This window comes from Rhipicephalus sanguineus, chromosome 4 (genome assembly GCF_013339695.2).
Source record: "Rhipicephalus sanguineus isolate Rsan-2018 chromosome 4, BIME_Rsan_1.4, whole genome shotgun sequence".
Lineage (NCBI taxonomy): Eukaryota > Metazoa > Arthropoda > Arachnida > Ixodida > Ixodidae > Rhipicephalus > Rhipicephalus sanguineus.
The window spans coordinates 191524893-191596981 of NC_051179.1; the positions used below are offsets into that span (position 1 = coordinate 191524893).

General features: G+C 47.4%; 1 protein-coding gene across 1 annotated transcript; it reads left to right on the plus strand.

The window, feature by feature from the left end:
* The first annotated feature begins 4691 nt into the window (after window positions 1-4691).
* LOC119390981 (uncharacterized) lies at window positions 4692-35947 on the plus strand. The gene is made up of 3 exons (XM_037658688.2): window positions 4692-4908; window positions 7584-7952; window positions 35784-35947. The coding sequence occupies exons 1-3, from the start codon at window positions 4771-4773 to the stop codon at window positions 35880-35882; spliced, it is 606 nt and encodes a 201-aa protein (XP_037514616.1). The 5' UTR covers window positions 4692-4770; the 3' UTR covers window positions 35883-35947.
* Window positions 35948-72089: the final 36142 nt, after the last annotated feature.

Below are 72089 nucleotides of genomic sequence, written 5' to 3' on the forward strand. Positions count from 1 at the left end.
AACATCTGTGGGTACCAAGTTCAATGCAAAAAAGAAGTTCGGCCAAGTTGCTCGCTATTCCATGATGTATTTCACCACTAAATAAATATGTTGTACAATTGCCCGTGTTCCGTTCTCGGTGTCTTCGTCTTTCTTTAGCGGGAAGACCTGATGCTGTTCAAGGAGATTTCAAAAAATCACAATAATGAACGAATACTACGCTCATGATTTCACGCTGTGCGACAAGTTTCTGAGCAGCCGAAGTTGTGTTCACTGTGAACGCTAATATGACATTGCATTTTAGCGCAAAAACTTAAAAAATTCGGCAGATCCCACGCCTTGTGGGAAACGGTTTCATGCGAAGCAGGCAGTCAGTACTTCCATGCTGCATTTCTTGGCTTTGACCCGAAGGTTACGAGGTGCATCGACGTGTTTTTTTTTTTTTTGTAAATGAAGGAGTTTGTGGGCTTACCAGGGCACGCCGACTACACTGGCGTTTAAATGGTAACTTATGGTCTGACATAGTATCAGCACTCACGTTAGAGCACAGACGTCTGTGTTATCGAATTGATGTGCACGCTACGATGCAATGATGTGAATGCCACACATAACTTTCGTTAGCGTATTCCTCAGGCGACGAGCAACGCGTGCTAAACTATAGGAATACAAATGTAATGTTTAATATACTCCTTTAAAAGCGGAGCCAACACTGGAACCACAACTGACGTCAACCCGACATGACGCCTGTATCATAGGAGTAATACAGTGCTTATTGCTTTGTTATAAAATGAGATATCCAGTATTATTAAACGTAGCGCAAAACCACACGGACAAAGTAGAGTGGTAACATACACAGCGCAGAAAAGGTACGGCCCGCCTAACAGATTCCCTCCAGTTGTACACGGTTAAACCGGAGTCGGGCACACTTCCCAGGAGAGAGCTGACTTGCCCCCACCCATTTACGTTGGGTCATCGTCGGCCTTCCATCGTCAGCTCTCAGCAAATATGAGATTGTTTACCAGAAAAACTAAGTTAGAAATGAATGCGACACATAATACATTTGCAAATAACTTTTCAAGGGAGGTAAAGAAATCAGGCAGTCGTTTGTTTTGTTCTTTGGCAACCATATTATCTTTCATCGCTTGTTATTAGAACGATCTCTACAGCTTGTCACCTGGTCGTAGATTTTCGTTTCACGTTTTAGATTCCTTATGTGGATGGCATGAGATGCGCAAATTCCGTGCTTCTGAAGCAGCATTTTAACGCGATAGCGTTAAAGAGCTCGTATTGCAGAAATTCCGCCGTCGGCGTCGGGGCCGTTGGTTGTGAGCGAAAAATCATCATCTTGTCCGTGACCGAAAAATCGAAAAAGATGCATATAAAATAAATAACAAAAATGTTGAGTCCGAGTGAGAATTGAACCCGGGCCGTCTGCGTGGCAAGCAGGTGTTCTACCACACAGCCACACCTCTGCTTGGAGCTGCACTGAAAGTAACTATCATGCTTCCCAAAAATACGCGTCCTGTATACAGGTGTCACAGTACGAGATGTAATATCGCAGTAATATTGCTTGTTACAAGCGTACATTGCCATCGGGCGTCACACCATGTCAATATCATAACGACTTGGTGGTTTAAAGACAGCCACCCATGACAAAAGGCACACACATTACTGCGCGTGTTCCCTTAAGACCACGTAGTTGGTGCATCGCAACTTGGAAAACGTTTCTCACGCATAATTGCTCCTGGTTTAAAGCATGCTACCCATTACATAAGGCACACACCTTAGCGCGCGCATTCTGTTGAACACTCGTGGTGTTCGAACTGCGCACTAGGAACAGAATATCGCTATCGCGTTCAACTCTTAAAGGCGAAGCTTAAGCGTCCCCCAATTTTTGGTTCAGTGGTCACATCTGAGACTTTCTTTAGCGACGGAACTGTTTGGGCTGGCTGTTTGTCCGTGACGGAAAAAAAGAAATTATTCTCATCATGAACGGGCACGCGCTCTCTTCACGCTCTTCTTTATCGTCGTCTTCCTTTTTCTTCTGCTTTGTTCCCAGAACAAGTGCGGCGATTTCTCCGGCGCGGGATACGATAACCTGATGGGCGAGAGAGAGAGAGAGAGAGGAAAGGAAAAGGACGGCAAAACTACTGGCGAAGAAGCACATCTTGACGAGGTGGGATTCGTTCCAACGGTCCGAAGGCGAGCGTAGTAACCACTTGGCTATCCCCGCTGGCATAGCCTTGTGTAGTATAGGCTATCCAGGCACGCTAGCATTGCATTGCCTCGTATAGTATAGTATAGCGAGGGGGTGGGAAATGGAAGTGAAGGTGAGGAGAGATGTGAGGGTGAAAAGGAGGGAAGAGAGCGTCGAAAGAATTAGAAAGCGAGCAATAGAGAGAAAGAAAGACAGAAGAAGAAAGAAAGTATTGAAAAGAGAGAAATAGACAGAGAGAGAGAGAAAGTAAGAAACAAAGACGGGAGTGAGAAAGCCAAGTGAAGGCGAGGAGGACAGATGCGAGGGTGAGCAGGAGGACGGGAGAGCGTAAAGCACAGCATAGCCAGAATGAGAAAGGCAGAAATAGAGAGCGAGAGAGGAAAGGAATAAATAGGAAGAAGGAGAAACAAGTAGCGAGGGAAAAAGAAATAAACACAGAAAAACGGGAAAAAAAGAAAACGAAAGAGAGGAAGAAGGAAAGAGAAAAAAAGAAGGCCGCCCAGACCCGCACTTACTTCAGGCTTGGCACTACTACTGGGAAGCTGCCTTAATTTTTGTGTCTAATTCAGAGTTCATCAATACGCATCTCATCATAGCGTCGCAATCATATTTTTGCTAATCCCTTTTCACAAGTTCTACGGCATCCAGCTTCATCTCGAACCATACGTTCTGGCCTCACATTCACAGCTTTCGCTTCACACAGGGCATCTACTTGTAAATTACCCGTCCATACAGCTGCACTACGACGTCGCCGTGACCTTCTTTTTTTTTTTCATCGAGTAACTGGAACAACCTGCCTTTTCACACCGCCGCAAACACTGGCTCATCAACATTTCTTGAAAAACTGAGTACTAGTATTGTTTTTTGAATGGTCAGCAATTAAAAACAAATTGGCATCTGTAGACCCGTCCCTGACGTACCCCTGTATGGCGTCTTTAACGCTTTCAGGCTCTATGTTCACAATTGTGTACACCACTTGTTTTTGCTATTTGTGACGACCAGGGGCTAAGAAAGAGCGAGATATACTGAACTTTCGAGGAATTGGAATTCCTGCATAACAAATTTTTCTTCATTTGACTTCATTTTGTAGTGCACTGTTGCATATGATCACTTTGCTGAAGCCACTATCATAACTGACGAGTCTTTCGACGTGCCGCTTCCCGCGACCCACGTCAAAAGTATAATATTTCTTCGCTCAACATCGACATAACCGAAAACGAATTTGCACTACATTTCTAGCCTTAGATTTCGTTCTATTTATGCAAAAACAGAGCGTCAATGGCTTCAGGATTAATATATATTTAATTACAAAGTCATCAGGAATGATTACAATAACGCGCATAAATTCACGTATTACGAAATTATTTTTGTTGCAATATAACATCGGGTGCTTTGAGGTTTGACGCATCGATTTGACGCATTTGCAGGCAGTTCTTCACGGGTGAAGTCTCGAATGGTTAAGGAAATAGAAACGAAGTCATGTGATGCTCAAGGATGCGGGTTCAGACATACCAATTGACGGGCCTATTAAGCAGCCCCAGCTCGTCTAAATTATGCCGTTGTCCCCTGTTACGGCGTGTCTCGTGCTCATAAAGTGGCTTAGCGCTTCAGACCCCATAGTTTATTTTGAAAAGTAATGCCTTCATCTTAAAGTTGTGCAGCTACTTCACCTCCACAACAGCACAGTCCATTCGGCTACGTAGTCGTAGCAGGTAAAAAAGTCACCTGTTATAAATCCAGACGCACACTGTGCCACCAAGGGTAAAGGCGCATAATATAGAATTAAAAGTATTCATGGAGGAAAGGAAATGGGCAGATGCATATATCTGAAAGTCACACAATATTGGCATTGACACCTGACAATAAGTCGATGACAATAAGTCATGGGCCTCTCGTCAGCATCTCCGCCACTTTCTTTGAAGTTCGTCCATAGTATTCGTTGATCTGAGCGAATAAAACCTGCGAAGAGTGCTGCGAATACCTATTCTCCATCTGCGAAAATTTATGACCAAGTACGAGAGCACACGTGCCGCATAAAAGTCGTTCTGCCAGAAGGGTTAGCCTTCAACTAATCCACGCGCTTCCTCTTTCAATGTGGCTTTTCGCTCTTATCTGCAGTTCACGCGCATTGGGAAAATGCGAGGACCGTCGGCCTATCTCGGAAGCAATCACTACCAGCGAAGATATAACCAGCGCTGTGAAAAAAAGGAACCCTGCGTTTGTGTGAACAAATTAGCCATATTAGAAAGATATGTGCGTCACTGTCTAGCTCACGCAGCGAGGAAGTTCGAAGGGCGAGGGCCGCTTCCCGCTCGCCGCCATAGCGGGCGGACGGAAGAGGCGCGGACTCCGGCGTCGGGGCCACTCCAGGGTCCGGTGATCGCCGACCGCCATCGTCCCCTTCCCTGGGGCCGAAGTAGGTTAGTGTGCTGCCATGGCTCGGAGAAAGGGCTCTCGGTCACGTGGTAGGCGCGCTATAAGAAGCCTGTCTCGGCGGGCGGTCGCGCGTCTCTGGCGGACACGCTACCCGCAGCAGCATCAGCAACAGCTCCTACCGCGCGTGAGAGGCAGTCATGCCGAGCAGCAGCCTCCTGGGAAGCCGCCGGCCGGCCGAGGTCACTGGCACCCATCGGGGTCAGTGCGCTTGGGCGGCTTGGACGGTGCTCCTCCTCGTGATCATGGTCTCTGCCGTACGGGCAGCCCCGACCACGGTGAGTCCTGCACATTTCCTTACATCACTCATTGTGCGTGTAGTGCGCGCGGAAGACGTCGAGTGGGTGCTCTATGGAGCCTAATGGCGTCAACGCTCGATGGCTGGCTTACCGCCTTCGTGAACAAGTGCGTCAAGAGTAGCCGGAGCAAATTACTTTCACCGCTCTGGACTCGAAGAAGAGTGTTTGTGTGTTGGTGCGCTCGAAATCTGTCTAGAAGCAGCAATCCCGGCTCGTCATCTGGGTCCTATGCCCAGCGTCACTTTTCTAGCGTATTCCCTTGGTTCGCAGCGTCCATCGTGGATTTGCTTGATTGTGCCGGTGACGCAGGCTCACTCAGCGTGATCACTGCGTTTACACACTCCTGTTGTCGTCGTCGCGGAAAAGCGTGTTCGGCGGCACTTTCTCGAACGATCGGCACGGGGACAATGCGCGCTGATCGATGAGGCATGTTTTTTTGGAGACACAGCGAGGATTGCGCTTCTCCAGTCCACCGACTGTTTTGGGGTCGCATCCTTCGGGCTTGATTGACGTCTCCAGCGCCTGCTTCTTCCGTGCCGCCTCATCGTTATGGCATCGATGAACGGAGCGACGGAGAACTTGGCCACAGTGTCGCCGAGCGTGCGTCGTATAGACTGTCAGGGTTTATTTATAGCGTCGTGATGTCGCCAAGAATCTCCTCCAGTGGGCAGTTTTTCTTGCTTGTACGAAAATTATATCTAGACTCTGATTTTACATTGTCTGTCAATAGAACGCTTTATTCATTTTGTGGCGTCGAAGATATCAACATGTTACTCTTTTCTCAAAAGTCGTACTAGTGCGCACAACAGCGATTCGTAATGCACTTGTTCTTTTTCATATATGCGACGGCATTTTCTATTTTGGGGAAGAGTAGGTCGAGCTGTGAGGAATGCGTTTCGTACTATGTCTCCGAAGGAAGAATGGGCCTTGGGCCGCATTTCGGCAGCTTATGCTCAGTAAATCGATATTCTGGTACAGTCCTGAGTTTACTTTTGACATCTGTCCTCCGAAATACTATACCAAAATATAACGAGTGTTTTTTTTTTCGTGGCTGCGCATCATCATGGTCTTGTTTTGATGCATTTGCAGTTTGTCTTTCATCATAGCAGCTTCTCCGAGCTTTCAGAAGAGCGCCTATGTTTCATTGCGCTTCTGCCGACGTTGTTTGTGTGTTTAGTTATTTTTTATGAACATCGTTATTCAAAAGGTGGAGGGGAGTGACACTGAACGTCAACAAAAAGCAATGAAATAGGCAGTAGGTTTAGGTATATACCGAAAGAAAAGCTGCTAGCATTTTATTTTAGCCAATCACAGATTAAGAAGAATATATGAACTTAAATCAGATCACAATAAAGAATAAAAGCCGCTTACACAGTGCCAGGTAGTTCATACTCCAGGCAACGTTATCTGATCTTGAAACAATGTTTGCGTAAATGTCGGTCCAAGTGTTTCTATTTTTGGGATGTATGGAATAGGAAAGATGTTTTCGCGTTACAAAAAAAAAAAAAATAGTGCGCAAGCTCTGATGATAATCCATATGGTGAGACAAGTACTATTCCTTCCGAGTCCTGTCTTGCGGTGAAGCCAGTAAAGCACTATCCTTATTGAATTAACATGCCTGTCACTTGATAGTTTGAAAAAGAGGGATCGCGGGAGATCAGAATGCATTAAGGTAAAAAGGTGGGTGAGTTGGACATACTTGAAAAGCCCGCTTTAAAACGACGGCGAACACGCACAAAAAGGACACAGGACGAGCGCTTTCTAACCAACACGCGTCCTGTGTCCTTTTCCTGCGTGTTCTCTGTTGTTATTGCTCTGGCTTTTCAAGAGTGCTCAGAATGTCAATCTTTGGGCAAACGATGTGTTCTGAGTTCTGGCTATGCATTGTTTCCATGTGCGTCCTTTGAATTGCCGTCCAAGCATTAAGATGAAATTGCTGGGCAGCTTCTCGCACGACATTTCGCGTCCTAGGACTTCGCACGTGTCGCGCGAGGTGTCCAAAGTGCGGGAAATACTACCTGATGTTAATTACTTCAATAGATTTGCTTACGCGGGCTCACATGCTCAGATGCCTAAGCTGTTGCCATTCACGCCTAAGCGCAGTGGGCCCTGGCAAATTATTTGCGATGCCGCGCTAGAGTCCACAAATAGGAAGAACTAGCAGATATTAAACTTGAAAGGGGTGTCCTCAGGCATTCTCAAGGGCCTTAAGAGATCCACAGCAAACACTGGAGAACAACGCTTAAAACGCTGTGGTTTTTCGCATCAGTTGCCGTCACAGGACCGCCGCAAAGCTTTGCTTCTTGAAGCCTCCGTTAATGTGGGAGCCTTGGCTGCAACACAGGTTAACATTGCACATGCTTTAAAACAATTTCAAATAAGGGTTAAAGAAGCAAGCTAATGAATGACCTAGAATAAACGCGCAAAATCATGAGGGAAGTCGCAAAGTTCGCTTGCTGAAATTTTCACGCTAGATGATATTCTCACGCGTGCTGTAGCGGCAAGGTTTGAGCATTTCTTCTCAGCACAGCTCGTTGACTCATTCATTTCCATACCCTACGGGAAAAAATACAGCTTTTGTATAAGAAACCAGTGAAACGCTCCGCACGTGAGGCAGCACTAAGTGTCCCGTTCTGGACCTCAATAACGCGCAGCCGGAGCCTGCCTCTACGGACAGTGTCAACGTGACGGCAGTGGCGACTCCGGTGGCGACAACCGAAGTCAACGGCACCGGCAGCGGTGGAGGAGGCGAGACGGGCTTCTCGTGCGAGGGCCGCATTTTCGGCTATTACGGAGACCCGGGCAACTGCTCGCTGTTCCACTACTGCGAGCCGTTCGCCGACCCTGAGAACAACCAGTTCGTGCTGCACGCCGCCTACCTGTGCCCCAACGACACTGTGTTCAACCAGCTGAGCCTGACGTGCGCCTACGCTCACGAAGCGCTGCCGTGCCGCCGCGCACCCGAGTACTACTACATCAACTCGCACGTTGTACCTGCAGACAGCAGCCAGGACAGCACGCAGGTGAGTCCACGGTTACCGCGGGGAGCAGGAACGTTGCTCGGGACAGCGGGTGGCATGCAGCACCGCTGAGGTCCCTTCGCGCTCTCGCAGGCCTACTCGACCTTTGTCATACTTTTTGTAGTGAGAACGGCTCTGCGATATGGGTCATGTTATCCAAAATCGACTCGATGTGTTTTTTCACGTAGGATATTGCATTATTTCTCTAGGTCAACGTGATGCCAGTATGTTGCTTGGTATGCCCGATATAGTAATACATTATGATGAGGCTGCAGCAGCCTGAACGTGCTCGAAGACGTAAAATCTAAGTGGCAACTATTCACTCCGATGCTTGCGCTATCCGTCGGAATGTGAAGCGATGAGTGCAATGTGGTGCTTCGAAGTTAAGTGGTCGGGTGAGGTTACATAAGCTGTCATAGCACAGAACCTCCGCTGAATCTTCCGCTAACGACCTCGTGACCAGTGCTTAGCAAAAGTTCAACAAGGACGCGATCGAAAAGATCTAGTGTGTGAACACGCATCACTCGGTAGCTCGTTAAGCACGCAATTCATCGTGCCCGATAGTACTTTCTTCAGTTCTCATAAGACATACCATGCTCGTCATAATCGCTGCAAAATCTTCGATTTGCTGGCTCTAATGGTCTGTCAATCAAACTCCAGAAAATGTGACCTCTTACCTGTTATCGTCGCATGTGTTTAGTTTATAAATGCACTTTTTTTCAACAAAAATCCTCATACCCTTTTCCCGGCAGGTTCCACATATCATGCGCTTTTCCGCGCAAATAGGGAACCGTGCTTTTCCATGACATTCAATTGTACCGAGCTTTGTACCGTAATACAATTTATTTGCATGCGTACTGCGATGTGTGCACGCTAGGATGATAAGACTCGTTCCACGTTTCTCACGGCCAATACGTAAACAATCAAACTGCCTAAACTACCGCTGTTGGTCGCAGGAATGTTTCAATTTATTCGACATAAATTCGGGCAATAAAATACATATACTCCTCTATTAAAACCCTTCTTGATTTATCCGCCATTATACAGGTTCTTCGTTAAAAAATGCTGCGCAGCTGCAAGTGCAGGATAGGGCGTTCTACGTGACACGTTGGTCCGTGTCACGTACAGCCACAGCCTGGTGCAACATGTGCTCAATGCTTATGCGTCCATTCTGCCCTCTAGGTTTCAGAGAAGGCCAAGCACTACGGTTCGTTTCTAAAGGCGGAGTAAATGCTAGTGCACTCTGATATTCATTAGGCGCGAGAGTCATGCACGAAAGACACGTCGCTAAATATCTTCTTAGTTTCCGGCCTCATAGTTCTGACAAACGTAATCTTGGTGCATGTAGCGTTTTTTTTTTTCTTTTTTTTTTGCCCTCTATTACAAGCTCACGGTAAATCATTTACTGCGCGTGTCGGCTGGCGTTCCAAGAGACCGGTTTAAGGCGGAAGTGCACGCCTGGTATCGTGTCTAATAGTCTTGGCACGACCACCATTCTTTCGGGATACAGCTGCGTTAAAACTTACAATAATGAGTAACCTTAAAGACCTTTATGTCACCCTCAAATCGTGCTCTGTTAATGACCTTCACCATTCTAGATTATTCAAGGTCGGCACAGGAAACTTTTGGCTTGCGTACGGGGAGCTCGCAGCTGGCAACTGTAAACCATGAGCCATGCTGGCGAGATCTGACACCTGAGCAAGTATCTTAATTCCAGGTCATTCGACCTACAGTTGCTTGCAACAGTGAGCCTCTCGCAAGAAAAGCTCGTGAACATCTCGCAGAAACATAAAATAAGTGAGCACTTAACGTAGGTAAGAGCGATTAGTCCATAAATCAACAGATGTGTCGTTATGAGTGAGTGAGCTTCAATCGCACAGGTGAGTAAGCGTACTCTCTATCAAGCACTGCAGATTGGGCAAGCTTGTGCATTATAATGTCGCACTGCTATAGAGCAGCTCGGTTCGAGCATAAAGGAAAGAGACAATGGCAAAGAAGGAAATGACAGGCAACAAGATGAGCGCTAACATCATCATCATTATGTAAACATCATCCATATCAAGGCAGCGCACAAGAAACGTTTAGATCACCCTGTCGTTGCGGTAACCATGAAAAGTGGTCAGGTAGCCAAATTGTCTCGACCTTTCTATGGGGAAACTTTACGAAGAGAAGAAACATGTTAATATATCGTGAAGATTATGCGCAACATATTTCGCAGGACCACTTAGCATGTATGAATTCTACTCGATGGCCCGGTAAAAATTTATCTGAGAACAACAGAGACAATCCATAAGCAAACAGCAATTTATCACAGAAGTTCGTGTGCTAACTTTTATCTGTGAACTTCTATGCAAGCGTCGAATGTCGCACAAGGGTGACGCAAAAAAATCAAACAATTCCGCCCGTAAAACACGAACGTTAAGGTACTAGAAAACATGGACTGCTACAACTGCAGAAATCATGTATTGAATAGCTTTCTCTCACTATCTCACCTTAGAAAAGTCACTATGAAAATTTTAAGCTAGTGACTAAATGAAGCTGCCTACCAGAAATAAAAAAGATTTGCCTGGTAGTTCTGTTAGTTGAATGTTTATTATTTCCTCAGAATGGATCACCTCGATCTTTCTGCCCGCCTCATAGTGCGCTAGCTTTCACCTGCAGTGCTCAAATGAGTGAAGCGAGGGAAGAAAGCGCCATGTCCACTCCTTTGATCCACATCTCATCACCTCCGCTGAAGCAGTTTCACAGGGTTACGTCCCGCTTTAAGTCACTTTTGAATTTACGATTTGCACGAACGCACTTTGGCGTGGTCTTCCCTGTGTGACATCCGAATAAACGAATAAATCAATAAATAACCATGACAATGCGCGCCCACGGAGTTGAAAAAATCTTTTTAACTATTTTGTACAGAGAAATTATTCGCAATTAGAAACGAAAGCACATATATGAACTTTTTAACATTGTCTCCAGGGTAGTGTCCGTTTGAATGCACGTTTGCCAGTGCATGAATTAAAGGCTACTGAACAAACAATGGACAAACTAACGAAAATCTTCATACTCTACTCGGAAGACGCGAATTTTCGGATAAACAGAGTTTATTTTGCGTATTTTTGGACAGTTCGCTGTATTTTTGGTGGATTGTCATGGCGCGGCGACTGCACGCGAGCGCGAGCCGTGACGTCACATTCTCCCAGGCGCATGCAGGGTGCATGTGTTCCTGTCCTCGGCTTCTCCCTCTCTCCTTGCATCCCACTCTCCGCCCTCCACAAAGCCCGGATGGCTTACCACAGCCGGGAACATTGTTCGCTGCCGGTGCTCTTCGTATAGTAATCTTGGGAACCGTAGTGGAAGCTGAGCGGGTTGAGAGACGCGGGCGACGGCTGGCATTGCTGGTATGCCCGTTTCAGGTGTAGGTAACGTCAACAAACGACCCCCCCCTCTAGTTTTCGGCGCGGCCGCCAGACGCGCAGTTTGTGAAAAACGCATTAAATTCATTTCTCCCTCTAGTTTCTGCCTGAAATAAAAGTAGTTTCTATCGATTGCAGCACGCAATCTTTGAATTTGGCTGAAAATCTTGGCGGAAATAATTTTGTACAGTATCCCTTTAAGGTTACCTGTTGATTCCCCCGACGTATGTTTGACTTCAACACTCAACTACTCAAAGACATCGACAACCGCGCTATTGGGGAACTTGAGGATCACTAAAATATCTATATTTCCTGAAAAAAATACAAATAAGCCCCAAAAAACGCCACAAGCGACTCGGCGAAAAAAGAAGCCCAAATCCGCTTATTATAAGCGGAACTGGCAGCTCTGCCCAGGCGCCATGGTGTTTCGGTGTGAATGGTTTTTCTATCAGGTGAGACTGAAAAGGGACGAGCGCATGCTGCGACAGAAAGCGCTAGAAAAAACCGTAACTTGGCATCTATCCCGAGCAAAAGTCGTCGAATGACTTCGACAAACTAACCTTTCTTCAAGTTATTCAGCAGTGAAATTAAATGTTTGATTGGATATCGTACGCATATTTAACGGGTTAGCATCTATCAATCTCCAAACCCTTGAAGCAACCACATTCATATTGCACCATTGAAGTTCTGGAGAGCAAAAAATCCCGCTGAACGAGCACAGCTTTTGTGGTGTCTCCCTTCTTCTAATCTGCCGTTTTCGCCACCTTGTCTCGGTTACGTGAAAGTATTCCATAACCTACCATAAATTCATCGAACGCAGATACGAGTATCGCATTCAACGGCGGTGTTTTTTTTTTTTCAAGATGACTGGCATATGCTTTCGAGACTTAAAGTTGTAAATGTTCGTCATCGTAATCACCACCGTGTAAAACAGACAGTTCGCGTGTGCGCACAGAAATGGAAAATCAGCCCTGTGGACTGCTAGCATGCATCACGCGCTTCAGAGACAACTAATCATCCCCCGAGCCTTTGTTTAAGCTTTGCATGCAAGTCGAATCCATAATGCGCGATGTGGCCTACATGCGCGCAGTTACTAAGCAAAGGGAGCAGGTATGGGAGCAGGTCGCTACGACTGAGGAAGCTGTAACTCCTTTCAATTTCACGGAAAGTGCACTTATATTCATTTTCTAACTCTAAAGCTATTGTGCGGACAAACTCAATTGAACGGGGTTATGTTTTCGGTGCACCCTGGCTTATCAAGGATGGCGAAGGGGAGCACTGAATGTGTAGTTTCGTGAAGTGCTGACTTTGTTACACCGGAGAAAGGTCTAGGGTAAAAGGCTTCAAGCGAGGAGAAATCACGGAGCAGGGAATGTCGTTTCCGCAAATGGACTTCTCTTCAGGACATAGATTAGTCGCGAAGTAAACACGCACACACACCCCCAAGGGAGGAACACTACGACCGGACGAGTGTCCGCTCGTCCAGTCGTTGTGTGTCTCCCTTTTTACGTGGGTTTTTATTTCGCGGCTAAACTATGTCATTAAATACCACCTAGGACAGCAAACAGTCTTGTTGAAAGGACTTGTTTGCGTCAGGACGCCCTTTCTAAGCAGCAGTAGTTGTAGGAGATGAAAGGCGCTTGTTTCGGCAGCCCACAAGGGAGCACGGTCGCCGAGAGGAGGGAAGCGAAAGGCCACCCACTCGAGAAATGAGCACCCACAACGCCGAGCCGCGGTACCTCTCTTCCCAATAAAACTACCGACGGATGCCCAACGGCACTGGGAATCGTACCCAGTACCCCCGGGACTTGTGGCGGAAGTTCTAACTATTCGACCACAGCTATGGTCCTTCGCTGGCAGCATGTTCCATGTCCGCCTTGCTCGCTCTACCTTAACTTTGCATCAGGCTGGTGCGCATAAGATGCTTAAAGTCACAGCGCAAGTACATAAGCTCTGTTAAAAGTCAGTGCGTTCTCTATATTTAGAAGTACTTACCATGCTTCGTGTGTACATCAGAAGAACGTCTTGTATTTTCCATTACAAGAATATTTGTCATTTGTTACGACACTGCGCCTTCAGCTGCTTTGCTATGTTTGGGCTTTTCACAAACGCACCAGCGTAGAAATCTTGTTGCGAGCTGAGAGACATCGACACAAGCAGCAACATATTTGTACAGTGTCACTTTTGTTCGCATCTGTCAGGCACAAGACAGTTTCACTTTTAAAAGCTAACTCACGCAAATTTCCGCCCTGTGTCGGCTTGGTACACGACCTACGTAGTTTTTCCTTTCCGCTATTTCTGTTCCGAGTGACCGTTGCCAGTAAGCTCCCCAGATATACCGCCCAAAGTAATTAAAGGATTCGCAACCGCGCCTAATGTTGTCCGAAAGTAGTGGTCACGGCGACGAATAGGTTGCTTGTGTTGAGGCAGGTAGGCTACTTGCCTCACTGGTGCATAACTGTTCGAGTTACACGGTATAAAAGGCCAGCACTGACGTTGTAAACGCTTCGTATGATAGCGCTGTGGTTACTTGTAAGCACGGTGCCCGCAGACGAGGCGCCAAGAAGAATAAAAAAACACATAAGCACATAAAAATGTTGGTCCTGTAGGTCGTGTCTTTATAAGAGAATCCCTGGGTGATGACAATGCTATCCACATTATTTTTGTTTTAGCCCTTTGCGTCTCGTTTGGAGACGCCACTCGCTTTTGCCATATCTTTGCTCGTTCGGCAAGAAAGGGACGACGAACACCGGGCTAATGGTGAACTAAACATCCTTGTTACATAAAGTTCCCTCTGTCACTTGTGGCTAAAATGTTTTGTTACACACGATCGCTCTCGTGAAGGAAGTACCGTGTTTAACGAAACGTTGGACGGGAGGTGCTTGGGCAGGAATTGCGGAATATTTTTTTTTTACCTTTGTAGGAATGCTTGCTGCCAGCAGATAACTGTAGGACATAATTTTAGAAGGTCGTTGAATTCGATTTATGAAGAAATATAGCGTGACTTACTCTAGAATATTTAGATAATTATTTACGTTTTAACTGCATTTGATTGTTATAAAATACGCTGTACGTTACTCTGGCACTTCCACTTGCTTTCAGTTTGGTCTCTAGAACCTTGGGATCAAATAATTTAAAGTTCACACAGTTCCCGACAGCCCACGATAATGCGTTTCGGGAAGGGTTAGTATCGTGTATTCCACGGCACCATTATTGACCCTGTTTTACCAACTGCTTCAAAAGCTTCTCTGCTGGATATGCTGATTACAGTTCATAATCTTCAAATGTAACGCTTCATTTTTTGCTTAGACCGCATCATTCGACGTAATAGAATAATCCAAGTGATGCAGTTATTTATGCCTCATTTGCGTGCAAAAGCGCCAAAATATCAATTAGACTGGTGCGGAAAAATCTGCGCGAGCAGTCGGAAGACAAGCACACTGTAGATACTGATCTCCGCCATTCAAGCTTCTTGCTGTAAACAGAAAACGGCAAATCTCGTAGCCAGAGCCACAAAAAAAATACGGAATAACGGAAGCTTTACTGTCGTTCCCAAAGCGGAACGTCAGATCATTTGTTATGAAATACAAGTGTCTTAACTAAAGAAGACATAATCACATTTACAGAAGGAAAGAGACCCCGTGCAAAGGTGTCAGAAACTTTGCGAATCCTATCCGCACAATCTATCACGTGACGCTTATATAGTTCGGGCGCTAATAAAGCATACCATATTTACAACGTCTTGCTGTACTACTGTAATGTCGTGACGACATGGTGGTGGTCACGATATCATTCATGTAGTTCATGATACAGTTCATGTAGCGGTTCGCGTATGTATAATTTTCCTTCACTGTGCTGACGTGTGACACAAGGTTCACGAGGTCGATAAAGCATTACACTCGCAAGACAGTACTTGGGCATTTTGGCTTCGGCTACTCCTTTCTCCAAGTCGTTATTATTCTCCATCTACAAAGATTGTTCTACGTTCAAGCTTTACGTATATGTAATATTAATTTATTTATTTATTTATTTATTTATTTATTTATTTATTTATTTATTTATTTATTTATTTATTTATTTACACTTACATAATGCATCCGCTATTGCAGGTGTGTGCATCAAATGCAGACAGCGAGTCACGATCCGGTAATTCACGAATACGTTTCGTTGGAAAGGATTGCAATGTTCAACTCTTGAGGGAAAAAAACTGTTTATACAAAACAATGATTGTTAGAAATGTTGGAAGACTTAGTTTGCGAGAACTAAGGATCAGCATTAGTACATTTGTCTATGAAACGTGAGGCGGTACGAGTTAACTAGACAGTGCAAAAGCATTAAGCATTCAGTGTGGCGATGTGTTTACAAAGGGCTATAGGACTATAAAGCTTAGAGGAAGGCGAAAAAAACCTAAGCACCTCAAGTACGAACTGCCATTCTGTGTGTTGTGTTTATTGGCTCTTTTCTGCTCGTTTCATGTCTTTGTCTGCCCTTTTCGTGCCTGTTCTTTCGTTGTTTTTCTTGCGATTCTCCATTTTCTGCTCTATCGTCTCCTTTCCTGGTTTCGCCTTTTCGTAAAAAAAGGCGAAAATTTCGTAACAAAATGTTCGTAAGGGAATAGGTTAGCCATTATTGACTGCGGACATATCACTAGCCGAGCCAGTACACCAACTGCAAATCCACTTAATGCGATATAGAATCTGTGAATCCTGCCTTGGTTCATTTGTGGGAATTTCACCTCGGCCCTCATGAAAACGCGTGCTTTTCGAAGGTTTCGTGCAAGATCCGTGTAGGGCTGAATTGATTGCTGTCACACCAAAAAATGTTGGAGCCAAGTTGGTATTTGTTCATCATGAACGAAAGTATCGCGTTCAGACACGGATGCCATAGTAGAAATGATCGGCGTTCCTATGGTCTAGTTCTCTTCTCTCGGTTTCCCGTCTAACCATCTTCCACGTTGATTATCATACTGTAGCCGGCAACTGCAGCGATCTTCGTCGGTGTATCCTGCTTTCCTTTTGTTGTTCAAGGCATACCGACACCAGAGATACAAATGCTACGTGCACTGCTTCGTGTGCAGGAATCCTATTGTGGGTCAAAAGGTTTCAACGACAGGGTGCTCTCCGGCTTCTTCAGCACCTTTGATGCATGCACGCACAAAGACGTGAGCTACTGAAGCAGTGGAAAGGCAATCGCAGGCGGGGATTCCCCGTGAGTGGGCCGCGGAGAGGACGATATACTTCGCTGCCGTTCACCTCTCCGTACGCGTAATTCTCGCGACAGGCAGCGGCACGCATCACAAAGGACCGTCTTCCTCGACGGCGCGGCCCGTTTAGCCGCCGACGTCGGCGAGCCAGTGCACGCGGAAAACGTGACTGCGCCTATTTCGAGCGAGCCGAGATTGGCAGCGGCGGCCGATGGCTGGGGCCGGCGTGCCCGATAGGAAACCAGTTCCCCGTGTCGAGCAGGAAAAACAAACAGGCGTCACCCGTGCGTCGGCATTAGGGCGCTGCACGCTTCACTGCATTCTCCTCGAGGGCTTTCGGCAGGACCACGCTGCAGTGAACTCAGCTGACGCACAACGGGTCTCCGCACTTCTCGACGGTTCCCCTTCTGCGCAAAGATGCCCGGAGAGACAGACCCTTGAGGTGGCAATGTGCACGGGACAGTTTTTAACACCCACAATCAGTGCAAATGCAATAGCGAATAGCCAATCGTTCCTGGCTCGAAACCGTCACCCTATCCATATTGTTGAGAAAATGTAGGTGGTTCGCTTTCTCTTCTCTGACAGCGCTACAAACACAAACTGCTTATTCAGCTTAGATTAATAAGTTCATGTAACTGAACCCATTTATTTAATCCCACATAAAGTTTCTATCTCACTTGAAGAACTGACAAGCCGGGCCATGTAGCACAAAGCGGCGCCTGTTTCCACAAAGGCTGCTTACACTAGGATTTTTCAAAAGTAAGACCATTTCCAGCCAATGCAGATGCTGGACATATTGTTAGCGAAGCCAGTAGGACAATGGAAGTGATCGCTTATGAAGCAAACAATAAAAATGTGGGCGGCCATTCCATTCTGAAAAGACGAATGACCAGCGAAGCTGTTTAGCAAACGAAACAGAGGTGGCACGGAATTCTGAACAATGCACTTGACGGTTCGTGCACAACCTTAAATAACGTTTGCCGCCCGTGCGTTGCCTTCTTCATTTTTAGTGCACCAGTGGTCAGTAGCGGGGTCTGCCCAATTTATGTGGGACATACCTGCGTTTAGGCGCTTTTGCAAACAAAGGTACGAATCCTCTAGCCACATACGGCCTCGCTGTAAAGCATTTGGTAACTATTCTGTACCTATTCCTCGAGTCTGGTGAACTTACAAACTTCAAGGTATATAATATAAATATCATCGTAGTTTCACGATCCTGTTTGTTCCTCTGCACGCGCCTTCGAAACGGCCGCATTAGAATGTAGAAAGCTGGCTTTGAAATCAGCCATCGAATCACCCGTAATGCTAGAAACTGGGGCCAATATTCACTAAAACATCTTGCGAAAAAAAAAATGTTTGTAGCCGAAAGTTTCTGCCGATCGTGATCCTCCACATGCTATTACCGAAGCCGGACAACCAATGAAAGAAACCAAAGAGAGAGAGAGAGAGAGAGAAATTTAGTCATAAGGCTTTGGGATAAGGGGTCATGAGCTCGATGGGTGGGGCCCCAAGGCCAGGGCTCCACTGGCTACTGCCGCTTGCCTGACGTGATCCAGGAGCGCAAGCTGTACCTCCGGGTCAGAGCTGGCGAGCTGCGCCTCCCATTACTCGAAAGTATTAGAGAAATTACAGTGACCTAAAAAGGTATCTGAGTTGGTGGTCGGTTTTGGCATCCCCACGAAATGTGATATGGCGATGGCGAGCCGCCACGCCACGGACTGGCGTGCCCATACAGCGTTAGGAAACCAAAGACAAGTTTTGCGAATTCGGCTCCCGGTGAGACGGCGCAGGCAATGTTGGAGGGGCAGCTGCCGGAAACATCTCAACAGAAAAGAACGGGTCTCCGGAAAAGCGGCTTGACGAACTGAAGCGTTGTTTCCCCTCTTCTGACCCGCAAAAACGGAATAATAGTTCTCGGCGATGAGAAGACGAGAACAATGTGATTATGTTTGCATGACCTCCACAACTACGGATGACAGCACAAGTCAGAATCATACAGCCCGATATGGCAATCTGTGCGCGGATACTGCGATGATTGCTGTAGTAACTGAGCGAGGCGCGTCTTATTCTTCGGCGCTGGCCGAAAACGCCAACTGGGACCATCCGCGTCCTTGTACGCGTTCGGCGTGAATCAGTTGAGTTAAGCCAGCCCAGGGCTGGGCAGTATCGTGATGGTATCTTGGAGATACTTTTGAGTACCTGTACTTCTGTATCGAGATACATTTGCAAAGTGTATTTGTATCTCAGTAGTGAATAGAGCACTGCACGGGCTCGGGCCTACCCAGAAACCCGGGCCCGGCCAGCCCATGGGCCGAGCGGGGCCGGGTAAAGTAGCCTTCACGGCGGGCTCGGGCCCAAAGCTCCGTGCTTAGGGTCTGGCCCGGGTATGAGGAGGCGGGTTCGGGTCGGGCCGGGCTTAGTTCTTAAGCCCGTTCTTATGAACTTAGTTCAAGCTCAGTTCTTAAGATTCTTCCACACACGCTGTGCAGACATCTTTGTTCCGTATATTTGATGTCGAAAAAACGCTTTTTTTTATGTGGGGCAAGCTATTTGGAGAAGTTTCATTACGGAAATGTACTGAACTTTTGCTTGTTACACATGGGACTACTTGGTAGACCAGGCGCTTTTATAGTTAACGCTTCACTGTTCTGTGCCTTATTAATTGCATTCGCTATTTTCTATATAAGAAATGTTATTTTTTATACGCAGCAATAAATGTAGTATCATAAATTTATATCTGCAAGTTATCGTCGGAAGAGCGATCACAGAGCTCCAAACAGGGCAGCATTCTTCAATGTTCCCGCAGTTCACTAAAAGGGGGGTCTCGTTACATAGAATCACTATAAAGACACATTCTTTTATTGTGGCTCCGTCGCGGCTCCCGGTGGTCATGTGACGGGATATGGACATGTACAGCCTGCTTTCTGTGCCCGCATTTTTAACGTCTTAGCTTTCGTCGTGTTCCGCTATATGGTGCGAAGGCTACATGATACTGCCGCAACAGCGTTGGATTGTGCAGTAATAGCATAGGTCCATTAAACAGGGTTTGGGTCAAAGTATAGTCACTTGACGATATACCTGGCTTGAAAAAATACAGCCACGAATTCCGTGCCGGGTGATGTCCCCTTACCTCGAACCATATGCATACATGAGTAAACGTCGAGAAGCTTATTGGCGCCTTTATTTCCAAAATGGAACGACTTGGAAACATTTCGGCGCGCACACAAAAGACGAAAACGAAAGGCGCCCGTTTGTCTTCTCGCCTTTCGTTTTCGTCTTTTGTGTGCGCGCCGAAATGTTTCCAAGAATGTCAGAATATCTTCATCCATCGCCTGCCAGTCCTATCCGCGTGGTCGAATAATCACCTTCTACCGGCACAACAGTGTTAGGAAGGCATTAACCATTATAATAGGGAGAAAAAAAAAAGAGTACCGTGTAAATCGTGCATAACATACACTGTTGCAACCTGCAAGAAGAAGCCCTCAAAGAGGAGTTTTGTAGAATATATTGAAGACACGACGGTCTGGAACAAGAGAAATGAAGGGATAAGCTGCTGGCAAGCTATGTTCATTCTGCAGAAGTCCGCAAAGACGTGCAAAATTCGCTCCAGTTGTGGAAGTCTGAGAACTACGACTGCCGACGCCTGCACAATTCGCAAGGCAGATTTTGAGCGCCCCTGCGGCTACCGCAAGCAGTTCAAGAAACTTTAGCACGGCAGGATATTTGATTCAACAGGGCATGACGTGCTTACTGCCGGAATTTCTTGAGAAATTGACTTTTCGCAAATAACATATGAAGAAATGAACTACAAACTATGCCACAAAACACTTATAGACTGCATATACTAGCAGTAATGTCATATATGGAAATTGTGCTACAACAAATAGTTTCTTTTGTCCATTGAGCTGTTTCTACGTATTTCGAAAAGTACACGTGGTGCACCGAGTTCGTTATAATTTTTATCTATGTTAGCGTATTTACAACAAGTGTAATAAATTTGGCGTTTTCCCTCTATTTCTCTTGCTGTGGCAACGTGCTACTATGCTGAAGACAGGTGCTATATATCCAGAAGAGTGCACGATTGAGTTAGATGTAGAGCGTGCTTTAAATTTCAATAGAGAGCGCAATTAAACAAGATGAAAAGAGCGTGCTGTTCTTTGTCTCCTCTAAATTTTTGCGCTCCCTCTTTAAACTGAACTCATGCTGCAAATCACTTCTCTTGCTACAATATCTGCTACCAAAGGCTCTTGAGGATTCACCTTGTATTTGAAGAAAAAATAGGCACAGTAGGCCTATACCGCTGCCGAATAATCGTTCATCGTACCCAGTAAGTCCGGTCAACTGTTACCACAGTAAGACCCTTTTGTTCAAGGAATTACCATAGATTAAAGCATGCTTTGTAGCGTAGCCTGCGCCAACAAAACGTAAATATTTGTTTCGTAAAACGCCTAGCTGCCGATTCCATGTTCGGGAAACACCACCTAGATTATCGGCAGGGGCGCCTGTCGGGCCGGATCTGCGGTCGGGCCGGGCCGGACCAGGTCGGCGAAATTTTTTGTTCACGGGTTCGGGCTGCGCCCGGGTCTCGCACTGAGTCACCGGGTCGGGTTCGTGCGTTTAAACTGGAACGAGTGCCAGCTCGGGCCGGGCTCGGTCTGAGAATCAGGGTCCATGCAGTGCTCCAGTACTGAATACTTCGATATATCGATATATTGCGATTCAGTGCAAGGCACAGGTATCTCATTATTTTTTTCTCGGAATCGAGCTGATGCGTTTCCCAAGGGAAGGAAGACTTTTTTTTTCTAATCCAAGCGAAGACGAGCTGCCGGTCGGCGACACAGTGAGGGCGGTGAAGGGTTCCCCGCGCGCAAAGAATGGCCGATATGGTGCGGTGCCCGATGCCGTTGACGGCAGAATCGCAGCAGGAATATTGTCATCGTCCGCCGATGAAAGTCGCTGTCTCTCAAGGCAGGTGCCGCACCTCGAATTTTTTTGGGACGGCAAGCCATTGCGGGAGTTCGCGATTCTTGCTTGGAGGTCGACCGACGCTGATAAATGGCAGTCCATTTGAGTAGCTGCTGTTGCTTAAGTGCAATGAACGCAGGAACCTTCTCTGCAAACCAGAACAAATGTGTACATATATTTTCTTGTTTTACCTATGTTCGCTAGTGGTTATAGCGATATGCTTACGTCACAAGTTTCAATGCGCTTGAACATTATTCACAATATTATCCTGCACCTAATAAATGCCTTAGGCAAGCATCCGCATCCCCGAAGTAAAAAATGTATACACACTGCAGTATCGGTATTGTTCTATCTGTATCCTGTAACTGTATTCCGGGATACGTTTTTGTGTTTCCGCAAGGTATCTCCAAAATTTTCCGTCGCGTCAAGCAAAAAGTTATCTCAGCATCTGTCTTTTGAGGCTTGCGGCGCATGTATTTCGATATCTGTATTCCGGAATGCTTTGCCGTGCATCTCTGCCTAGCCCTGAGCTACGGTCTAGAGCACGCAGCCCGACTAGATGCTCGCGCTGCCCGACCGGCTAACGTTGAGATGAACCCCCACGAGAAGAAAACCTAGAAACAAAACCAACTCGACCTATTGGCTTCATAGAAACGGCAGCTGACTGACGGCGCAACGACTGCGGACTACTTCTGAGGTCTACACGATGGCAGCAGCGCGCATTGAGAATAAGGGACAAGTGAGACGGGTATTCACCAAAGCATTACAGCAAGATTTGAGCTCGCAACAGCACGTGCAGTGTGTTGGCGCATCGCTAACGGCCTCTGTTGTAAGCGCGGCTCTGTGATGTGGCCAGTGGCTGGAGACGTTGACGTGCCGCGTATTCGCTTCTTTGGTGTAGCTTGCCTTTGTGGCATGTCAGTTCTTATGATTCCAGGTAATTGCTTCTTTCTACAACGTCTTATGTCTTCACTGATAGCGAAGACAAGTGCTTTACTCTACGACGACCCCATCGAAATATACAGGTGCCACACTGATCCAGACACGCCACCTATAATTACAAATAGTGGCACAGCCAGACTGAAGCGCTGAAGTGCTTTCCAGGATTGCCTGCCGAGGATTGATTGTGTGTCCATCGTTGTGTATATTACGTCGCTTCACGTCCATCCCGCACAGGTGATCACGGACTGGTTCTGATTGCGGCATGGAGGAAAATTAGGCGAGAGAAAAGACGGCACGTCCGATATACACGGTCAGGTATACACGGTGCGATATACACCGAAGCGGGCCAATATACACCTCTGGTCATGTTTATATAGGTCAAACAGGCCATTGCATTCGGTTAAAAGAACATTCCAAAAAAGTCACAGTTTCACCTTAAGGGCGAAGCAATGAATTGCGAAAGCAAGAAATCGGACTGTCACAGGAAGAACGGCAAGCAGCTAGGAACTGGCTGCGCGCTGCTCAAGCACAAAGGACGCAGTAAAAGAAAACGCACAAGGCGAGTGCGAACTAACAACTGTCACAGCTCGACACTTGCAGCGCGCTGCTCAACCGCAATGAAGGACGCACGAAAAGAACGCACAGGTGCACATAGGACGAGCGCGAACTGCCACAGTTCTTCCATCAACTAATGCCTACTTTGGCTCTTCTAGCTAGCAGATCACTCCTTTCGCAAACCCGGCGGCTGCAGTGAGCAAAGTGACCTTCGTGTGGTCTATAGCTTCAACGCAAACTGCGGTGAAAGCACAGGACGTATAAAGCTCCCATAATATTTCTTTGCAAACTAGTTGGTTCATATTTGTAAATTCGACTTGCTGCGCAACCAGAAGGAAAGAAAGAGGGAGACAGGAAAGAGCACAGGTCTGCGCTCATTCCGGTCTCCCTCCTTCTTTCCTGCTGGTTGCGCCGCAAGTTGAATTTATAAAGCTCCCCCTTAAAAAACAATCTCGCGAGCACGGTCGACCGCGCCCTGTATGTCAAAGTAGAAGTCGAAGGCGCACATCTTAACTCCGGCGAAACACTAGACAGTTTTCGAATTGGGGACCCAGGAAATTTGCGAGCCGCCAGGACGCATACGCAGAACGCGAGCCACTCTCGGACTCTTGCGCCGCGTTGGCCCAATACCCTGCAACGCTTTCCCTTGGCGGCAAACAAACCCGCGGAGGGCAGCGACCTTAAGAGAAGAAAATAAAGACGGCGCTTGGCAGCGGCACGTGGAGCCAGGACTCGTGTTCCCGGCGGGCGTCGGTTCTGGTCACTCCGATAAAACTTCATCTGGCTCTAGTTGGTATATATTCCTGAGGCTAAAGTTACAGCGCAAAAGGTCCTTCTTACCTCTATTTTACTTCTTTGTCCCAGCACCCATCTGACTATGACTACATGTCTTCGCGTATCTAATACTCTATTATCCTTCTTACACGTTTGGTTTAGAGTACTGTTGTGTGTGCAAGTGCGGGAAGTTTGGCTAGGGCTTATATATGCATTCGCGTATGAAAAAATAAAGCAGTTGTTAGTCAGCGCTTGTGTGGTACGTTTCTTTTCTTCGTGGGTGCCTTGTGCGTATGCGCTGTAATTTTAGCCTCAGGATTTTGGTCGTGGTGTAGCATATATACTACAATTCTGGTTCAGTCGTCTCGTTTCTTCCCTCCTGTGGCATAAGTCTACAAGAGCCAAAGCGTTCCCACTAGCTCGCGCCACAACGAGCCACGTGACGCTCTTCTTTTTCTCTGGCCGAGTGGCCCCGAGTGGCGCAGCCCTACAACCGCAAAATAGAAAGCTAGCGTGGGTCACCAGCAATACGACGCAAACGCAGCGCGGGCAATGATGCAGCATGACCCGCGTCTCGCATAATTTTAATTTCGTCCCGTGTGGCGTCCCGTGCGTTTCACCCAACGCCGCGTGCGTTTGTATTCTGCCGTTAGTATCCTGGAGAACGAATGAGGTTGTGATACTGCGTACTATTTTCATACGCATTCTATTAAACACCATGATCAAAAAAAAATGAGGCATAGCGTAATTGTCTAAGGCAGCAAGCTGCGGAGCGAAGGGTCGCAGGTTCAAAACCCCGGTCGAGCGCTTCGGAATTTTTTTTCTTCTGAGTCATTTTTATTTGTTTCTTTTATTTATATATACATACATGTACATATCCGGGACACGACGACGGCGACGGCAAAAATCCGCCGAGAGTATCCATATAATTGCTATCGCAATAAAACTATTCGTCTGATGGTTATTCCCACGTAGCAAAGTCCTGCATGGACTATGAAAAGGAGACAAGGAAAGCGTGCCTCCCACTTCTGGAAAGAACCAGGGTTTTGTACCGACATAAGGACTGCAACACACGGGAGCTCTTCCAGGCTCATGCGATAAAGAAAACACGGGGATGAGTCAGCGATCCGTCGGTGCTGCTTGCCGACTGTGAGGTGCAATATCTGGGCGCTAGATTGTGATTGAGTGATTGAAGCGTTCATGTGAACATCCTTGGCCACTGAGCTCGTGACATCTTTTCATTGCTCACTGTATCTATGTCCTCTTTCTCTCAATAAAACTTTTGTTGTGAGTCTGCGCACGTGCTGTCTTTTCCTTCCTCTGGTGTCCGTGTCTCAGCGCAGTTAAGCCATTACGGAATGAACGTCAACCGACTAGCCCAACTTGGTGCTCTTTTGGAACATAGAAGTCTTGCAAAAAGAAAGGCAACCTTACGTGAGCCGGATATCGCGAAACAACGAACTATAACTTTCCTAATATAAGTTTTAATATAATAATTTTCTTGGTTCCGCTGTGTAACGTGCTGCCAAATGGTATCAACTACGCATTACGTAAAGACTAAGTCGCGGAGTGACAATGTTTGCTATATGCAAGCTTGTGTTTGTGCATATTTTTGAAGAGAGAGTTTGTTAGAAGAAGGCAGACAGGTCATCTTGAGCTCTGGCCTCTGAGCAGAGAAAAAAAAAGAGAGTATGCAGAACAAGCCAATAATTCTTAAGTGTTTACGTCCTGTTCAATGCTTAAGGCATTCCCTAAAGCGCAGATGCAAAGAAATGCAGAATTGAGCGTAGCCCGCATGGTAGCCGCTTGCTCCGCATAAAAGTGAACGGCCTCGTCGAATGAACTCTGCCAAGTGACGTAGCCACAGCAGACAGCGCCATGAAGGCATGACTGAATGGCCGCGTGGTTGCACCATTAGGGACGCAGCATTCGGCAACCGCGCACAATACAATCGCGCGGCGCCATTACCAATCTGGAACGCGTTTCGCCGCCGTAACCACGGCAAGAAGAAAGAGGCCGACCCAGTCGGCGCAGTTAGGCTCGATTTCGGGTCAATGCTCCAAGGTGGCCGACGAAGCTCACGTGTTCGTTTTGAAACGTACAGCGACCGCCGCCGCAACTAGACGACGACCGGCCGAGTGTTTTCTCAATGTGAGATCAGCCTGTAAGCTGGGCAGCTCCCCCTCCCTCCTGTTATGTTGACAGTTTTCAGAAAAGTGAAAGTTTTAGCAATGAGAACACCTTTTTTGTGTGTTCGTGTTCTGGTCCTTGTCCTGACTGAACTGTGCAATGTCCTGCTGTTGTAGCTATAAGGAAAAATCGCGCTGTGGTCGTTCATCTACTATGGCTATGACGGCTAATGTGTTATTTCTTCATGCTTCCGGTATCAACCATTCTTCTCGCTTGCCTCAAAACTTCCTGGTTTGTCTGTCTTCAAATTTCAAACATTGTATTTCTTTATCTAAACTCAACTAGCCACAACACTATGAGCACATTAAGATCAATTGTTGCATTCATAATTGCACAAGTTCTTCAAGATTAATTTCTAAAGTCGTATCATTTTCATGCCAGACGGACCTACCTTACATAAATTCATGCACTAACCATCACTCCTCATATGCGTCGAACCACCTATGCTTGCAGGTTCTATAGACGCTGCATTGCCACCGTTTTCTTTAGAAATATTTTCTGGAAACTGCATTGGCTATATAGTTGTGCGGTCCAAGGTCAAACGCCCGAAGTTGCAGTGATTTATAGTTAAGAACAGGCACATGCTGAACCAGATCAATGTACTCTACATAGACCGATGACGATGTTGCTTAAGGATGCAAGTATTCGCGGGTTCTCTACAAAATACAGTGGGTGAGGCGAGGAGCAGTCAATTCACTTCTCACATGCTACGTTATTCTTGGCGCCACCTGAATAACTAATCTCGAGTATCATGCAGACCATTGTAAAGGCATTATCAGGTCAGCTGTGAGCATGGCATTCTATATGATTGTGCCTCTATTATGCAGTTTTTCTCACTTTTGTAATGTAATCACGCCCAGTCCGTCGAAGCTTTTGTGACTTCGGTATTCTCTTTTTCAAAAAAAGGCCCTCAAGGGACGCGTCCTTCTTGAAAGAGTGAAATTAACAAACATGTCATGGCGTAATTTTTGTGGGGCCACTAACTAACGCAGCCTTTATCTGAAAAGCCACTACACTACACCATTTGTCAGCAACCACTTCGAATTGCTCTAGCAGCGCCAGCTATCGCTAAAACATTGAGGCTGACACGGCCTATTGTCGGTAGCGGCGAAGTCCCCTTAACCTTCCTTGGAAATATAGCCGGCACAAATGCGTACTATTTATTTTCGAAAAACTTGCTTTTTCTTTCCTGCCTCAGTCAACAACATCCACTTTTGATATTCCGTGGCATACCATCCACTAAAATATGAATTTGAAATGTACTTATGCTGTTTGCCGCGCATGTGAAATTTCTGGTTAGTTTTTGTGAGTGTTGTAATAACGTTTTGAATTGGGCTGGTTGGTACATACTGCTTTTTGAACGAAGAAACAGCGCGAGAACAGGGCGAAGACGAGAGGACACAAACACAGCGCCGTGTTTGTGTTCTAGCGCTGTTTCTTCGTTCAAAAAGAGTGTTGTAAGCACGATGCGAAATATTCCGTCTTCCCCCGAACTTGTTTTGGTTGCCGGAGGCATATGAAGCGCAATTTCTGTATTGGCGCAAACAAGCCTGACCACAAGGTCCATCAGGACCCTGCATCGGGCGAGACAGACGGTTTGACTTTGCATCCTATTCGACGTCCGACACAGCGGTTCACGTCTCGTCGTACTGGACCGCCAGATCGGATGTCCGGCGAGCATCGAAACGAGCAGATCTTTTGGTCTCCTTTCACTGGCCGGAGCCAATGACAGCGCGAGAGGAGTGTGAGGTGACGCCTCTGGCATGGGCGTCCGGAGGGGGGTGCAAGGGGGGGCGGCTGCCCCCCCTTGGAATTGCGGATATTTTTCTATGCAGTTGCGACAAGCTACACAGCTTGATTAGCACACTCAGGTCCTGGCCTTCAGGTTTGCCATTCAATTTCGCGCGTTACAAACTACTGACTAATCTTGCCTGTCATGTCAAGGCAGTGAAAGAAAGGCTGCATAGGCGACGACTGTATACAGCTTTTGAGGGAGATATACCGAGAAAATGCAGTCCGCGTAGAATTGGAAGGAACAACCAAAGAGGACGTTGACATTAGCAAGGGGTTGAGGCAGGGATGTCTGCGTTCTCCGCTGTTATTCATTCTGCACACAGTGAGGAGTGAAAAAGCACTAAAAAGTAGCAACACTAGCCCTAATATGTTACAGCCAAGCCAGCGTGTTGATACAGTAGCAGCTTCCAGGTGTATCTTATGCTGACGATACTGTCTTATTTGGAGACAGCCGAGGTTATATACAGCGGCCGGCTGACATATGCGGAAGCGAAGGTGAAGCTCTAGTGCTAGAATTTAATAATACAGTTGAGTATTGACGATATTCAAGGCTCCTAATGATCAGTTGGTGTCAACACAGGGTCAGGGAAAAATTCATCAGATCCCATGCATGTAGGAATCAATCTCATACGAAGCCGTCAGTGAGTAGCAGCCTGTGCCGCATTTTTTTTGTTTGAGCCAAGGCGGATCGACGTCTTTGCGAAAACTGAGTAGTGGTTCGAAGGGTGGCTAAGGGACGTGTATGATGAGCAGAGAAAATGTTCCGTTATTTGTATACGAAGAGCGCTCACTCACAGTGGAACTATGAGACTCATCTGCAAGTATACGGCGGGCATTGTTAGCTATTGGCCTCGAGGCCGACCACTGGAAACGCCGGCGCCACCGTCCGCGTGACGTGCTTGGCAGGATCACGTGGTCTCAGCAGCCGCGTCGGCTGCTTGTGGAGCGCTGCCGCGTGCTTTGACAACGAGTTTCAAGTCCCACACGCGCTGCGGTCTGTTCAAATACGGAAGCTTTCTCGCATTTGATACTCAATTGAAACCATTGTAATAGCATGGCTGCCTCCGAAGGCGACGAACATGGGGCTCTACCGCTCAGTGCTGCAGTTCCGGGCTTACGCAACGGAGCCCAGTGTCAGCCTGCACCGGTAACCGCGGGACGAGAAACTGCGTGAAGCATGGGTTGTAAAGCTAAGAACCGGCAAGTAGCCATCGGCTACGAGTCTTGTGTGCAACAAGCACTTCCGCGACGAAGACTTTCGTTACTGCGTCGGGCCTGCGATGTTCGGTGAGTAGCAGACAGCGCGCACTGAGACGATGGCTCACGCGCGCTTCCCGCCGGCAAATGATGCTTATCTGCCACAGGGTGGAAAAGGCGCTACCTTTTACCACGTGTGATACCGTCTCAGAACCCTCCTGTGCGTCCTCTTGATCGTCGGCCCCGTGCTCAGCGTCCATAAAATCGGATGCAGATGCGCAAGTCATTGTTTAGATACGTTGAATAAAAAACTCACAGGGTCGCTTATACATTAGCTAAAGATGACCAGAAGGTCAAAGCCATCTTATTCTGCTTGTAAGTCGATGTATTGAGTCTCCCGCGCCCCCCTCCAAAAGCGTTCTGCACCTAACGCGGTTTTGCACGGCCTCCGTCAACGATTACGGAGGCAATGCAAAGCGACCATGACGTGTGAATACGTCATCATGTGACGTCATGATGACGCTACATATTGTGGCGATCTGTGAGGTCATAATGACGTCATATGGTGGCACCAGTCCGTGACAATTATTTTTTTGCATCACTCGTGTTGACGCCGCCGACGCTGGACGCCGACGGGCAATCTGATGAGGCATCTAGGGCTTTCGCCTTCATCTACATAAGTTTTGCATTGCCTCCGTGGTCGGCCCACCGATCACGGAGGCAATGCAAAGGGACCATGTCGTGTGAATACGTCATCATGTGACATCACGTTATGTCACGTCATGATGATGTCATAATGAAGTTAACAAATTTAGGAGATCTGTGACGTCATCACGTGACGATTATCTTTTGCGTCACTCGTCTTGACCCCGCCGACGGTCAATCTTCCCGTTTGAAGAGGCATCTAAGGCTTTCACCTTCATAAGCTACGCGACGTTTGCTGGTGGACTCGAGTAGCAAGTCTCGAGGAGCTCGAGTAGCAAGCGACCTTCGTCCTCTTGGTCGGGCGCACACGCGCGTCTACAATATGCACTCCGGCAGCCTACATGTAGCATAACCCCCGGCGGCGGGGTAAAGGATGCACGTTCTTTTTCGTATTTCGATTTAGATGCCGGTAACCGATGCAGAAACGCCACGCGTTGTCTTTCTTTTTAACCTGGACGACGGGTGACACCCAAGGGCTTGACGAGGGCTCAATGATAGCTTTAGCTAACATCTTGTTCACTTCGTCTTGAATAATCTTGCGCACCGATACGGACACCCGATACGGTCGACGGTGAATGGGAACAGCATCAGCTGTGTTGATACGGTGCTGCACAAGAGAAGTTTGGCCGAGTGGTAGATTGTCAAGGTCGAAGATGTCGCGGTAGGAAGCCAAAAGGCGTATTAGGGCGGCTGATTGCGCTGGGGCGAGGTCTGGGGCCATCATGGGGCGTAATGCCATGTCGAGGCATGTGGCATCGGGTGGGCGACAAGGAAGATTGGAGCATACGTCTGCTGCAAAAGTGGTGACGTGGTCATCGGCTAAGGACCGCAACGTGGCGATTAAGATGCCTTGAGGGAGGACTTGCTTCGTGAAGCCGAAATTTATAACGGGGAGATGTATCCGGTTAGCGGCTGTAGGTATGGCGCAGTGAGGCACAGTGATGCCACGCGCCAGAAGGACATCAGGAATCGGTGTGATGACGTAGTCCCCATCCAACACGGATGAAGTCGTTGCAAATCCGGCGAATGTGAGGGCTTTGGGCGGTAGGCGGATGAAGTCCGTAGTACAGAGACTGTGTTGAAGTTCGGGGTGAATATCCGGCTGAAGAGAAAGGTTCAAGCAAAGAGTATCAGCGGAACAGTCTGTCAGGGCAGAATGGGTCGATAGGAAGTCCATCCCTAAAATGAGGTCATGAGGACAATTATGGAGCACCGTGAATGGGACAGGAACGTAGCGGTCGGCGATGCGTATGTGAGCTGTACACATTCCAGTGACAGGAACAGTTCCGCCATCGGCGACGCGTACACATTTTGAAGTAGCAGGCGTGAGTACTTTTTTTCTGTCAGCGTCAAAGACGAGCACTGATTATGGACACGTGAGCTCCAGTATCGACTAGTGCCGTCAAAGAAATACCATCCACATGCACATCGATGAGGTTCTTGTTCGCAGGAAGCGTCAACGGAGGATTTGGTTCAGACGGAGATGATGCAGCACTACCTCCAGGAGCTGCACGATCTCGTTTTGCGTCGGGTACGAGGCAAAGTTGGGCGGCGAGGGATGGCGGCGTGGTTGGGGCGACGGGGAACGACGGCGTTGAGGGGACGGCGAACGAGCAGGAGGGCGGCTGTTAGGTGTGTCAAAAGCAGGTCCGTACGGCTGGGCGAATACCGGCGAAGATCTTCATATGGGCGAGAAGGCGAGAAAAATTGGTTCCTATATGGCGGCGTCCAAGTGGCGCGGCAGTAGCTTGAGACATGACCAAAGCGGTGGCACCGGAAGCAGATTGGTTTGTCGTCGGGCGTTCGCCATTCGGTTGCGTTGCGAGAACGTGGAGGAACGGTTGGGTCACTTTGAGATACATTCATGGGCATGGGTCTGTAGGAGGGGCGAGAGACGGGGCAGGCGACGGGGAACCCGAGGTTGGCGAATTCTTGTCGTACGACCGCCTGAATAACGGAGACCGCTGGGGTTGTTTGTATAGTGGCATGGTCCAATCCAGAGGGCTGGAACGGTGCTGGACTTGCCGCTTCAAGTTTCCGGCGAACGATACGCGTGATACTTTGCTCAAAGGGCGGTGTGGCGGCGGAATCGGAGCAGGTGGACGTGGCAAGCCGTGTTTGGCAACCGAGAAAATTGAGGGCGCACACGACGGCTTTTTGCCGTTTCGAAACGGCGGCATTCTCAGATGATGCGGCCGAGAGTCGAGACGTTAGTGAAGATCAGCAAATTAAAAGCGTCATCCGTGATTCCCTTCAAAACGTGACCCACTTTGTCACTTTCGGACATTGCCTCGTCCACTTTCCGGCAAAGAGGGAGCACTTCCTCTATGTAGGAGACACACGATTCAGCGGGCGACTGGACACGGGTAGCGAGCTCTTGTCGTGCAGCCGCGTGGCGACCGGTCGGGTCCCCAAAGATGTCACGTAGCTTCTCCTTGAACGTGTCCCAGCTGGTGAGCTCAGTCTCATGTGTTTCGTACCAGACACACGGGGTTCCGTCCAAGTAGAAGAGAACATTAGCGAGCATCATGGTAGGATCTCACCGATGAGTTTGACTGACTCGTTCATACAGGCGAAGCCAGTAGTCGACGTCGAGGCCAGGTTGCGCAGAGAATGTCCCGGGATCACCAGGAGTGGGAACCGCGACGAAGGTTGTCGTAGGAGCCGCAGATGGAGATGGGGACGGGTTGTCATTGGAAGCCATGGCGGGAAGCTGGATGATGCGGCCACTGCAGAGCTGCGTGGTGAGGACGGGGAACGTTTCACTTCCACCAAATATGTTACGCGAGTGACGAGTCGTTTGCACGGTAGGCTCTTTAGAAGATATATTTTCAAGAGCAACTGCAGCGGTGACCAGTCCGGCTCCGAGCTGGAGCAGTAGTAGTAGAGCTGGAGCAGCAAGCGACCTTCGTCCTCTTCACCAGGCGCACACGCGCGTCGACAATATGCACTCCGGCAGCCTACATGTAGCAATATGAACCCCTGAGTATGTTTGAGTACCAGCCTACACGAAGCCATGAGTTTTAGGCACAATAATAATGAAAACGTGAACAGGTTTATGTACTATGTACTAAGACACGGACAAGGCAACAAGACACGGAGTGCTCTTGGCCGCGTGTTGTGTCCTTTGTCTTTGTCTTAGTATCTACGCGGATCAATTCAACTTCAGCAGTGTACCAACTAGCCCGGCAGCAGACGCTACGGAGTAAACAAGTTCGCGATGGCATAAAGCAACAGAGGGTTAGATGAAGCGGAAAAGTAGAGGAAGAGTGAATTTATGCTTTTTTTTCAAAGGAACAACGATTTACTTGAAGTAGCGAAGGCATTAGGCTGAATTAAAAACATAATAATAGCAGCACGGGGTTAATTTTTTTTTCTAGTTTGGCAACGCACACGCCACTGCTCGGTTACAAAGAGGACGCTCATAGCATCCATCCATCCGTTCCTTGGTGGTCCGATCACCGTGGCCAAGGCGTGTCAATGTTACAGGCATTGGCCGGCATCACCACTCGCGGATGCATGAAAAAGATCGGCTACAGTTTGTTTGGGGCGCAAAATGATTCCCTATTGAATAAAGCGATGTTCGAAGTCTCCCATTTCCGCATGGCGGCGCCCGTTTCCAAGCCACTAGCGAGGTCGCCAACAACGATCCAAAGCGATTTCGCATGTAGACAGTGACAGCGGCCGTCTCGGCTTATTTCGCTTCCACCTTTGCTCTTCAAATCGAGGGCGTCGAGAAAAGTAATTGCATACATAAATGCGTGACGTATTAGTGCAGAGCTCAACCGTGCTGGCAAAAGCAAGCGCTATGTAACGAGCTCGCGTTTGATCGCGAACGGCGTAGGAGATGGGCGGCGTTCACCTTGTTAGCCTACCACTCGGCGCCGTGAGTGACGGCTGGTTGTTGTGACCTGCTTGGCACTCGCGAAGGCATTGTTTTATTCACTATTAACGGCGCAGCTGCTTATGCTCGAGGTTTGCTACGAGGTGTTAACAAAAGCCATAATCATCACGAACGGCATCAGCCTTATGTGGCCTCGACTAGCACCTGGCGCAGATGCGCCTAGCGCGTGCACCGCAAAACTAGGCCGGCGCGTGCTCCCTTCCTCCTGTTAAAGGGCCCCTCACCAGGTTTGACAATTTTGAGCTGACGAGCGCAATGCATCCACTCGGCGTTCACGATCACGTTTGCCAAAATTTGCAACGCTACGCGCCGCGGTAATGGGTCAAATTTCAAGCTGAACGCAGCTTGCCCTTCCTCTCGCGGGCGCGCGCGCGGAGAATGAGGGGATGACGTACATGAGAGAATGGCCCTACGTAGATGGTAGTGCTGTGACGCCGGTCCTCTACGTAGACGACAGTGCTGTGACGTCGCCAGCAGTAGCACGTGACACTGCGATAATTATTCGACACGACATGTGTACTTCGTGTAATTTGCTGCTTGAATAGATGAATAAAACTTGGGAGAAATAACGAGACACACAAAGGAAATGTGTGCGTCTTTTTCATTTTTTTCCCGTGAATTGCAGCGAGATGCGGGGCTAATGAGCCTCCGTTTGGCATGCGTTCGTGCCCCCGCAGTTAGCGCATCGAGCAGACGCCAGCGCTGGAAACGAAAGTAATGTTCTGGCGCGTTCGAGCACTCATTATGTTCATTTATTCTACCGCGTTCAAGTAAACGTTAATGCGACACTGGCTCATGATACCGCCACACCTGTGCCCGTACAAATGTGGCAACTTTCATGCCCGTCCCGCAGAAACAGGCAGTACACCGCAGAGAACGCCGACACAACTCCCACGGCCGCTACATAAAAAAATAAAAAAATAGCGGCCGTGCAACGCCGCTCGCGTGCTCGGGCACGTCATGCGCACGTCACGAGCACGTGACCATGCATGCGCATGACGTGTTCATGCGTATGTGTCAAGTGCAGAGGGCAGGGAAGGGATTTATTTGGCTTGCGAACGCTACACGGGGCGAGTGGCAACGGTTGAAACTCGCCTCCTCGAGTCATGTTTTGCGCCGCTACGAATTATTGTTTTTCTCAGCTCGTAATCAACCGATTTTAAAAATTCTTGCGGCATGGTGCTCTTCATTCGGCACACAACAACTTCCAGCGTCTAACTAAAATTTGCTACGTGGCCTGGTGAGGGGCCCTTTAATTCTTGTGTCCGTGTTTGCACGCCCTGTCTCTTTTTAGAATGCCCTTTAATTGTCTCCTTCGATCAACGAACACGTGCGTCCGGCGAGCGCACTCGCGCTGCGCCGATTTGTCCGGCGTGGGATGCAGTAACTCTGATGGACGAGAGAACGAGAATGGAGACAGATAGGGAGATGGCGAAGGAGATAGAAAAGATATAGAACAAACAGAGAGCAATAAAGAAGAGAACGAAAGAGAGAAACAAGGAAAGAAAGCGAGAGAAATAGAGAAGAAAGATAAAAAGATAGAAACAGCGAGAAAGCCAAAGAAAGACGTAGAAAAATAAACAGAGACAAGAAAGAGATAGAGACAGCAGAGACGAAGAGAAAAAAAAGAGAAGAAAGAAAAATCACACTAAAGAGAAGCACGGGATGCCGCTCAGCTCTGTCGTTCGTTCAGGTGGCACCACTATAGTGCGAAGCTGCCTTCATTTGTTTTTACTTGTAGGACGAAGCACGGCTGCGCAAAGTTGTTTGTGTTGCGCTTCATGAAGAGGATGGGGCGTCTTCTCAGTGTGAATGCCGAGGCTCGTCCACACCATGCGTCCTGTATTGTCGTAGGCCGCATGCCGGATCATCCGACGCTTCACGTTGGATCAGTTGGAATATCGCACCGCATGCTTCGCCCTTTTGAGAAGCGTGAGGTACGCGGAAGCGATGATCTGGACGTCACGGGAAAGCGCGGAGAAACGAAGCACCGGGAAGAGGGGATTTCGTAGACAAGAGGTCGGCGGCTAAGGTCGCAGGAAATATTTAGGTGCAGCGAGCCTCCGCCCTGGGTCAAGCCACGCTTGGACCCGAACTGTCTCGTTGAATCTGAATACTCTGATATTTTTGCCCTCATCATGCAAAGATTGTTCTGTTGTTTAACTGATCCATATGTTTTTTTTTGTTTTTTTTTGCAGGGCTCGACGACTGATTCGGGCAACAGTTCGACGGCGGCACCAGACGTGACGACGACGACGGGGGCGCCTCCTGCTGCGGAACAGGCGGCCACCGCGTAGGACACCGCAGCGCACCGAGGTGGCATTGCGGGGCCGCCGCCTCGGCTGTACATACCCTGCGCCGGTGGGTGGATGCAGGCGCCGCAAGACATAGTAGTAGAGAGTAGTGGTTTTCAAGCTATGCTAATCTTTTCAATGGGCCACTGGGGTACGTGAGGAGGAGGCAGCCACTCAACAGTCTTAGTGGATAAATGCCGAATTTTAATGCCTAGAAATTTCACCAATCCAAACCCCAAGAGAGACACAGCGAATGTGCACCCCAACCTAAGCTGCGATATTCGCAGATTGTGCTATGTGCGTCAGGCTGGTCCAGAGATAGAACCGTCACGATGCACGTTGAGGCAGGACGTGACCCTGCCGTCGTCCCCACTTTATTCGACGCGAAAGCAGCGGCGGCTGTGGCCCAAACTTGGAGCGTTTCGAGTGCGCGTTTTTTGCCTACCCTCCCGATCGTCGCGCTCAATACCAAGCGGCCTCAACTAGCGCAGCCACAGCCACAGAATACGCATATGTGCAGGCAGCATTCTGCCTCCGTATTTTTCACATATTACGCCTAATTCTGCGCCATTGGCACAGCTTGTCGAAAAAGAATTCTGAATATCTCGGTCCTCTTACGTGAAGGTACAGTCGGCGAACAAAATTCGCTTTCACACAAACTAATGTTCAGATATTAGGCGTGAGGTACTGATGAGGCATTTTCCTCTCGTCTTGAGAACTTTCACTCAGGCGGCCTAGAGATATTTTTTTCTCCTGTAGAGCACACGGCGACCAAGCACAGATCTGGGTGCATTGGTCCCCCATCTGCCATAAGTTTCTGTGGAAGCTGTTGAGCAACGCCGAACTTTGGTGTCCGACTGCTGACAGTTCGGAATACTTGTACATTGTACTTTCGTTGAGAAACGTTGTATTTTTCTTTTATGCGTACCTGACAGTCAGGTAATTGTTATGTGCGAGTAGGTACGAGCTAAGTGGAAACGCCCACGTGGCCTCTCAGTTTTTCGCTTCGCAACGTTCTCTTTGCCAAGCGTGAATATAATTACGTCACCAGATGTGTGGCAAATGGGAATGCGTGGTAAACGGAACGTAACCTGCGCTAGTTCACATGCATTCAGAGTGTAGTGGCGTAAGGACAGGAAACAAACGAGAACGCGCAAGCGCTTGTTTTGTCCTTCTTTTTCTTCGGTGTCCTTTCCACCACCCTGCGCAAAAGGCAGGCGCGTAAGCAAGGTCAAGTATTGCACAAAAATATTTACTCACCATGACGAGCCAATTCAGCAACTCGAAAGTTGTTTCCATTGTTTTTCGTTTGGTGTGAAACATCTCACTTCATATATTACATGCAATTCTCTCGTGGTATTTTGCTTCCCTTAAACCATCCTTTGTGTGCCGTATATTTTTTTCTGGGGAAGTGATAAATACCGCCACACCTGGAATATTACACAACTTCCTGCGTTCTGTAGCTTAGGCCACGGGGAATTCCGAGATGGACGTTAGCTTTTCAATCACGCTTTCATCCTCCTCCACTGAATTAATATTTCAAATAGGTACCCACTTCCTTGTAAAATAAAAATTATCATTACACATTGTTCGTTCCATTGTTAAGTATCCACATTAGTCATGACAGAGATATGCCGAGTTGCGTTGTGTACTTCACACTTTGAAAAGGCGGCCTTACATAATTCGAGAAAAACTAAGCTCAATTCCATATCTTGCATCATTTCCCTATTTTCGCCTTTTTTGTTGCTAACGCATTCGATGCATCGCGTTGCTTTTATTTTTCCAGCTATTTTTTCTTCCACATTTGTATTGCTCCACTTCGTTCGTGCACCGAGATATGGCGCTGCCAAGGCCGCCTGCACCCATCCAACGTCTCCGCATGGAAGCCCGGCGGCCGGCGTTCAACACTGCGTTGTACGGCGCTGCCCTGCGACATGAAGCATTATTAAACCAAAACATTCCAGCCACCATCCCATCGTCCGCTCTCTTTACTGCCTAGCTCTTATAAGTAGCGGCGTCCTAGCAGCAAGGAGGCTTTGGGCTCCAAACCTAGCCACAATGGCCGTAGGCGTGTGCACGAGGGGAGCAGGCAGCCCCCTCCTGTTCATCTAAGGGGTGGGACCCCAAACTCTTACGGCCACGAAGGTTGCTGGCGATAATGGCGGCCAAAGGATGTTGCATTCCGAGAATTGCTTTATCTCTACCTCGGAAAGCCAGGGTGGCCATTGCGAACAGCACGTCATCGCTTCATTTTCATTTTTTTTTTCATCCACCGCGAAGCATGTTGTCCTCTGGACCAGACCGACGGGGAGGGGGGGGGGGGCTGCGATAAAACTCTGCCCCCCCACACACTAATGGGGAACCCTACGCACGCCTATGACAATGGCCACAGGCTTGAAGAGGTGGAATGCAAACAAGCAAAAGTGCTGCTTTCCACTATAATCTTTGCAGTGCCAGCCAAGTTTTGAAGCCGCACACGGAACTTTCGTGCCCGCCTTGGCCTATATGTTGCTTTGACCAGAAAAAAAATTCTACGCTTGTAAACCTGATTCACAGTGGTGTGTGCGCATGATCGGCAATAATTAAAAGCACAGCTACTTCTGCGGCTATCCTGGATCTGACTTACAGTGAAATTACTCTCCTGCACTCTTAGTTTCACTTATTTATAGAACAACTCCGGTCGAAAGCACGAACAGAAGTTCATAACAAAAAGTAACAAAGAGAATAACTTCAAACAAACACTGAAAGCAACAAAAACACGGTTAGTCGATAGAACACAGTATAATGAATAAAGATAGTTTTATGTTAGTAAGATACACCAAGCCAAGCAATTTTACATTCAATATGATACTAATATCTGGGGTTTAAAGCCCCAAAACCACGATATGGTTATGAGGGACGCCGTAGTGGAGGGCTCCGGAAATTTCGACCACCTGGGGTTCTTTAACGTGCACCTAAATCTCAGTATACGGGCCTCAAACATTTTCGCCTTCATCGAAAATGCAGCCGCCGCTGCCGGGATTCGATCGCGCGACCTTCGGGTCAGCAGTCGAGCTCCATGACCACTAGACGACCGTGGCGGGGCTTACATTCAATGTGAGGCACGTATGTGTTAGATAAGGTTTCAAGGTGCCGTTTTTGGCGCTGTATGCAGCAGCAGTAGTTAAAGAAGTTACAGGCAGTTGCATGAATTGCATTAGCCGCTGCAAAAAGGCAGCCGCTAGAATCCTGCGTTGACGTGCTATGCAATGAAGGCGAGGCAAAGGCAAAGTTCACACAACCATGTGCTTGTTCAGTTTCAAAAATTTTTTTCTTGCCTAAAACAAAAATTCCTCTTCTCAAACTTTCTCTATATGATAATAACAAAGCATACTACGCAACGATCTGTAAGCCACATGTTTGCTTGGAGCACTACATTGCGTATATGAAGCCGCAATATGGGTCGAAGTGCAATTGCTCCCAAATTTGTCAAAATATACTGAGAGCGTTCATATTTAATTGGCGCCCGCAGTATTTTTACCATTTAATATGTGAACTTAGAAAGCCCACAATGTGAATATATTGCTCGCGAAAAAAATGTGTGCCTTTTTTCTAAAAACAAGAACATGCAGCATTTTGGGAGGTTCCGTAAGGTGAATATAATGAAAGTTAAAAAAAAATAAATGGACTATCACAGTCATGAAAGATCGACGACTTCAGATTAAGCAGAAAATTGTTTCGTAGTAATGGCGCAAGCCACAAATTTTATAAAATTATTCAGCGCCGCACAGTTTCACTTCGGTGCGCATATTTCGAAACGCCCTCTGGGTGTCACAAATGTTTTTTCCCGGAATGATAGAAGAAGAAGATAAAAAGGAGTGAGTAGCGTGGCAAGAGTGTCTTGTAAACGAAGGCGGGAGCACGAGGCCGAAGCGTTCGTCTATAAGGCGGCGAGGTCCACAGAAGCCGCAAACTCGAGGAAGGCTCGCAGGGCTTGTAGCTTCGACCGTGCGGGAAAAAAATCACAGCATATCCACGGAGTGACTGATGATGAGTGGGCGAAGCTGCGGAGGTTCATCGGTAAACCGTGAATCTTCCGTGAATTCTGCCTAGTACATCATTACCGACGTGAGATCGGGCGCGTTTATACTAAAGGTTCGATGATTTATCACGACTTGCAGCTCACTTTAATCTTACATGTACGCTGTGAATTCTCATTGTTTAGAAAACCATTGCTTTAGAAAACATCTGGCGTCTTTCGTTAAGCAGCTGGCGTCTTTTCGTTTTGCTTTAGAAACATCTGGCGTTCTTTCGTTTTGCTTTTAGAAAACATCTGGCTTCTTTCGTTGGTTTATTTCATCAATCAACGGCGTTTTGCACAAAATTTTATTGTTTAATCACGCACAGGAGAAATCTCACCAGGCACTACCTTGGAGGTAAACAATGGCTGCTAATGGGAATGAGACACAGAAGAAGTCGGGTTTTAGCTAACACTTACACTTCTACTTCTACTAACGTTTCCTACTGGAACATGCCAATGGCTGCTAATGGGGAATGAGAGACAGAAGAATTCGGCTTTTAGTTAACGCGCACGCTGCGAATTTTTTGTTGTTCAACAACGCACAGGAAAAATCTCCCACCGGCACCACCTTGGAGGTCAAGATCTGGTACTAGCGTTACGACTGGTTACGCACTACTACGAGGGACGAACGGGTGCCGCCTTAAGGAGCTTCGACCCTAAAAGAAGTCCTCCGCCGTTGTCGCAGGGAGACCCAGCAGGCGATAGCGGCGCGCCATCAAGCGTCGTTCAGTGGCCAGAGCAGGGCAGGAGCAAATGATATGCTCCAACGTTTCGTCGTCGCCGCATCTGCGGCACGCAGGCGATGAGCAGCGACCCGTGGAATACATGCATGCCGCAGGCGAAGCAGCAACCTCTCCAGGCCGGTCTCTGGTAGGGGTGGCGGTGGTTTGCCGCTTGCCAACCGCGTGCCAGACTGGGCTGCTACCAGTTGCCGGTAGTAGCCCGACAGGGCTACCGTCTTGCTGACTGGGGTTAGAGCACTGCACGGGCCAATTTTTACGGCCCGGGCCCGGCCCGGCCCGAAAACGCCATGCCCCGGCCCGCCCGAGCCCGGCCCGGTGTTCTTAAATGTGGCCCGTACCCGGCCCGGGCCCGAAAGGTTTGGGCCCGGCCCGGCCCGGCCCGTTTCAGCTAGTTATGCCTTGAGCGTAAAGGAGGCACTGTCAAAACTTCGGTTATTGTGAAGATACCTGCCGCACACAAGATAATTTCTAGAGATTGTTTTAGGAACTTCTTTCAGTGTCACGACTTTCACTGGTACTGTGTATACTTTCGGTTAATTACGCCCGTAAAACTCTTGCGGAATATTTGCAGGGCCATATAAAATATAATTGGAGTCATAGATGGCTGTTTCATGCACGCACGCAGTGCGAACCACGCAGCCTTGTTTTTGCATTTCAAAGAACGACTACAAAATATAATACCTCCATAAAGTGAAAAAAAAAACATGATAGGCATTTTTCGTTTGAGTCTACATCAATTGCATACGAACTAGGGCTCTTGAGTAAATGTAGCAAGCCTCCTGCAAACTTCATACTCGAAATGTTTCCCTAGATACAAACGCGCACACCTTATATGTGCTAATCTAGGCAGTTTACCGTTGCTTTCCTTACACGGTACCCGAGAACGTCTTTCACTTACTATAATGGTGGAAACTTATATTAGGCGTTTCTTGAAATTACGTGTAGCATACCGATGGAGCAAAATTGTAGACGTCTTGTACTGTGCAATTTCTGTGCACGCCAATGCACTCCAGGTGGTTTAAATTACCCGGAGCCCTCAACGATGGTGTCTCATATTGCCTGGGCCACTTCGAGAAGTTAAACCCAAAAAACAACAAAAACCATGCCAAGCAACGTACACACGCAATTATGCAGATACGTATGAGACCCGGGCCTAATACGGGCCTGGCTCAGGCCCGAGCCCGACCCGAGCCCGAAGGTCACGGGCTCTCGGGCCGGCCCGGGCCCGTGCAGTGCTCTAACTGGGGTATCACCGCGGTGTGCTGCCTTAGCGGCGGCGTCGGCCTCCTCGTTGCCAGCTATCCGAACGTGCGAAAGAAGCCAGTGTAGGGACAGACGCACACCGCTAGTTTCGATGGCGGTTAGTTTGGCGACCATGAAACAGATGTCTATCTTTGGGCGCATCGTAAAATCGATATACTATAAACCCTATTTCGGTCGTGCCTATCTTGATCGGATCTTAATAATATCAGATCTTTCCTTTGATTGATTAAACAATTAATATCAGAACTTTCTTTTGAGTGATTAAACAATTTGTGAGAGAGCATAAATTTAATCAGATGCCATTAACGTTGGGCAGTACATAATTTTCGGATACCGGCTGATATGTATCGTGATCGATTTGAGCCCTAATGTTCATCAATCAGATGAAGGCCGGCTCTGTTAGTCACATTCACGTGCTGGCTGGGACGTTAGAGCTTGGATTATGTGGTCGATCGCTGCGATGGATTTCAAATTTTTTAAGTGATAGGAAAATATACATGCTAACAGTTGAGGGACAAAGTAATTACCATTCTGTCACACAGGGCGTTCCACAAGGAAGTGTTCTAAGCCCACTCCTCTTCAACTGTGTAATGGCAGCGTTACAGGGAAAGTTACCAACTGGATTGCGGTATTCACTCTACGCAGATGACATCTGCATATGGGCCTCAGGATCAGATACACGCGAAGTTCAAACAGTGCTGCAACAGGGTCTTAACATTATCGACAATTTTTTGAAGGAAAGAGGCATGAGTCTCTCGTACGCGAAGACAGTGGTATTACCTTTCACTAGACGACAGATGAATAATTTCAATCTTACACTGGAAGGACAAACGTTGACGTTGGTGAAAGAACATAAATTTCTTGGCGTTATCCTTGACAGACAGCTGTCGTGGGCGTCGCACATTCGCGCATAAGAAAAACAAGTCAACATAGTTGTCAACGTACTCCGTCGACTCGCTGGCACAACATGGGGGGGATCAGTCTCTTCACTATTGCAAGTGCATAACGCACTAATAAAGCAAAAGATTGCTTTTCGGCACCTATTCTCCAGGGGTTATCGCAAACTACCGAGGAACGCCTTCAGAGGTTACAGGCAAGGGGGCTAAGGGTGTGCCTAGGAGTCCCACAGGCAACTTCGAGTCCTCTCGTAATAGCTGAAGCTCGTCATCCGCCATTTACTGTCATACGAACAGTCGAAACTTGTCGACATGTTTACCGCATTTTAACTCAGCACGAGACGCATTAATTGAACCTTGCACTTATAGAAAGAAATAAATGTAAGCTTCACAATATTGTTCAAGAACATAAAGCACTATTACCGAGATATGAGATAAGCAGAGTAGATATTATTTCCCTCCTTTGCTGCTGCCAAGACCAAAAATACAGTTGTCGGTTGAGGGAATAATATCTAAAAGGGACATGTTCATGATATTCGCGCAGCAGCTGGCACTATTCCAGATTTATATTCTATATCCACAGTATAGTCGCGTGTATACAGACGGCTCTTGCCATGCAAATTCATCCTCTTCGGCTTTTGTCATTCCACACTTGGCAGTAGAGCAGACATTTAAATTATGTAGAGTGACGTCTTCTACCGTTGCGGAACTCTTTGCAATTCTATCCGCGTTGCGCTTTATAACACCAGTAAAAAAGGAGCAAAAATGGGTCATTTTTACCGATTCACAGGCCGCTCTAGCGTCTCAACAAAGTACTAGAAAAGATTCTCTAAACTCTTCCCTATTATATGAAACCCTAAAAGAACACGCAAAAGCAAAAGCATTGAACCACGTGATCGCATTCCAATGAATACCAGGTCACTGCAACATTCCAGGAAACACTGCAGCGGACGCCGCGGCAAATCGGGCACACAATAACGAAGAGACAATTAGTCTTCCAATTTCTCACCATGAAATCCGCCTACTCCTGAGACAGACACCTTTAGCCTCACCAAAGACAAATGGTTCGATGAAAAGTCTAAAAGTTCGGACTTATATTTAATAGACCCTGACATAAAACTATGCATTCCATCAGACTTGAGAGAAAATAGGAGATTTGAAGCATTAGTCCACCGCCTACGGCTTGGCACAGCATTTACGCGACACTTCTTACACAGGATAAAACGTGCGTCTAGTACAGAATGTTCCTGCGGCCACCCTGACGAAGATGTACATCATCTACTTATCGAGTGCAAAAAATATGAATCACAACGAAAAGTATTACGAGCAAGTCTGCTACTTTTAGATAGAATGCCTTTCACATTGACGAAAATACTAGGTCCATGGCCAACGGCAAGTCTTCAGAAAAGAGCGCTTGTCGCCTTCAAGAAGTTTCTTGAAGAATCGAATATTTTATTGAAATATTGACCTACTGCACACGATGTCGACTTCCCCTTCATACTGAAGGAATTGTGTTATGTTTGTGATAGTACGTTTGATTTTATGTGTCATCATTGTGTCAGTGTGTTTTCCTGTGTACGTCAAGCAATACAGAATATTTGAGTTTGAACGTACACAGGTGAACTGACTTTTCCCATTTGAACTTGTCATACAACACTTGTGTACATATGAACCTATTAGACGTATATGAACTGCCATGTGATGTTCGGCTGTGCGTATTTTGTACATATGAACCTATTAGACGTATATGAACTGCCATGTGATGTTCGGCTGTGCATATTTTCCTATGTGTTCTACTGTATTGCATTTTGTGCCCTTAATAATTTTGTTACTACATATTTTGTCTTCTAAGCGAGAAGGAGTAGCCGGTGCCACTATAATGGCACCAACCTCTCCTATTTCATCATTTCAATAAAAAAGGGCGGATTAACTTCTAAGGATGTAAAACAAATGTTCTGATAAAAATATGAGAGTTTTGTCAGATTTATAACAAAGAACAACAAAAAACATCACCACCCTATGAGTATGATACACGGAAAAAATAATATTGTTAGGGGGTGATTTATTCAGTTAAAACTGATCGAGTTAATGCAGCACAAGCGGACAGGATCGTAGGCCAATAGGGCAGCTCCAGACTCAAACCCACAACAACAACGTTGTCGTCTTCCTCCATTAGGTGTCACTTCATCGCCTGTGCCTGAGTCACCTTTCCATACCCGTGACGCTACCCCGGCCTCTAAAGCACCGTCCCGGTGCCTGTAACAGTTAAATGGACGTGGCAATATTGTACGGCTTTAGACGAGAAACGTGGACTATGTCAGTTCTGGATGTAGCAGTCGTTGAATTGGCCGTCGGAGAGATCTCATAGGTGAGAGCTGTCACCTGGCGCAGGACTCGGTAGGGCCCGACGTATCGCGATAAGAGCTTCTCGCAGAGGCCAGCACGTCGAGATGGGAGCCACAGTAGAACGAGAGAGCCCGGAGGGAAATCGGCATCCCTATGTCGACTATCATAGATGGCCTTTTGTGCAGTCTGGGACGACGAGAACCGAGCGCGGGCTACTGTGCGTGCGATCAGATCACGGGTGATGGCATCTTGAGCGTATGAAGTGGTAGATGGTCGCTCAGACGGAAGCAGGGAGTCGAAAGGCAGTAACGGATCACGGCCAAAAAGGAGATAGAAGGGTGAGTAGCCTGCTGTTTCATGACGCGACGAGTCGTAGGCAAAGCTGACGAACGGGAGGGCATTGTCCCAATCGGTGTGGTCGTCAGATACATACATGGAAAGCATGTCTGTCAGGGTGCGGTTGAGGCGTTCGTAAGTCCGTTAGTCTGAGGGCGGTAAGACGTGGTGAAGTTGTGACGAGTAGCACAAGATCGAAGTAGGTCATCAACCACACGAGACAGGAAGCAGCGACCATGGTCCGTGAGTAGGTGACGAGGAGCGCCATGCTGGAGAATGATGTCGTAGAGGAGGAAATCTGCCACATCAGTCGCACAGCTGGTCGGTATCGCTCGAGTGATTGCATACTGAGTGGCATAATCCGTGGCTACTGCAACCCATTTATTTCCATTTGTCAAAGTTGGAAAAGCACCTAACAAGTCCAACCCCACTCGATAAAACAGCTCGGTTGGGACTTCAATAGGCTGAAGGCGACCGGTAGGGGGAGTCGTAGGTTTGTTTCGGCGCTGGCACAGGTCGCAAGCTGCAACGTAGCGGCGAACGGAGCGATAAAGACCCTTCCAGAATACCCGTCGTCGAACGCGGTCGTAGGTTCTGGAGACGCCTAAATGTCCGGAAGTTGGGGCATCATGAAATTGTTGCAGAACATCCTTGCGCAGATGGCTTGGGACGACGAGTAAAAGCTCCGCACCGTCGGGGTGCAGGTTGCGGTGGTACAAAACGTTGTCTTGAACCAAGAACATGGTCAGTGAAGGGTTGGTATTGCCGGATTGAAGGCGGACAATGATGGAGAGCAACGATGGATCTCGACGTTGTCCATCCGCCACGTATAGAAAGCCAGTGATGGCAAGGAAGGATGCAGGCATCGGCTCCCAAATCGATGGAGTTGGGCGGATCAACAGGGTGTCGGGACAAGCAGTCGGCATCACTGTGGAGCTTGCCAGATTTGTACACTACCGAGAACGTGTACTCTTGTAATCGCAATGCCCAACGGCCGAGTCTTCCTGTAGGGTCCTTAAATGTTGACAGCCAGCAGAGTGCATGATGGTCTGTGATGACTGCGAATGGGCGTCCGTATAAGTACGGACGGAATTTCGCGACCGCCCAGACGGGAGCTAGGTATTCTCGCTCAGTAATGGAATAATTTTTTTTCCGACTGCGACAGAAGGCGACTAGCGTAGGCTATTACACGGTTTGTGCCATTCTGTGTCTGAGCGAGTATAGCCCCAATGTCATGGCCACTTGAGGCGGGGCGAAGCTCTGTTCGAGCGCCTGGGTCAAAATGAGCCAACACAGGTGGTGATTTAAGGGCGGTAATCAGCGACGCAAAGGACTGTTCTTGGTCCTCACCCCAGGAAGAAGCCATGTTCTTTTTGAGGAGATCCGTGAGGGGCCGAGCAATGTTCGCGAAGTTGATGACAAAGCGGCGGAAGTATGAGCAGAGCCCAAGAAAGCTACGAACTTCTTGTGTGGAACGCGGAACCGGGAATTCGCGGACAGCGCGGACTTTGTCAGGATCGGGTTTGACAGCAGTAGCGTCTACAAGGTGGCCAAGTAGTTTAATCTGCCGGCGTCCGAATGTGCACTTCGACGAATTGAGCTGGAGGCCAGCACAGCGAAAAACGTCAAGAATGGCCGATAGACGAGGAAGGTGCCTTTCAAAGATGGGCGGGAAAAGGATCACATCGTTCAGATAACAAAGGCAGGTTGACCATTTGAAATCCCGTAGGAGAGAGTCCATCATGCGTTAAAAAGTGGCAGGAGCATTCCACAACCCCAAAGGCATAACCTTAAATTGGTAAAGTCCGTCGGGTGTGATGAATGCCGTCTTCTCACGGTCGCGGTCATCGACAGAAATTTGCCAATATTCAGATCGAAGATCAATCGATGAGAAATACTTGGCACCGTGGAGGCAGTCAAGCGCATCATCGATTCGAGGTAGAGGATAGACGTCCTTCTTGGTGATCTGATTGAGATGGCGATAGTCGACGGAAAAGCGCCAGCTGTTGTCCTTCTTTTTAACTAACACGATAGGTGATGCTCAAGGACTAGAAGAAGGCTCTATGACGTCTTTGCAGAGCGTTTTCTCGACCTCCTTCTGTATAACTTGGCGCTCAGAGTGAGACAAACGGTAAGGGCCTTTGTTAAGTGGACCGGCGTCACCGGTGTCGATACGGTGGGCTGCGACGCTTGTGCGCCCCAGGGGACGGTTGTCGATGTCAAAAATATCTAGGTAAGAAAATAGACCACCGCGGAGTGCTTCAACTTGGGAAGGCAACAGGTCGTCGGATATCATTTTGTCCCGGAATGCCTTATTTTGCGGATCTATGACAGGTTTGGCTACGGTCTTGGAGTCAGGGGGGAAAGATGAAATTGTACATTCCTCCAATGTTGAAAGGTCGGCTAGGGTGATCCCTTGAGGAAGAACCTGGGTCGACGTGGAGAAGTTGAGAACAGGAAGAAGCGTCCTGTGGTTGGCAACAACCACTATTGTATGTGGAATTGCGATGCTGTGGGTAAGGGTCAAATCAATGAGGGGAGCTACCAGATAGTCTCCATCAGTAACTGACGGTAACGGCGACATAGGGACGTAAAAAGCAGCCTGGGGCGGTAGCCGTAAACACTCCATGAACCGTAGCGGAGTTCCACTTGTAGAGGGGACATCAGAGCACAAGGACAGCTCAAACCGTAAAATGCCGGTAGCGCAATCGATGAGGGCAGAGTGAGCGGTCAGGAAATCAATGCTAAGAATGACATCGTGTGGGCAAGAGTCAAGAACTGCGAAGAGAACTGACGTGTTGTGACCGGCAACAGTAACGCGGGCAGTGCACATTCCAAGAACTGATGTTCGACTTCCGTTGGCCACTCGCACCGTAGGGAACATAGCAGGTGTAAGAACTTTCTTTAGCCGGGAGCGAAGCGTAGAATTCATAACGGAGAAGTGGGCGCCAAGTGTCGATTACAGCAGTAACGGGCAGGCCATCAATGAGCACACGAAGTAAATTACGTCTTGAATTTGTGGTCGGTAGATTGTTTCGGTCCAAGTCGTGAATGCAGCGCCACCTCCAGGAGCTGCACTCGTCACTTTCCCGTGAGGTGTCCAGAATAAGCCGGCGACGGAGAGCGGCGGCGCTGCGGGGAGCGTGTCTGGCGATCCTGAGGCGACGGCGAGCGGCTCGACCAGTTTCTCTGGGCGACGACATCTGCGTAGGATGCTGCTGGGCGTGTAGACGAAAGGCGTGGTGAAAGGCCCTGAAGGTGGTCATCCGGAAAAGTGGGCTGCGAATACTGTCTGCGATCCTGGCGGCGGGCACTTGAAAAACTTGGTCGAGAACACCACTTGTTTCGGCAATGGCGGGAAATGTGCCCAACACGAGAGCAAGAAAAGCAGATTGGTCTATCGTCTGGTGTGCGCCACTCAGATGGATTGCGGTAGCGTGGGGTGAACCTAGGACCGGAAGTAGCAGCAGCAGCAAGTGGAGCGCCGTGGTGGTCAGCGTTATGGGCGGGAGTGTAGATAGGCTGGGGCTTGTGGCTGTTGGTTTGGACGCCCATGTTGGCAAACTCTTGGCGCACGACGGCTTGAATGAGCGAGATGGTTGCCAAGTTTTCTTGCGCAGGGTACTGATAGGTAGCGGGGCCATGGCTTCCAGCTCCTGGCGAACAATCCTTGCAATGTTGGTAGAAGCCACGAGTGGGCGTGGCGTCGCAGGATCTTCGCACGAGCAAGTCGCAGCGGTGTTCGCAAGTCGGTTGAAGCGGTGGGTAATCCTCCTGCTTTTAGCCTCTTCGAACCGCCGACATTCAGAGAAGATGGAGTCGACAGTGATGCAGTTCTTACACATTAGTATGTTAAAGGCGTCGTCAGCGATGGCCTTCAGCACATTGCTGATCTTGTCCACCTCTGTCATATCTTTGTCAGTCTTACGGCACAGGCATAGCACGTCTTGGATTTATGCGACGTACGACTCCGTGGACGATTGAATTCGCGACGCGAGTTCATGCTTGGCAGCCATCTGACGGGCAACTGACCGTCCGAACAAATCGCGAAGCTCCTGCTTTCACACGTCCCAGCTCGTTAGGTCTTCCTAATGCGTCTCATACCATGCACGTGCTGATCCCCTTAGGTAGAAAATTATATTTGCCAGCATAAACGTCGGATCCCAACTATAGTGCTTGCTGACGCTCTCGTATATTACGAGCCATTCTTCGACGTCAGTGCTGTCTGTGCCGCAAAATGTGCCAGGGTAGAGAAGATGGGAAGGGATTACAGGTGACGGAGTTGGCGCGGACTGCCAGAACTGCGCGCCGTCTTCAGGCATGGTGGCTGGGCTAAGGTGGCGTCCGCTGCGGAGATCCAAAGCCGGGTTGTTGGAAGACCCGCAACCTCCACCAAAAAGATGTTACGGGGATGATTTATTCAGTTAAAACTGATCGAGTTAATGCAGCACAGAGCGAACAGGATCGTAGGCCCTCTCCGCTTTTTTTTTGGACGGAAAGGTGACTATATTGTGACGGGGAGACAACATAAGAAGGGTGCATTTACAGTATTTACACAATCACAGTGATCGGGGTGACAACAACAAAGATGGCGAAACAGGAATCAACCGTTCCTCCTCTTCTCCGACCTCTAAGTAAGCGGCACATAACACAACTTTCCGGCGGCGAAAGCACAGACTCGGTGCACCCGGGCAAAGACACTAGTGAGAATGGTCGTTATACACATGCATCGATGGGGTCCGGTATATAATAGGGCTTCTGACAGACAATGTGAACGATGTCGGTGCTTGGTTGAGTCGACGAGGACGAAGACAATGGTTCGATTTCATATGTCACGTCGGTCACTTCGCTATAATTAAAAACAAATCGCGTACCAAGGAGCTACACCATACAGAATATACAGGATGAATTCACTAACTACTCGGCCGATCCCCTCCAATGGGTATGTACCATGAGGAGAGGACAAGAACAACACTTGGCGACATACACGGCATGGTCCAGTGTAATGGAACAGAAGCTTTTCAGAAAGCCCAACACGGCGTGCTGGAGACCAAAGGAGGACAAGAGATCCAGGAAGAATGCAGGCGTTTCTGTGACGGCTGTCGAACGAGATTGTTGGCCCGCTTGCATTTCGGTTAACCGAACACGCGCAATTTTACGTGCACGGTCAGCGCCGGCAATAGCTTCTTCAGCATACTCAGTAGGTGGGTTCGTGGAAGCAGCCATCATCGCGTCCATAGGCAACGTTGGATTTCAGCCGAGTAATTGAAAGAAAGGCGAACAACCAGCCGTCTCGTACCGGGACGTGTTATACGCGAATGTGACAAAAGGCAATGCTGTATTCCAATCTTGGTGGTCGGCCGACATGTAAGTACATTGCCAGCATGTCGGTAATGGTTCGGTTCATCCGTTCCGTCAAGCCATACGTACGCCTGTGGATGGTAGGCCGTGGTTAGCTTCTGTCTGGTCGAGCAAGACTTCAGAATGTCATTGATGACGCGGGAAAGAAACTGTCTGCCACGGTCGCTTAAGAGCTGCGGCGCTGCCCCGTGCTGAAGGATAACGTTGTGCAGCAATAAATCTGCTACGTCGGTCGCGCAGCTGGTTGGCAGTGCGCGAGTAATTGCAAACCGCGGGAAGAGCTGCCAGATGCTACCGAGCTAACAACCAAGTAACCATCACAAAAGAAGCTCAAGAAAGCAGCGCGACTTTCGCGAGGAAGCCCAAAAGAAGGAAGAATTTAATGAATTTTCCCCTTCTTCAGAATAGTTTTAATTATAATAAAAAATATCGCTCAAGTACGAAAGGGAGTTGAAAAAATCACTAATTATTTTGTGCAGTGAAAAATGCGCGGCTGTGAACGAAAGCACATATTTACTTTTTTAACATTGTCTCCAGGGTAGTCTCCATTCGGCTGAATGCACATTTGCCAGTGCATGATTAACGTTGCTTGTTGATTCCCCCAACGTATGTTTGACTTCAACACTCAAACACTCACTGTCTTAGAATAACAGAGGGCTGAGCTAGTTCGTAAGTATTCATTCTAAAAAGACAGGGCGTGCAAACACGGACACAAGAACGGCGTTTGTGGTGTCCTGACTTCTTTCTTGTGTCCGTGTTTGCACGCCCTGTCTTTTTAGAATGAACTCAATGTCATCGACAAACGCGCTATTAGTGAAAGACAAACGCGTTATTCGTGAACGTGATGATCACTAAAATAACTACATTTGCTGGAAGAAGGCAAATAAGCCCCAAAACGCGACGAGCGATTGGAATATCCTACAAGCGAATCGACGAAAAAAGAAGCCCAAATCCGCTTATTGTAAGCGCAACTGGCAACTCTGACCGTGGACCGTGGCAACGGCGATCCATCGATTTCCCGAGACAGACGTAGGAACCAGACCAAGCAAGTTGAGGCCAACGCAATGAAACGGCTCATATCCCAGTAAACCATGAATGTCCATTAGATATCCATAGAATGCTAGTCTCGGGATATTCAGTACATCTTCTGGATATCTACATTTCTCCACATGACATTTCACGGATGTACTATAGATCATCTAAAATGCACCCAGATCACGCTCTCAGTACGTTGTATGGATATTAAGGCTGGATGTTCTGTACATTTAAAAGATGTTTTTCGAATAGGCAGCACACAAAAGGGCAACAAATACGCACACATAAAAGACGCAAACACAAGCGCTGACAGCGCTTGTGTTTGAGTCTTATGTGTGCGTATTTGTTGCCCTTTTGTGCACTGCCTATTCGAAAATCATGGCTCACCAACTAGCCCATCAGTACATATTAAAAGATGTTCATTCCTTAAACTCGCATCCACATGACGTCTAGCGGCTTGTGAGGTGCACTAATTAAGGCTCTCAAAAACGAACGCTCGACAGACTGTAGGCCACAATACTTTTCGCTCACTTGAGTGCTCCCTATATGTACTGTTGTAACCTGAAAGTAACTGTTGCGAATCACTATTTTGTAAATTTTAGTATTTATGATTTTGGAAGTAGGTGTAGGTGTCTCGGCATAAAAGAGCAGTTGTATTGTACTGGTTCTTGGATGTGGGCGCGAAAAGACAAGGACGAAGGGAGGAAAACACGAAGGGAGGAAGACACGTTTGTTGTCAGTAGCGCCAGCGTGTGTCTTCCTCCCTTCGTGCTTGTCTTTTCGCGCCCACATCCAAGAACCATGACAGACCAACAAGCCCGCATCGCTACCCTCGTGTATTGTACTGCCTTCTATGGAGAGCGCGCTGCATACCTCACATTGTTCCTTTTAGGTATATAACACATCTGATAACACATCAAATCTGCAATACTCTTCTCACGCTATTGCAATGTTTTGTTACACACAATGAGTACAATGCATTGCCCTGAAAGATTACTGCACATACAATCATAAGAGTGTTTCAATACTGGCGAAATGACAAGAGAATGAAGTGAGTCGAAAGGAACAAGGCAGTATCACAAAAGTTTATATGAGCAAAGTAATGCTGTAAACCATAGGAGTACTCTCAACGTGTAAGAACACAGGCTAAATGTCTAGAGAACGCAGATACACTCAAAAGAAATGAGGCGGTGTGATAAAAGTGAACTGTGCACCAGCTGAAGACTAAAACCGAAACTGTCTGCCAGCAGTCCCAGCATAAGTCCATAAAAAACAAAAACTCTCCACCAGCAGTCCCAACATAAGTCGAGAAAAAACAAACTGTCTGCCAGCACTCTCAACGTAAGTCCAGACAGGCTCCTCGGCCGAATTAGTGTGGTCTTGTGGGTCACAGGAGGGGCTACTTGATATGCTCAGTCCGATCGTTGTGTGCCTGTATTCAAGTAGAAAGGAAGGTAAAAAATAATAAAGCCGGTACAGTAAAGGACTCGAGAGTTCATGAAACTGCTTGAACCAGAGAAACTTGTCGCATTGCTCTTTCTATTTTATGCCTTAAAGTGGCTCTCTTGCAAAACACATCAATGGAGCCCCAATTCTATGACTTTGAGAGGGCACCCAAAACTATCGTAAATTGAAAAAGTATTAAGATACGCAGAGACTGTCGGTCTTTCCCCCGAAAAATGTGACATGAAGGCGCACTGCTTCAAGAAAAGTAGATTAAATTTTTAAAAAAACATGACCCCTAAGTAATTAACTGGAGGAGGTGAAAGTTAATTATTATCCAATGTAATATGTCTTTTCTCCAGGATAAAATGAGTCAGGGCATTAACTGCAGTGAAGAGTCAAGTACAAAGCTGAAACCTGCTACAAACAGCCTTCCATCAAGGGTGTCAAGTAGGGTGTCATCATCATTAAATGGTGACGGAGAACATTTCTTGCAAGCTTGAGAACATTCATACTGGACACGACTAAGCCTTGTGTGTGATGCATTAGTTCCCAATCAGGTGCAAACAATGAAGCGCTGCTTTTATTAAAACTGCTAACATGAAAGGAAAGGTGTGTTATGCACTAAATACGGCTACAAACGCTGTATTATATATATATATATATATATATATATATATATATATATATATATATATATATATATATATATATATATATATATATAGGACAGACGATTACTTTTAGGGCTCGTTTTCTCTGCGAGACTATATATATATATATATATATATATATATATATATATATATATATATATATATATATATATACACAAAAACAGCAAACAGACGCGCGTGCGAAGCAATTTTTTACTTACGTTTCGCTCGGACTGATTCATCATTTTTCAATCTGATGAAGCTCGGACCCCGAGCGAAACGTAATAAAAAATTGCTTCGCACGCGCGTCTGTTTGCTGTTTCTGTCAATATTTCACCGGACCTAGAAACCCTTTGTTGTTTTGTATATATATATATATATATATATATATATATATATATATATATATATATATATATATATATATATATATATATATATATATATATTTCCAAAGTACGAGCTTGCACACAACCTCGATGAGGTCCGTGTAGATTGTTTAGGTAACAGCCTTTGAATAAGCATGCGATCAAGCAGTATTCAGGAGCGAATTAAGGAACTGGATCACTGACTGCAATGAACTGCAAGAGAATTTCCCCATTCTATGAAGGCAAACTGTACTTTTCCCATTTTCTAATTTTCAGGGGCCCCGCAACACTTTTTGAGCATGGTCAGAGAGCGCTGCCAATAGGTAGTCGAGGCTCCCGAGAACACACAAGCCAAATATTATAGCGCAGCACGAGCCCTGGATTGTACAATAAATTCTCAGTCACCTAAACATTGCTCCCTCTTCTCTCGACAAATGATGTGTTAGTCCACAAATCATAGCATGTTTGTGCACAGTTCCGCCATTGGCTGATTTGAGCATGGCGCTTATTCCAACTAAGCTTTGGCATGCTAGGGAAAGAGACAACAAGCAAGCGCACACAGCTAAACAAATAAAAACAGAACTACAGCTGCGACATACCACGAAAAACAACGCTAACAAATGCACAGTACTACAAAAGCTTATCATGGCTACTCTGGCAGCCACAAACCATTACATCAAGGAAACCATAGACAGTGATGCTACCGAGGACTTCTGATTTGGAGCAATTTTTGGAGCAGCAAAATTTCCGTTTTGGAGCACTTTGGAGCAGCAAAATTTTCATCTTGGAGCACTTTGGAGCAGATAATTTTGCATCTGGGAGCACTTTGGAGCAGCGAATTTTACATCCTGGAGTGCAATATAGAAGCATATTGCTTTAACATTCAAGCACCTGAGTATTATTATGGCGCTCTTATGAAGGCTAGAAATATTTCGATTCATTGCAAATCTCTTGGAAAAAATCATCTCAGGAGCATAGGCGTGCGCACAGGGGGGGCAGGGGGGAGGAGCAGCCGCCCCCCCCCCCTAATCAGCTAAGAGGGGGGGGGAAATCTGCCCCGTACATTGACCCTTGCGATAGCAATTATATGGACACTCTCGGCGGATTTTTGCCGTCGCCGTTGCCGTAATTTTCCGTATAAAGTCCAAATTAATAACACCACCACGCGCATTCTAGCCGCGGGTAAAAGCTCACGAGCGCTGGTGACGAACGCGGCTGAAGCGGAGATTAAACTAGCCGGCCGTCTGTCTCCGCCGCACGGACAGCGCATGAGATAACATCTTCCCGCGTGCGGGCCTGCCGTCGATTGCTCATCAAACAGAGAGGAAACGCCCCGCCCGTCTTTCGTAAGGATCATGACGGGACGCCAGAGCAGCGGAAGGGGGGGGTGGGAGGGACCGCATCTTTCGAAGGGCGCAGTCGCTTGCGCGCGCGCTCTCTCGAGGCATCAGGAGACGGCTCGTAAACTTGCTGTGCTCTCAACGCTTACTTCCCGTTTAGAGAACTCAGAGCAAGAAAACGCTTCGGTTCCTGGAGGGGCCATATTCCCTTAAACCAGCGTTTTGTTGAGTTACGCGAGATCGGATCCAAAAGAGTAAGCTGCTAGTCTTACTTCGTTTCACAATACAATTTTTCGGTATCGCATTCATTGCTTCGCTCTTAAGCGAAACTAAGTTTTTTTAACCGTTAGCTATTGACTCCCGAAAGCGAGGGGCGGACGTGTAACATGGCGTAGCCGCTTCACTGTGGGCCGTCAGCGACGGGCCCGCTACTGACAGCTCCGCATTTGCGGCTGCTTCGACCAGTAGATATGATTTTACTAATGAGATGACATTTTTAATAAAGCAAGCAAAAAATTCGAATTGGAACCCTAGCACGTGAGCTCGAAAGGGCAGGGCCTTTTAGGGGGTATTTACCGCAGAGTGATTACAAACTCGGACGTGCTGGCGGAAGGAATTGCGAAAAAGCTGTTCTGGATGAAGATCCATGGATAAAGTATATCTGAGGAAAAGTGTCAACGCGTTTCCGCCGTTCGCGTGCTCTTCCATAAACGCGAAGCAAGGAAAATTCGATATTGTCCCAAATATATCTACTGCGAGCGATCACAGATTTCATTCCGCGATGTCCGGAAACAGAAGTGACAGACATTTTAGCGGCACTCGTGTAGTTATTACTGAACATTGCTTTCCTTACGTGCCGTGCGACGCTTGAGACGAGCTATCAGCAGCGTTTCTGGAACAGACGACGTCCGCCGATGAATCGCCGTCGCACTTTCTCGCTACCGATAGGCCTAGACGTCACGAGCCTCTGCGGAGAGCGCGTTTTGCTGTCGAGCCGACTTGCAGAACAGAAGCTGCGTCGGCACCGTGCATGGCATCGTGGCTTACTCGGAACGCACGCGCGAGCGCTATTTATTCAGCGGAATAATCTTGGTCCATGATTGCGACTTTATTGGCAGCCCCAAGATCGAGCTGCACATGTTCTGACGCGCCGGCGGTGCGATTGCCGGTGATAGACGCCCCCCAACCCGAGACTTTGGCGCAGTTTGGCGCAAATTTCGTCGATATTATCAGGATGGCGCAGTAAATACAATTTGGCGCACTTTGGCGCAGTTGGCGCAGGAGTGGAATCACTGCATAGAGTTAATATACTGACTCTAGAGGAAAAGCTCCCCATAGGGCCCATGCATTGAAACCTATAACCACATGGGTTCCGCCATGATGTAACAAAACGAGCGTTGCCAGACCTTGAGACGCTCGCTATATTTGACGGTAGTAATCAGTTTTAATCTACCAACCTAAGCCAGCTACGCGCTGTTCAGAGAACATCAGCCGTGTTTTGATGCGTGAAGCCGTGTGTTAGTGTACGGTTGTCTGTGCAGCTGGTCCGGTTGATAACAGTTAATATTTCCACCTGTTTGTGCATGGTTTTTACTAGGCACTCCCTGCCAAAGTTTTTCCGTTAGCAGGCACAAAGGTCACTCGACAGATTCGCAGCTCGAAGCAAAGTCCGTAGGCAGTGGTCGCGCGCTGATTCGACTTGCAATGGCGAGACACCTGTATCCACGTTCTTTTTCAGCTCATTGCTGCCGTACCGCCGTACTTCAGCGCAGAGAGCCGTAAAGCAGAAAAATGTCGATTGCAGCATGCAGCGGCGAATGTGAGACAGCTCCCGAAAGCTTCAACCGAAACTAAAGTTACACAGCCCACGAAGCTTTATCGCCGTTAAAAAGTATAAAAAAATCGGTTGCGACTAGTTCGTACATAACTTTCAGGGCTTGTCTCATCTCTTCTTTGCCGTCCGTCCTGGTTTGCACTGATGCACTGAAGTTTCCAGCTCGAAAGAAAAAAGGGCTGTCACATGAAGTCGAGTGGTATGCGGCGACAGAAAACGCAGACAACGCGACACTATGACAACTACGAGATACACGTCGCGAACGAAGTTTCAAGGGCTTTAACACGACGCGCAAACCGGCGCAATCGGCCGCAAGCACACACTCGCATACTCGCGATTGTTGATATGGTGGTGCCATCTAGTTAACCAGCCTGCAAACGCTCCTTTCCGCGCGCAGTAAATTGCATAAATAGCCGTCGTATTCTTTCGTAGAAGTATTCAAAATAAACACAAAACAATATCCGCAAGTTTTTAATTGTGCAGATGCTTCTTTAGGATTGATATGTGATGGCAAGAATGACAACGTTCCAAGATGTCAGCGTTCTTGTGGTTATAGGTCTCGCGGCCCAGCTTTTCCTCTAGAGTCAGTATATTAACTCTATGAAGGAAACGAAGCAGAAGTAATGATGTCGATATCACCGAGGCATGCACGGCGATACAGAACTGTGCGTTTGGGAAAACGCGACTGCGAAAATAAACAAAAACCTTTATTCACGCATTACACAACGGCCTTATTCACTAAAGGAAACCATAAGAGAACGTACCTTTGCTGGCCAATGGCCCACTGCCGGGGCGTACAGGGTTCTTGCTGTACGCGACACAGCACCCAACAGTGGTCTACGTCCACGCCAGACGACACGGTATGAACTATGGGTTTAGGAACACGCAACTGCGAAAAGAAACAAAAACCTCCATTCACGCATTACACAACGGCCTTATTCACTAAAGGAAAGCATAAGAGAGCGTAAGTAGTACGTACCTTTGCTGGCCAATGGCCCACTGCCGAGGCGACCGGAGTTCAGAAACTCTTCTACTGTTCTTGTTGCACGCGACACAGCCAGAGAACAACTACCACGCAACACCCAACAGCGCTCAACGTAAGTACACATACGTCAGATAAAAAGCGGCGGACAAACGTCGCTGCTGGCAGCGTTGGCCCTGGCAAGGACCAAACCTCAAGACCCAACCACGACTGGTCCAAACAAACATGTACGCAACGTACATGTGCGAAAGAAAACGTGATGGCGATGGCGGTGATGGGGACGACGTCGACGCATGTCACAACCATGGTCACAACTTAGGGAAAGAATATGTACAAATTCATGCTTTATATTGCCGCTCATTTTAATTTAAAAGTAACTGTACTAAGTTTTTACAAACGTAATGATTTTTTGTACAAATCATGGCGGCCATGACGTATTTTGCGTTGCAAACGGAAGTAAGCATAGCCTTTGAGACTTAAAATGTAGGCTTCAAGATGTGGGCCGGGATCAACAAATATCACTCTCCCGTTAGAATGGGCGTCCGTGGATGGCCAGATAACATCACAAAAATAACACAAATAAAATGCACCGATGGTACAGTGTGCACAACTCATACCGTACCGACAGACACGGCGCCTTGCGGCGCAGAGCCGCAACCACGGTGCAGGGAGCATGGCCTCCGAGATTGGCAGGTAATGTCGGAGGCCACGCAGAAAGGAAAACCAAAAAGGGACGCGGGAAAAAAAATCACAGCATATCCACGGGGTGAATGATGATGAGTGGGGCGAAGCTACGGAGGGAATCATCTGTAAACCGTGAAACTCTTCCGTGAAATGCGCCCAGTACATAATATAAAGAGTGTGAAACATCGTGTATATATTAAACATCAAACTTTTATTGTACTGTTGGTTTACGTGGTCCCTTCATTATCACTTGTGATCGGTGAAATGCAAGGAAGAAGTCCGCTCCCGAGCGAAAGAGCGCCAAGAGCGACCGCATTCCCCGCTCGCCCTGTGCGAATTAAAGGCAAGGCTAGAGGGAAGACAGGACGCGCGTTCCACGACGCGAGGTCGGTAGCATGCCCAACGAAAGCCAACGGAACGCGATCGTGCAAGTGCTCCGGCTTCGCATCGCCTCATGGTTCCATTTAGCGTCCCAAAACCAAATATATTGCTCAAGGTGTGCCTTGCGTTTTTCGCAGAAATAATTTCTTTATCATGTACATTAAGACGAAAAGTTGAAAGCTCACTAGAGTGTATCGCCCGCAAAGTATGTCTTTTAGTGTGATTTAACTCTCGTACGGCAGGGTCCTCGCGCCGTTGCCGGTCCACCTCGCCCGTTGACGATCGGGCGAGGTGGCTACATACAAGTACTACTACTACACTTTAAGAAAAACATCTGGCGTTCTTTCGTTCTGCTTTTACAAAACATCTGGCGTCTTTCGTTGGTTTATTTCATCAATCAACGGCGTTTTGAACAAAATTTTTATTGTTTAATCACGCACAGGAGAAATCTCACCAGGCACTACCTTCGAGGTAAACAATGGCTGCTAATGGCAATGAGAGACAGAAGAAGTCGGCTTTTAGCTAACACTTACACTTCTACTTCTACTAACGTTTCCTACTGGAACATGCCAATGGCTGCTAATGGGGAATGAGAGACAGAAGAATTCGGCTTTTAGTTAACGCGCACGCTGCGAATTTTTTATTGTTCAACAACGCACAGGAGAAATCTCCCACCGGCGCCACCTTGGAGGTCAAAGCGTAAGACTTGTTACTCACTACTACGACCACGACGAGGGACGAACGGGTGCCGCCTTAAGGAGCTTCGCCCCTAAAACCGTGAGCCGCTTAGAGGTGGGGGAACATGCAGCGCGCGCCTTTGGCAGCGTTGAGGAGCAGACGACAGCGGTGTTTTCATCAGCAAACGCCCAATTTATTCCGTTCTTTTTCTTTCTCTTTTGTTGCAGCCGTTTCTGCGAGCTAACGCGAGGAATCAGTGCCAGACTTCAGTGGATGCGCCAATCTAGTGTCGTTGAAACATTCGTTGATTATTTCTAATCCCTTGGAGGTCGGTGTTTTGTGAAAAATAAGCACAAATGTGCACCTTCTGTCACTGACGTCCAAAATGCGTCCCTCGTTCACACAGCGTACATGTGCATTGTACGTCCGTTACAATAAGCCTTTGTATATCTTTTAGACGTCCACATTGCGCAAAGCGAAAATTGGACATCTTTCAGACGCAAATAAGACATCTTCTTTCGTCCTAGATGTTTGGATTATACCGCTACGTACCATGGACATTCGTGGTTTACTGGGATGGGGCGTCGAGTGATTGAAGACGGCCAGCAGGTGGGTGTGTTGACTTTGGCGCTGACAAAGGTCGCACGAGGTCACGTAACGCCGTACCGACCTGTACATTCCCTGCTATTAGAACCGACGGCGTTCACGATCGTACGTGCGGGAAACTCCGAGGTGCGCCGCTGTTGGCACATCGTAAAGCTGGGCGAGAACATTCGAACGAAAGTGCGCCGGAATGACAAGCAAGGGGTGACGACCTTCAGAAATCAAATTGCGATGAAGCACGGTGCCATCGCGTAGCACGAATAGGCAAATGGAGGAATCAGGAGCCGGTCAGTTGAGGCGGTCAGTGATCTTACGGAGAGTCGGGTCACGGCGTTGCTCAGCAGAAATGTTGAAGAGGTCAGTTACTGCGAGCACAGTGGAGTCGTGTCGTTCGCCGAAGGTTCTGGTGGATTTACGGGATAACTGGACAAGCACTCGGCGACCTGATGCAAGCGGCCAGACTTGTAGACGAAAGTGTACGTGTACTCTTGAAGTCGTAATGCCCAACGACCAAGGCGACCAGTGGGATTTTTAAGAGAAGACAGCCAGGAGAGATTGTGCTGATCACTGACAACAAAGAAGGGAATGCCGTACAGATAACGACGAAATTTGCCAACGAAGTGGTAGAGGCCCGGTATTGTGCGATGTCAGTGCACGTCAAAGAATACCAGATGGTTGAAATTTCCGGAGCCCTCCACTACAGCGACATTCATAATCATATCGTGCTTTCGGGACGTGAAACCCCAGATATTATATTATTATTGTTTTGTTTAGGGCCTACATCTCCACTCTTCATCACCCACAGCTACGCACTTCGAGTCAGCATTTAGCGATGTTACTTGGGCAATATCTATGTGTCTGCTGAGAGCAGAAGAATGCGGCTAATCCTTCTGTTTCTATTCCTAATGAAAGCGGCGGTCGTTGCTTTGTACTTCATGCTGGTACAAAAAAATGTCTACCTTTCGGTCTACGTTTCAGCGATGTTAGCGATTTAGAAGATGATTTTGTGTTTTGGTTAAACGTGACTGCGATGATGACAAGCCCCGCAAGCCATGAAAGGTAAGGATATTTTTGCACACAAATGATATGCAATGCTTTTCTGCTGCTCGCGGGTACTGTAACTGCTTTTCTAGCAGATCAGTCGATACACAGAACAGTTATTATTCCATAGTACGTTACTGCACGTGAGAAGCATCATTTTAAAGCTATTTGCTAGGTGCGTCCTGCTAGGTGCGCCTTCGCGAGAATTCAGTTCTAGATATAATACTCGCAGAAAATACAAGCGTAACCTTCCTATTAGCACAGAATGCACACGTACCAGTGAAGAAATGCTCTTCGCACAATCTGGCTCCAACGTTCGGTATCCAAAGGCTACCAGTCACTGTGGCTCTCGTCACAGCCACGGCCCACTTCATTTTTCTTTCTTCGTTCCACGGGAACCTATACATACGCTTGCCTTTAGCGCTCGAGTTAGAGCAGCCAACGGCTGAACAGCCGACCGTGGTTTTGCAAGGCGATAATGCCACGTGCGAGAATGCCGAACAATCAGAGACATACGGTGGAGCGCTTCGACGTCTGCTTGACCCGAACTGGAAACCGGCAGCAGACGGCGCATCCCACGATCCTTCGCTCTTTTGCCAGTCACCTAGCTATTATATTTAGGCAACCAGAAGAGGGGGAGCAACACGTGTGTGCAGCACTGGAGGCGCACACTGCGAACTACCGGCACAGTTCTCATTGCAAGATCTTGCCACGGGCGCTTCTATTTCTATTTATTGTAACCGGCCGTTAGACGTGTCACCACTGCCTTGCCCAAACCACGCAAGAATGCCTGGAAACCTTCGTGATTATTAAGAACCTTCCGATAAGATCGCGCGCACATCGCCAATATAATTTACTCTGGAGATGACGGGCACATTACCAATAGCGTTTATTTTGGAACTAAGGCGGACACCAATGATAACGCTGTAATCTTCGCAGCAACAGTATAAATGCCGACGCGCTTTACCGCTGATCAGTTTACCGACGGCAGGCGACTAAGATTGCCGCTTTCATTGTACACCTTGTGCTGCTTGTGATTTCACTTTTCATTTCCTGGGCACAAGTTCGCCCAATAAAGAGTTCCTTCTTTTAAAAGCCCGACGGCTTCCTTTTTCACCGTCACGACCACGTGGCAATATGGATTTTGTTGGCGATTAGCAGTTTTAACATTTTACAGCTATACCACGGCCGCTCCATAAAAAAAAACAAAAAAAAAAAACAGGTGCGGCCTGCTGCGTCGCGTCGCCGCCAATGGGCGAGCGCGGGTCGGCTGAGCGGCAGCTGTTTTGGGTGAGGGTGCCACTAGTACGGTACTGAAGGCAGACGCCGGCTCGTGTTACTATGTGGTCGCCTCAGGATTTATGCGTGTCCGTGTGTTTTTTCGTGTGCTTTCTCGTGTCTTTCTTGTGTGTGACCGTGCATATGAGCAGCTTGCCTCATGTTTCCTGTGCCTGAGTGCGGTTTTTTGGTGCGCGCGTGTGTGGCAGACGGTTTTTTCTAGCGGTGTGATGACGCGAAGCTGTTGTGTGCCGCTCTGCAACTCGAACGTGTGACAAGACGCTCCTGTGAAGTATCACGTATTCCCATGCGATCTACCGTGTCGGGAAGCGTAATATTCGTAACAGAGCACTTCTTTCTGCCACAAACGAGCGCTAAAACAGGCGCGCGCCGCATCCTGACGACAACATCAAGCCACTGCGCCGACTGTTACCCCCAACGGGTGCGCGCAACGAAAACAAAAAGAGAAGCATCAAAAGGCGCCCAGGGCGAGCCCCTACCCTCTCCACCGAAGACGCCGTCGCGGTCGCGACAGCCTAACACCCGCGCAGGTCGGGAGAATTCAAGAAATCAAAGTGGAACCGAAAATTCCGCAGACGAACCGGCGAGACGAATCGCTTTCCCCTAGCTGTCGCTGCGCTACGTGCTATGAGCCGACCCAAGCAACCAGGGGCGTAGCCAAGGGGGGGGGGGGGGGGGGCTCATGGGGCTTCAGCCCTCCCCCCCCTCCCGAAATTTTTCGTGCTCTCATACACCACCAACCAACGGCGTCACCCGGGGGGTGGTATTTATTGGGCTTCAGCCTGATTATGATTTATTTAATTATTTATCTTTTTCTGACCCTCAAAATGTTAGCAGAAGCAAATTTGATATCGGGCTCTACACAGATGGCTCAAAAGTGGATGATGACACGAAACATCAACTGCTAGCTTCTCCCTGGATTCCTCCGCCATGCTATATGTTTAAGTCTATGACCGATTTTAAGCAGAAACGAAGTTTACGTGGCTTGGCTGGACAGGTACCGATGGCTTAGCTACTCAGCGCTTCAAGAGGGTGCGTTTTGCCGAGTGTGTGTCCTTTTTAGCAGAAGTGAGATTGGCAAGGGCCAACATGCGCGCACTAAGGCCCTCGTATCCAAGCCATTTCAAAAGTGGAAGCACGCCCTCGAAGTCTTCGGTGCACATGAAATCACTAAATATCACACTGACGCTCACCTGGTAGCCGATAGTTTTCTTCAAACCTTCTCAGGATGTGTGCCTAGTGTTGTTGATCAACTGGACCATGGCAGGCAAATTCAAATAAGAGAGACCCGAACGAAGTTACAGCCTATTGTTGAGACAGTTCTTTTTTGCGGGCGGCAAGGTGTGGCTCTCCGTCGACATAGAGACAGTGGTCCCATGGATTTAAGCACAGCCTCCTCTACAAATACAGGCAACTTCAGAGCGCTGCTTCGCATGCGCGCGGATTGTGGCGACACAGATCTAAAAAAGCATTTGGAAAGTTGCCGAAATAAGGCCTTATATTTCAGTCCAGATGTACAAAACCACATTATAGAAATCTCTGCTGCAATCATCAAGGCAAGCCTAGTCGCAAAAGTAAACGCTGCAGGCTGCTTCTCCGTACATGCTGATGAAACGGCGGATGTTGCTGGTATCGAGCAGCATACTGTTTGTGCAGGGTACCTTAATAAGGATGCGAACGGAATCGAAGAAGTGTTCTTAGGCTTTGTGCCAATTCACGACCAAATGGCCGGGCCCTCGCCGACAGCATCATAAGGCTCCTTATAGAAATGGGAATTAACATGCAGCTTCTCCGTGGTCAAGGCTACGATGATGCAAGTTCGATGGCCGGCAAAACGAATGGTATTCAAGCTACTGTTCGTGAGAAATATCCAGCCGCACTCTATGTACTCAATCTAGTTGTGTGTACGGCACGCTCCATCACAGACATTCGAAACTGTTTTGGGACTCTGAAGGCGACGTCAGTCTTTTTCCGTAAATCTTCTAGCCGCTCACACATTTTGCGAAAAATGATAAGTTTGAGCTGTCCTGAGTCTACAAGGCAGCGCCTTTTGGGACTATACGAAACGCGCTGGGGCGAGAAGCACGATGCAGTGCTTTCATTTGTGAGCCTCTTTCAGCCGTTGATCGCACCACTAGAGGGGATTAAGTTTAACGGAAATGGCGAAAGTCCAGTGCAGGCTAACAGTCTAATGTTGGCACTCTTTTCACCAGCGTTCCTTGTAAGCCTGCATGTGATGGAGCACGTGTTAGCACTGACTTTGCCACTGTCAAAGAAGCTGCAGACGAGGAGTATCGACATGAGCGCTGCCATTGACGACATAGAAGTGGTACGGCAGACAATTGAAAGTGACCGCAAGAACACGAATGCTTCTTTCTCAAAAATATTTGCACAAGTGCAGGCATTGGCAGAAAAAATCACAGTTTCGCCGCAAGGGCGAAGCAATGAATGCGATAGCAAGAAACTAATGCTATACGAAGTGAGGCTCGCCAATGGATACTCTCAGTTTGAACAGCGTTCCTGTTACAAAGGCGGCCGAAGCAGCGAAGGAAACTAGCGTGCTTCAAGTGTTGAGCTGTGACACTTGATAGTTCGCGCTCATCTTCTGTTTGTTCGTTTAGCGGCGTCGTTTAGCGGCGCTACGTAACATGAGCGCGGACATTACGGTTAAAGCTTGAAACATCCCTCTTGCCCTCACCACGAGAAAACCGTGCGAGCAGACAGCGGAAGGCCAAGGTTCTCCTTGCGCAAATATAATAAGAAGCGAGCGAGCTCACCGACGACTTTTAAATGCGCTCGTCGCGCTCCTAACGCCATCTCGCTGGTAATGAAGAAACGCTTATGAGCGTCGGCCATCTCTGAGTCCGTCCAGCGGCAAAAGGTGTGTACACAACGCTCGCCGTTAGCTAAGCGGAGGACCTGCGTTCCGTGGCGTAGTGGCTAGCGCCACTCGCTGCGGAGCAAGAGGTCCCTGGTTCGATTCCGCGCTTCGGAAGCATTTTTCTGAATTATTTTTCTTTGGGGCTTTTGTATATATATACATACTTATACATATACGGTGCATGACGGCGACTGGGGCGGACATTTTCCAGCCGAGACTGTCCATATAATTGCTATCGCAGTAAAAACTGAATGTGGAGATCACCAGCCGTCGAGCCGGTGTCCGGAAGCAAAACCTTGGGAGCAATGCATTCGAAAGCGCGGAAGAATATTTTCGCAGAACCCTGTTCATTCCGTTCATGGACCACGTACTAGCCCAGTTAAACCAACGGTTCGGAAAGCACAAGGCACTTCTAAAGGACTTTTCATTAACTGTACCATCCGCAATACCATCAATGCAAGATGATCGGAAGAAAGGAGCAGAAAATCTCCTGACCATTTTTGCACATGACGTCGAAACGAGGGCTCGTTTTGGAGAACTGCGACTATGGTGGACAAAGTGGGCGAACAAAGCAGCAAACCAGCGCCCCGGTACTGGAACCGATGCCCTCTCTCATTGCGACAGCAGGTTCTATGCGAATGCATACAAGCTACTCCGGATTCTAGTCACCCTTCCAGTGACCACTGCCAGCGCAGAGAGAACGTTTTCAAGCATGAGGTTACTTAAGAACTACTTACGCTCCACGATGTCTAAGGAACGCATGGTTGGCCAGGCACTTCTATACGCCCACAGAAATGTCAATATCAGCATGTCGGAAGTCATTGACCACTTCGCTTAGCTTCCTCGCCGTGTCAACTTTGTCCTTTGATACCTAGCAGGAGAAAAATCAGCGCAAACGAAAGGAAAAGACACTGCTGTTCCAGAGTTCAAGTCAATGAGCCCGCAATTCTGACGCAATATTATTGTTCACCTTTAAAGCCGTGAGGATTTTGTACCTTTTAGCAGTTAACACTGTGACCTAATATAAACAAGAATACGGGTATCAAGAGGACATTAACAACGAATCGACAGCTTCACCTTGTTCACTGAGAGGTCGGCATACGCGGCGTTACCAAACAAATTCAACTATTGGGAAGCCGTACTAACAGCATTGCTTGTTACTTTCATTTGTCGTTTTTGTTCTTCATTGCTTTTTGAACTAGAAGCGCCAACCTTCCTTTTATATTGAGTGCAAAATAGTGGTTCGCACTTTTAAAACAGTTTTGAAATAGTTTCTTTCGTTATTTCTACGCTCTTCCTTTATAGTTCTGTCCACATGGTGCGTCCGAGACAGCAGCTTGGCCCAAGGAGATATCAGTTGGGCATTATGTATAGTGATCATTGCTTAGTTCCGTTTATTGATTGCATATTTAAATGTACATTTGTGAAGTTTTGCGTAAGCATGCGGCGCACTGTTTCCGGTGACTTATGTTTTGCCCGTATTGGAGGTGTACTTTCCCATTCTTGCTTTTCCCTGGCCGCATCATTTGTGCAAAAAGATGAACATTTTGCGTAAACAATCTACAATAAAATATTTGATCTCGTCCTGGTTATTTTGTGTACTTCAATTTTTTATTATCAGGCGCTTCTTCAGTTCAAAACTGATGCAGTTCCGAAATTTACGTGATATTTGCCGTACCTGTTACACACACAAAAAAATATTGAAAAGATTGAAGACAGTTATTCCTAGAAAGATTTTGCGGGCATGCCAACATAATATTTTCACGAAAAAAACACATTTCTTACTCGTTCTTAACAGAGGGCAGCATTCAAGAAGTGATTTGCAGCATCTAATACAAATTTTCATTCTAAAAAGACAGGGCGTGCAAACACGGACACTGGTCATTTTCACTGGTAATACTTGTTAATGGTAATACCAGTGACAATGTATGTACATGGTAATACATGTACATACCCACGCCTTTTTTGGAAAATTATGAAACCGGACGACAAAACCACAGTCTCTCTTTGCGACACTTCTGGATCCCCCGCTGCCGATTGCGACGTTCCATCCGTCAACTCTGCATTTTGTTCCGTTTTTACTAACGAACCTAACAACGAACTTCCTGATTTTCCGCATTTTGCTTTTCCGCCAATGCCAAAGATTGAATTCAATTCAGAGGGAATTGTAAAAGTTATTAACCTGTTAAAGAACTCTTCGTCATGCGGTATAGATGGCATAAACGCCAAAATTCTCAAAAATACTAAACATGTATGCAGTTCTATATTGTCAATCATTTTTCAGCAGCCACTCGACACAGGTGAAGTCCCATTAGACTGGAGAATTGGGAAGGTCATTCCGGTCTTCAAGAAAGGTGACCGCTCATTTGCAGGTAATTACCGACCAATCTCGCTCACTTTGTTCAAAGATCATGGAACACGTCATCTTTTCTCATGTTGCTACATTTTTATCATCCGTAAACTTCTTTCACCCAAACCAACATGGCTTTCGTAAAGATCACTCATGCGAGACCCAACTAACATTATTCCTGCACGACATTCACCTTCATATGGAGCGTAACATCCCAATTGACAAACTGTTCTCAGATTTTGAAAAAGCCTTCGATAAGGTACCCCACTCCCGTCTCCTTCTAAAAACCTCGCGTCTAAACCTTCATCGGCATGTTTTTAACTGGATTAAAGCATTCCTAACAAACCGTAAACAATTCGTGCATGTTAATGATCACTTCGACCTCTCCCATGTCTGGTCCGGCGTGCCCCAGGGTACCATCCTTGGGCCTCTTTTATTCCTAATGTACATTAACGATATTCCGCTTTCCGTTGAGTCTAACATCCGTCTTTTTGCTGATGATTGTGTCCTCTACCACCCTATAAATAACCCCACCGATGTCACCCTTCTGCAGCATGACCTCTCACGCATTCAGCAGTGGTGTACCACCTGGTTGATGTCCCTTAATGCGAAAAAAACATTACTAATTTCTTTCCATCGTCGCCGAAACCACACGCCGGCTACTTACACAAACAACAACTGTCATATAGCTGCTACTGACGCGATTAAATACTTGGGTGTCCATCTTTCGAGTGACCTATCTTGGGGCGACCATATAAATCACATAATTCACTCCGCTAACCGCGCTCTCGGGTACATACACCGTAACATTTCCATGGCACCACCTTCCGTTAAACTACTCGCTTATAAAACCATTGTCAGACCAAAACTTGAGTATGCATCTGCTGTCTTTGGCCCCCACCAAACTAATCATATCGAAATACTTGAGTCAGTACAGAACCGAGCAACCAGATTCATTGTTTCAGATTATTCCCGCTACTCGAGCATCTCCACCCTCAAATCCCAGTTAAATCTTTCTGCCCTCGCTCTTCGTCGTCGTATTGCACGTATCTGCCTTTTTCACAGATTCTTTTCTTCAACCCCGCGTGACAACCACCTCATCCAGCCGGTCCATCGAGGTCATCGCATAAGTCATCCAAGTGCTGTGATTCCGCCACGTGCCCACACCACATCATTTCAGCAGTCCTTCTTTTTGCGCACCGCCCGAGACTGGAATGACCTTCCGAACGAAGCAGCAGTCATCCGCGATTTTGCGCGCTTCAAAAATGCCATGCAGGAAGCGGACTCAACCACATCCTAACATACACCTTCATCGATATCGCCATTTTATGACGCTCACCCCTCATGTAAAGTCCCATACGGGACCTCTGAGGATATAATAAATAAATAAATAAATAAATAAATAAATAAATAAATAAATAAATAAATAAATAAATAAATGTTATTAATATACTTAGTCGTTCTAAAAATTCAATGAGGAGGTCGCGCTGCAACGTGAGCCCCCCCCCCCCCCCCGAACAAAATTCCTGGCTACGCCACTGCAAGCAACCACAGATATCCCTCAGGAATCCAGTATATATTCGTTTCGGATGTAATGGACATCCAGTGAAGATCCGTAAATCTCCGCTGGAGCTCAATCGGTGGTCCGACAGATGCTGAAAAAACATTTTTGCAGATTCACAGGATATCCAGAACGGTATCCTGTCGTGGACATATTATGGACCTTGTACGTATGTTGTGCCTGAATGTACAGTGCTCACAGATTGAAACAACAAGCACAAAGCAACACTCAAATAAGGAAGAAACACGTACACAGGAAGGGCGTCTACCTGTCTGTTCCTTACTCGAGCATTCCTTTACATTTGTTCAGATGCCCAGTTAAGTTACCACAACTAGCCCAAGTGTCTGCGTCAGAATAACCACTGGTATGCACAATTGCTCAAGTTAGGTGGGTTATGTTGCTACAAATTCAGCTGCCAAAGTAATATTGCCACTGATATGAGGGTTAAAGTTGAATTTACACCAATACTACACGAACTGAAGATGCTAGAAATGAAATTCCATTCATAACTTAGCTTTAAATTGCACAGTTTCAACCTGTGACCGCTGAACAATGCCTAAGTGTGATGGAAAGCATAAGGGTGCGGGCCCAGAGCGACTCACCAAGGAATGCAATTGATACCCAAGTGCGCTCAGGCAAGTAAATTATATATATATATATATATATAAATATATATATATATATATATATATATATATACATATATATATATATATATATAATTATATATATATATATATATATATATATATATATATATATATATATATATATATATATATCTAAAGATAAATAAAATACAAAACAAAACAATGCAAATACAATACAAAACAATGCACAGGGATTGCATGTAAACGCAAGGCAGTGACATTTTCATAGGCCTTCAGTAATGTTGTGCAGGTTTTTTAAATGAAGTAGAAGGCCAGCAGAAGATGCATATACTAGTTCTTATTTCAGTGATTTTGGCTGCCATATGTGCAGTTACACAACTAAACCGTTTACTGGCAATTAGGTCATATTGCTACATGCACATTGCCAGCCCCTCGAACCATGCGCGTGTGCGCCGGACGAAGAGAAGGAAGATCTCTCTCCGCTCGGGCTCTGAGCTGAACCGGTCAGCGCTGCAACCGCTACTGTAAATATATCGTGTAAATAGTCTACGGACTACAGTATACCGAGTCGTCATTCACGTAACAGTATATTAGAACAATCAAGCGAACAAGTCAATATTATATTTCGATTAGTAAGGGGTATACATGAAAATATTTTATTGTACGTGGTACCTCAATGATGTTTCTGGGTTCTAAACCTAGTAGTGGATTCTCGATTATGCGTCCCCCGGATTTTCGACGACCCGCAATTCACGACGAATCGGTTTGGCCCCGTACAATCCCCATAGAAATTACGTATTAAAAACCTTCGGTATAAGACGCAATTTTACACCGATCCCGCATCTTACGACGACTTTCTGATTCCGTCCGAGAAAAAAATCACCTTCTTTACTCGTACCTGAACGCTGACCAAGTATTTGCGAGTGCACAATAAGAACTCTTGTTCCCCTACGTTGAAAATTACAAAAGTAGAGAGTGAGACAGTAAATTTATTCTTCTGGCAGTTCATGCGCTCCTGCAGTCCAGTTTTCCAGGCTTTTAAGATAGCTTCTGGATACGCCTCGATTGCGTGCGTATTCAGGGTCATTACCTAGACAACCTCTCTCCACACTGAGTAGCTTCAGCTGACCGGTCATTGAGATCCAGATATTTTCACGTTTTCGGTCCGTAGAAACATTTCCTGGTCGGCATACAGCTGGTCTCCTGCCCTTGTTTGCGGCACTCGCAGTCACAGGTCTTGAGCATGCAAAAAGGCGCGACGCAGCTCTTTTCACCGTGCAAAATAACTTTCGCTTGACATGAACGTTCATAATAACAGCGGGACATCACTAGTTGCACTTCACAGGGGCACAAATACGATGCACACAGCTCAGTAGAGCACGAAAGTACACTCTAACGAAAGCATTCGACGCAAACTCGTGCTCTGTCGCCATTATGTGATCGCGATGACACTGTGTC

Excerpts from the sequence above, each read along its gene's own strand:
- LOC119390981 (XM_037658688.2), top strand. The coding sequence starts at position 4,771 with ATGCCGAGCAGCAGCCTCCTGGGAAGCCGCCGGCCGGCCGAGGTCACT. Across the intron at positions 4,909-7,583 it reads TACGGGCAGCCCCGACCACG|CCGGAGCCTGCCTCTACGGA; the intron begins GTGAGTCCTGCA and ends AATAACGCGCAG. Across the intron at positions 7,953-35,783 it reads GCAGCCAGGACAGCACGCAG|GGCTCGACGACTGATTCGGG; the intron begins GTGAGTCCACGG and ends TTTTTTTTGCAG.